This window comes from Sciurus vulgaris, assembly GCF_902686455.1.
Source record: "Sciurus vulgaris genome assembly, chromosome: 7".
NCBI classification, from domain to species: domain Eukaryota; kingdom Metazoa; phylum Chordata; class Mammalia; order Rodentia; family Sciuridae; genus Sciurus; species Sciurus vulgaris.
Window position 1 is genome coordinate 8,031,807 of NC_136467.1, and position 71,701 is coordinate 8,103,507.

The 71,701-nt window shown below is 47.8% G+C and overlaps 2 protein-coding genes and 1 pseudogene across 3 annotated transcripts in view; 2 read left to right on the top strand and 1 right to left on the bottom strand.

Moving 5' to 3' along the window:
* Nucleotides 1-10,539: 10,539 nt before the first annotated feature.
* Nucleotides 10,540-11,755, top strand: LOC306665502 (actin, cytoplasmic 2-like; annotated as a pseudogene). Its single transcript has one exon. The product of its transcript is annotated as an actin, cytoplasmic 2-like (transcript).
* A 14,897-nt stretch (nucleotides 11,756-26,652) lies between these two features.
* Nucleotides 26,653-31,525, bottom strand: MAS1 (MAS1 proto-oncogene, G protein-coupled receptor). Its single transcript, XM_079146594.1, has 2 exons — nucleotides 31,399-31,525; nucleotides 26,653-27,780 (listed from the first exon to the last, which is right to left on the bottom strand). Exon 2 carries the CDS (start codon nucleotides 27,743-27,745, stop codon nucleotides 26,768-26,770), a length of 978 nt encoding a protein of 325 aa, XP_079002720.1. The 5' UTR covers nucleotides 27,746-27,780; nucleotides 31,399-31,525; the 3' UTR covers nucleotides 26,653-26,767.
* Nucleotides 31,526-71,452: 39,927 nt separating this feature from the next.
* The window catches only part of LOC306664968 (high mobility group protein B3-like), an 851-nt gene continuing 602 nt past the window's right edge, over nucleotides 71,453-71,701 (top strand). The window contains exon 1 of the mRNA XM_079146123.1: nucleotides 71,453-71,701. This exon is cut by the window's right edge and continues 602 nt beyond it. Within this exon, the coding sequence (XP_079002249.1) occupies nucleotides 71,477-71,701 (225 nt within the window). The 5' untranslated portion in view covers nucleotides 71,453-71,476.

A 71,701-nucleotide genomic window follows, 5' to 3' on the forward strand; every position in this document is an offset into this window, starting at 1 on the left:
TCAACATAATAAAGACTATGTACGGCAAACCCACAGCCAACATCATAGTGAATGGGGAATAACTGAAAGCATTTTCTCTAAAATCAGAAATAAGACAAGGGTGTCCACTTCATGACTCCTATTTAATAGAGTGCTTGAAAATTTAGCCAGAGCTCTTAAACAAGAAACAAAAGGGATACAAGTGGGAAAAATAAATAAATAAAATATCCCTATTTGCAAATGATGTGATCCTATATTTAGAATATCCTAAAGTTTCCACCAGAAGATTTCTAGAACTGATAAACGAATTCCACGAATCAGCAGAATACAAAAATCAATAGCTTGTCTATATACCAATAATGAATCTGCTGAGAAAGAAATTAGGAAAACGACTGCTTTTTTAAAAAATCTATTCACAATAGCTAAAAAATACTTAGAAAAAACTATTCAAGGAAGTGAAAGCTCTCTGCAAGGAAAATTTACAGAACACTTAAAAAAATTGAAGAGTACACTACAAGATGGAAAGACCTCCCATGTTCATGGATAGGCAGAATTATTGATAAAATGGCCATAAGTGATGTATGAATTCAATGCAATCTCCATCAAAATACCAATGATATTCTTCAAAGAACTAAAAAAACAAAAATTCTGAAGTTCATATGGTAGAACAAAAGACCCCAAATATCCAAAACAATCCTGAGTAAAAGTAGCAAAACTGGAAGCATCATAATACCTGATTTCAAATTAAAATACAAAGCCATAGGAACAAAAACATCATAGTTCTGGCATAAAAAATTAGACACAAAGACCAATGAAATAGGATAAAAGACACAGAGACAAACCCACAATATATAGTACAGTCATCTAGTTTTTGACAAAAGTGGCAAAAAATATGAGGTGGGGAAGATAACCTCTTTAACAAATGGTTCTATGGAATCTGGAAATCCACTTATAGAGGAATGGAATCAGATGACTCCCTCTTCTCCTGTACAAAATGGATCAAAGATTTAGGCATCGTTCCAGAAATTTTGCAATTGCTAGAAGAGAACGTAGCAGGGGAACCTCACTATACAGGCACAGGCAATGACTTCCTGAATAGGACTCCTCTAGCTCAGGAAATAATAGCAAGAATTAATAAATGGGATGGCATCAAATTTGAAAGCTTCTGCATCACAAAGGAAATAATTAACTCTTGGAAACTGCCAACAGAATGGGAGCAAATCTTTGCCAGCTACCCTTTTGACAGAGTATTAATATCCAGAATAAAGAACTCAACAAATGCAACACCAAAAGTATCCCTTTTAATACACAGGCAAATGAACTAAATAGAGACTTCTCAAAAAAAGTAAGAAAGATGAACACTTGGGTGAAAAATATTCAAAATCAGCCATCAAAAAAAATGCAGATCAAAGCCACACTGAGATACCATCTCACTCACTCAGATGGCAATCAAATAACAATAAATGCTGGCAAGGATGTGGCCGGGAGGGCAGGGGGTATCCTTATTCACTGTGGGTGGGAGTGTAAATTAATGCAGCCACTATGGAAATCTGTATGGAGCCTCCTCAGCAAACTAAAAATAGAACTACCGTGTGATCCAGCTGTACCACTCCTTGGTATCCACCCAAAGAACTGAAGCCAGCGTACTAATGCAATACTTGCACACCTGGGTTTATTGCAGCACAACTCACAGGAGCCAAGCTACAGATCCAGCCTAGGTGTCTGTAGAAAGATGAACAGATAAAGAAAATGTGGCATATATACACAATGGAGTTTTACTCAGTCATAAAGGAAAACAAATTTATATCATTTGCAGGAAAGTGGGTGGAACTGGAGAGCATTACGTTAAGTGAAATAAGCCAGATTCAGAAAGACAGAGTACTGTGCATTTTCCTTCACACGTGGAAGCTGGTGGACAAAGAAGGGAAAAAGAAAAAGAAAAAATAATGTCATGAACAAACAAGAGAGACATTCAGGGGAGAGAAGAGGGGAGAGCAAGGGGAGGTATTAGGGAGTGACATTGATCAGTGCATGTTATGTGCATGGACAAATATGCCACAGTGAAACTCACCATTCTCCATAATTAATATGCACCAATTTGTTTTTTTTTTAAAGACTAAGAGAAAGTACATCAAAATGTTAGTAGTTACTGCTGGTGTGGATCATTTGATTCTATATTTTTCTACTTCCCAGATATTTTATAATAAGCATCTTTCAACGAGAGAAAAAGGTAAACAGTACTAAGCACACTCACCAGAGGCCACAGCAGGAACCCAGAGGCAGCTCCCAGCTAGGAGAGCACGAGGAACCCCTGGGGACTCTACCAGGGCAGAGCAAGGACCTGGTCAGAGCCCAGAGGATTCAGATGTCTCTTGTCCCGATTGCCATGGTTACCTGAACCCTAGCTTTGTCTTCCAGGCTAGTGTGGGGTGGACAAGGGAGGGTGGAAGAGTTAACTTGGAACATAAAAACCCCTCACCCCACAAGAGAAAGAGCCCCAGAATTAGGGAAAGCACCATTAGCTGTTGAGACCTTTTCTAATTAGGGACCCTCCTCTTTTCCGCACAGTTGTCTCTAAGTGAGCCAGAGGTGGCCCGATGTGTGGGCCTTCTGCGGCCCCCACGTTGCCTACGCCTGCATAGCAGCCTGGGAGGTTAGCTCGGAGCCCTTGGCCATCAGACTCCAATGCTTACACATGTAATTGCTTTAAACATAGTCCAAAGCAACATATTTTTAGCCACCGAGAGCCTGCCGCCTGCCTACTTTACAAAACCCATGAAACTGTGCCCAACATCTGCTAGCCACACAGAAGGCAAACCTGCTTCTCTAAGAGACGAGACCCTGCATTCATCTCTCCAGAGAAAGAACCAATAGAATGTATTACACACATTCGAATATTCACATAATGCAGTGTGCGTGCGTGCGTGCGTGCGTGCGTGCGTGTGTGTGTACAGAGCGGGAGGGAGAAAACAGATGATAGAGGTATAGAGAGATAGATAGAGAGATAAAGGAACTATTTATAAGGAACTGGCTCACAGTCACAGGGCTACAAGCTGGAGACCCAGCAGAGCTCATGGTGTAAGTTTCGGCCCCGTCTGAGTCCCAGGGCAGGAGAAAATCAGTCTCAGCTCCAAGACAGGCAGAGGCAGCAAAGCCTCCCTGAGCTTCTTGGGTACCAACAGGGCTCCAACAGATCACACGAGGCCCACCCAGGTTGGAGAGGGCAATTGGCTTGACTCAGTCTACTGATTCAAATGTTTGCTTCATCCAGAAACATCCTCAGACATAACGAAATAATGTTTAACCAAATGTATGAGCTCCCCGTGACCCAGTCAAGCCGACACATAAAATTAGCCTTTACAGATCCCAAACTGTGGGGACCATTTAGCATCTTCTGGCCCAGAGACACCCCACCTTGTTGCCCAGCGGCACCACCCAGGCACCCAAGCCCCCTCCAGGAGTTGCCTTGGCCTCTTCCTCTTCTCGGGGTTCATCCTATCCCCACTGTCTCCGGGGTCTGCTGTGAGGGAGCCGCCTCACCTGCCCCCTGCCCAAGCTGGGTCCTGCGAAGCTTGTGGTGCAACACCACCACCTGGTGGTCCTGCCTCTTCCCTGATCAGCCCTGAAATCCTGGAACTGCCCGCAACAGTCTTTCTATCCTCCTGCAAGAGCTTCCTCTGCCCCTGTCTTGACTCTTGGGCGAAGACTGTTCACCTTCAAATCGCCACGCTCTCTGCATCAGATCTGTCCAGAATCTATTACCTCTAGGCCAGGAATTCTGGGGCCGAGGGGTTTAGGGAGAAGAAGCACAGGGTGGATGAGAAGCACAGCCTTCCATCTTCTGAGCTTCTCTCCACCAAATGTGCAAAGACAGAGCTTAAAACTCAAACCTTTACTGTCCCACACCCAGGGAGACTCTGACACCCACCAACTGCCCTGTATGAACTTCAAGATAAGAACAGTAGTAAGCTGTACAATCAAAACAAAGAGGTATGCTGAAAGTAAAAGCAATTTCTAGATTTTTCTAAATGTAAAATGCTAATGAATTTTATTGAAAATAAATGTTTCATTAAAATCGTTTTATTTCACTGGATTTGGGGGCCCCTGACCTGACATGTTTAGCACAAAGCACTCCTGTATGGTTTGCACACAAACATGGTACAGAATTTAGAATCTGAGCCAGGAGCACACTCTTTGTGCTTAGCACAGTGCGAAGCATGTAGGAGATGCTCAGTAAGCATCTGAGCTAACTTGAATAGATAATGTAAAGAATTAGGACAACCACTTTGAGTCACATCTGTAAAGGACTATTTTTCTTCCAGCTGGCCTCAAATAATTGAAATAATGTGACGTAGAAGGTATTGTAGTCTATTTATTGTTGTTTCTCTTTTAGACAAGAATATAAAGCTCTGGTTTTAGTAAAGCAAAATAAATATTGAAAGAGGAAAAATGTTCCTTCTTAACCAAACGTTCAAGACTTCTAAATTTAAATAGGGAGGCTGCCCCCACTCTCAGGAGGCAGCATTATTACATAACTGTTGCCAAAACATAATGTAAATTAACTAAAAGGTCAAAACTGTATATTTAAAAATATCTTAAACAATTTTTTGTATGATGGGAATAAAATGAGGAAGGCAATTGCCCTCTGATCTTTCATTTGTCTTATAATTTGGCAATTAATAAATATATTTAGAAATCTTATTCCCTTTATAAAAATATTAAGCTAGAGGAATTGTTAATGTTCCCCATAAAAAGATGATGGAACTTGTAAAATGCTATTTACAGCCTTTCAGCAAAAAACTAAAGAACGACTTATTTGGCTTATTAAGCTCTGCCTATCTCTGAAAGCCAACAAAACTCCAAACCCCCAAGTTGTTAAATGTCAGAACCCTGTGATCAAATGTCTTGATATCCACCATCTGTCTGAAGCTATTATCTGCGAAAATTCATTTGCTTCTGCCAAAGCAACATTCCCCCAACGCTGGGTGGCTGGGATTCGCTCTGGCTTGACAGTGATCTAGCACTAATCATGAGGGCCTTGGTGGGACTCGCGAGGGGCGTGGCCTGCAGGCCAGTGCACACCCAGGATGGACAACCTGTCTCCCCAGCTGCAGCTCAGCCTCAGGTGAGCTCACCTCGTGATTGGTTAAGGCGACGGAACCCCGGGCTGCTTAGTCAAAGGTTGCACTGAACCCGGCTGGTGGAAGATGACGTCACCCTCACTTCTATAGCATTTGAAACCTGGGGTCTGGGGGTCTCCGAAGAATCTGGAGAGCTCTGCATTTCAATATGGTTGACTTCTTTGTAATCCCATGTATTTTATTTTATTTCTAAGAGGAACTCGTGGCTTTATTAGATTAATGAAGGAATCCTGACAAACATTTCTCATATACAATGTTCAGAACTCAGCCCCAAATTAGGAGGCATAAAAAAAAAATAGGACCAAGCATACAAATAAATTGCATTTGGATACACTAGCAACAAATGGGAAGCATAATTAAAACAAAACTTGCACTGTCTACAATAGCAACAAAATTATAGGGTACCTAGAAAGAAATTTAATGAAATATGTGCAAGACCATCGGTAAAAAGTTGTAAAAACTATTGAAAGTTATTTAAGAAGACCTATGAAGGGAAAAGTATTTCATATATATGTCTAAAAATATTTAACATCATATCATAAAGACATAATTCTCCCCCCAAACTGATATATATATATACACAAACACACATATATATATATATATAATGCAATTCCAAACAAAATCTTTTCTCTTTTAAAAACAGCTCTATTCAGATATAATTTGTATATCATACAATTCATCCATTTAAATGTACAAGCCAATGTTCTTAGCTTGTTCCTTGATAGGATTTTAATGTCAGCTGAAAAAGAGATTCTAAAATGTTTGTGAAATGTCAAAGGCTTAAAATAGGTTAGTTCCCAGAGGACCCTGGGACAGGGATGTACGTGTAGGTGATTTATTGAGAGGCACTCCCAGGAAAACTGGTCATGTAAAGGGGAATGTAAAGGAACCCCAGGGGACATGGGTGGGACAGTGTCAGCTTCTGCTTTATTGCCCTTAAATAAAATGAAGAGGGCGAGGGAACAACCTGAAACCTGCGTTTACACAAAGCTCTGGCAGGGAAGGCAATGTGGGCTTGCCAGAGGCATTTTTAAAAACTGACCAATGGGACCAAGTCAAGGCCCCCAGAGCCACGTCCGCCTGAAGGCCCTGGAGAAGAACCCTTCCTTGCCTCCCCAGGAGGAAAGGGTGCGACGGGTGGGCCTGGATCAGTCTTCTTTTTGGAGTAATTTTCTTTATTGAGAACCCAAAATTTGTATATTCAAAGCATTTTTCTAACTTCATCCATGGAAATCCCTAAACATATTGACCATATTTACATATGATCTTGTAAGTGTGTATTTCTGTTTTTTAAAAAATGAATTTACAACCAGAGAAACAAGTTGTACCCCATTTGTTTACAATAAAAAAAAAAAAAGAGTTTATTTTATTATTTTTACAGACTGCATTTTGATTCATTGTACACAAACAGGGTACAACTTTTCGTTTCTATGGTCGTACACAATGTAGATTTACACCATTCGTGTAATCACACATGTACCTAGGGTAATAATGTCTGTCTCAGTCTACTATCTTTCCTTCCCCCACCCCCTCCCACCCTGTTTCCCTCTACACAATTGAAAATTCCTCCATTCTTCTCTTACCACCCCCCAACATGTATCATCATCCACTTATCAGAGAAAACATTCAGCCTTTGGTTTTTGGGGATTGGTTTATTTCACTTAACATGATATTCTCCAACTTCATCCATTTACCTGCAAATGCCATATTTTTATTCTTCTTTATGACTGAGTAGTATCCTTTGTGTATATATACAACAGTTTCTTTATCCATTCATCAATTGAAGGGTGTCTAGGTTGGTTCCACAATGTAGTTATTGTGAGTTGAGCAACTATAAACATTGATGTGGCTGCATCACTGTACTATGCTGATTTTAAGTCCTTTGGGTATAAACCAAGGAGTGGGATAACTGGGTCAAATGGTGAGTCCATTCCAAGTTTTCTGAGGAATCTCCATACTGCTTTCCAGAGTGGCCGCACCAATTTGCAATCCCACCAGCAATGTATGAGTGTGCCTTTCCCCCCACATCTAGCCTGGATCATTCTGAAAGAAGGGGTTTCAAAAATAGGGCCTGGGCCAGGGTGCAGAGACTTTATATTTGTTTTAAGATATTTCAGCTCTTTGGTGAAAAGACGTAGATTCTGATTTTTACATAATTCATTTTTTATTCATCATTTTGTAAACTGTTATCTCCTATCTTTCCTAAACCATTTCATTCTTCTTTGTTCACAGCAAATACGTGCATTTGCCATGTCCATCAGCCTTCTGTTTTATCATCGAATTCCACTTCTATCCTTCCCAAGATACCCTTCATGTTTCCAGTCCCATCTGGCTTATATTTTCATTCTGTACCCTCCAACTTGCCAGGTTCTGCTCTGGAACACTTCTGTCATTTGCTTCCCTCAAGGACAGGACCCCAGGATCTGTTTCCAGTGGGAACAACCAGCAGGTGAGAACAACCCACAAATAGGGTTTCCAGATCTCCCACAAACAGCATCCCAGTCCCAGGACTGAGTCCCCCACTACCTGGTTCTTTTCCTGCAGCTTCATGTAAAACCTTCCTTTAAAATCTGAAATAAGAACATTGGAGCAGACCCAGTTCCATTTCTTCCATAAAGTTTAACCATAACATACCAAATTGCAGCAGCTGGGCTGGAGGAGGAAGATAGAGTAACAAATAAAGAGCCAGAACATCGAGCTTTGGTTTTCCAAACTCTGCACTACTTATCTCTTTGAAAGATACTAATCTTTTCCCAGTGATTCCTCATATCATATGCATGACACATAAATTTCTTAACTTCCTTTTCAGGATAAACAGTGAAAGCAATTCTTTGGTCAGCATTGGCATGAATCTTATCTGTGAATAAAATGAAGAGCAGAAGGTGTGGAGTTGGACTGTCGGTTTGATCTGTAAAATGGAGATGATCTTAGTATATGCCTATAAGATGATAAAGACTAAATATGATAAGCACCTGAAGGTCTAAGAAAAGTACCTGGCAAATACTAAATTGCTAGTTGCGTTGGTATTATGGTAGTCTTCCCGTATTCAAGGGGAGTATGTTCCAAGATCCCCACTGATCCCTAAAACCTCTGATAGTACTGATCACTGCTATGCTTCTTCCTATGTGCCCTACAGCATTGCCACTTAGTTTCAAAGTTAATCTGTCCTTCTGTGTTGTATATCCTGGACCCTCTTTGTATCACTACTCCTATATTTTGGAAACTTTATTGAATAAAAAAGGGTTATTTAAAAACAAGCACTGTGAAACCTCAACAGTCAATCTGATAACAGAGATGGCTACTAAGTGACTAACAGGAAGGTAGCATATACAGTGTGGATATGCTGGACAAGGAAATGATTCACATCCTGAGCGGATGGAGCCGAGTGGCACGGATTTCATCGTGCTACTTAGAATGATGTGTGATTTAAAACTTATGAATTGTTCATTTATGGAATTTTTCATTTAATATTTTCAGACCACAGTTGATCACAGGTAACTAAAGCTGAGAAAGCAAAGTTGTGAATAAGAGGGTACCACTGTGATCTCTGCTCCTCATGAGGCGGTTACTTACACAGATAAAGTCTCCTGGGGTGGCCTATCGGTGATGCTCCTGAACTCAGGCTCAATAAGAGAATTTTGCTCTAAGGGATATGGAAGGTTCATCACAGAAAATCGACTCCTCCCTTCTGTTGAAAACACAGAAAGTGCCATACATACCCAAACCTAAAGCTACCTAAGGCTTTATAAAGAGGTTTGGCCCCTTAATTTCTTGTGAGAAATCATAGATTTGAAAACAGGAAGACAGCCTGGTCCTTATGTGATTCATTATTATCTATCAGCTGGTTCACAGGTAGATATGCAAAACCACAGCATAGAACTCATCATTGTGGGCGTACAGATGGACAGTCCATGGGGTGCAAATTGAATAGAAAATATCGTAGCATTTCGGACCAATATTTACTACTTCCTTACTTCTCTCCAAACCTAGAAAAAGGAGGAGGAAGGGCGGCGCCCGGACACCTCGGACTTGGTCTGGAATCAGTCATCGACCCTTTGAGTGAGGAGGAGCCACAGGGTCAGGCGTTAGGTGGGAGAGTTCAAAACGCGGGAGGGGCAAGAGTGGGACACCAGGTGGCCAAAGCCATGGGCCAGATGGACACTCGTCATTTCAGTTTGCGGGGTGGAGAAATGGCTGTCACAGGATCAGGGAAGGGAAGGACGCTCCTTCCCGACCCGTGGTGGCCAGGACGGAGTGGGTGAACTTGACATTTCCCACTGTACTCTCACCTGGCACTTGTGTGGAAAACCAGAGCCTGGAATGTCACCGGGTGGCATGCAGAGGCAGCAGCTGGGGCAGCCCAGCCTCCAGGGCCGGAGTGGGCAGTGCCGGCAATAGCAAGCTGGCGAGGCTTGGCTGAGGGGGGGCTCAGCCTACATGGTACACATCCAGAGCCTCCCTTTCTGTGGGTCACTGATCACTGCTTTTCTTTAGACTACAGCATGACACAATGCTACACAATATAGTACGGCCCAACACAATGCAACACACCGCACCATAATGCAAGGCACAATATAACACAATGAACTATAACACCGCACACTGAAACGCAACACAGTCAATCCAACACAACACGATAAGAACACAACATACTCGCTATAGTCTGGATCTGAATGTCCCTCAGAGACCCATGTGTTGAAGGCTGGCTCCCTAGCCCATGGGGCCACTGGGAGGTTGTGGACCCTTCAAGAAGTAGGCCCTCAGGGGAGGAAGTTAGTCACTAGTATGTGCCCTTGAAAGGGACATCGAGACTCCTTGTCCCCTTCCTGTCCCTCTTTGCCCCTGGCTGCAGGAGGCGAGCAGCTCACTATGGTATCCACTCCCACCGTGACACACTGTGCCACCGTAGGTCCAAAGTGGCCGGCAAGCCACCAAGAGAGGAAACCTCTGACACTGTGAGCCCAAACAAACTTCTCCTCGACTTAAGTTGATTTATCTCAGGAAGTTGTTAAAACAACGTAAAATTAACACAGAAAAACAATACGACAACACAACACAAGAACAACCTTTGCACTGAAGCACAGCTCCCCAGGGAGAGGGAGAGGAAAGGGACTGTCCAGGTTCCCGGGCCTGCGCTGTGCTTCCCAAACGGCCCGTGGGGAAGGGAACTTTCCACCGGTGTTTGTTTCCAATCCCTTGTAGACCAGATAAAAATGCATTACTTAGGCCGAGACCGCGTCCACCCCTTGCTGCTCTGCAGCCGCCACCACACCCGCCACCCAGCTCGCCGTGGATGACGATATCGCAGCACTCATCGTGACAAGGGCTCCGGCACGTGCAAGGCCGGCTTCACGGGCGACGATGCTCCCCGGGCCGTCTTCCCTCCATCGTGGGGTGCCTGCGGCACCAGGGCATGATGGTAGGCATGGGCCAGAGGGTTCCTATGTGGGCAACGAGGCCCAGAGCAAGAGAAGCATCCTGACCCTGCAGTACCCCGTTGAGCACGGCATTGTCACCAACTGGGACGACATGGAGGAGATTTGGCACCACACCTACAACGAACTCCCCGAGGAGCACCCTGTGCTGCTGACCGAGGCCCCCCTGAACCCCAAGGCCAACCGTGAGAAGATGACCCAGATCGTGTTTGAGACCTTCAACACGCCAGCCAGGTATTTGGCCATCCAGGCTGTGCTGTCCCTGTACGCCTCTGGTCGTACCATTGGCATTGTGACGGACTCCGGTGATGGGGTCACCCACACAGTGCCCATCTACAAGGGGTATACCCTCCCTCACGCCATCCTCCGTCTGGACCTGGCTGATTGGGGCCTGACAGACTACCTCATGAAGATCCTGACTGAGCGTGGCTACAGCTTCGCCACCACCATTGAGTGGGAAAGTGTGTGTGACTTCAGGGAGAAGCTGTGTTACGTACGCTGCCCTGAACTTCGAGCAGGAGATGGCCACTGCGGCCTCTAGCTCCTCCCTGGAGAAGAGCTGTGAGCTGTTGATGGCCCGGTGATCACCATTGGCAATGAGCGGTGCCGCTGCCCTGAGGCGCTCTGCCAGCCTTCTGTCTTTGGCATGGAATCCTGTGGCGTCCATGAAACTACTTTCAACTCCATCATGAAGTGTGACGTTGACATTTGCAAGGACCTCTATACCAACACAGTGCTGTCTGGTGGCACCACCATGTACCCAGGCATTGCTGACAGGATGCAGAAGGTGATCACGGCCCTGGCACCCAGCACACAATGAAGACCAAGATCATTGCTCCCCCTGAGCACAAGTATTCTGTGTGGATTGGCGGCCATCCTGGCCTCACTGTCCACCTTCCAGCAGATGTGGGTCGGCAAGCAGGAGTACAACTAGTCTGGCCCCTCCATTGTCCACCGTGAATGCTTCTAGGCGGACTGTTACTTAGCTGCGTTCCACCCTTTCTTGACAAAACCTAACTTGCGCAGAAAACAAGATGAGATTGGCCTGGCTTTATTTGTTTTTTTTTTTTTTTTTTTTTTCTTTTTGTTTTTGTTTTTGTTTTGGTGCTTTTGACTCAGGATTTAAAAACCGGAACGGTGAAGGTGACAGCAGTCGGTTGGAGCGAGCATCCCCAAAGATCTACAATGTGGCCGAGGACTTTGTACCGCGTTCCTTTTTTTAAATAGTCATTCCAAATACAGTGAGATGCACTGTTACAGGAAGTCCCTCACCCTCCCAAAAGCCGCCCACTCCTCCTCCTGGAGGACGGCCCAGTCCTCACCCGAGTCCATATGGGGAGGGGACAGCATTGCTTTTGTGTAAATGATGTAATGCAGATTTTTTTGATCTTCACCTTAATACTTTCTTATTTTTTTTTGAATGTCAGCCATCGTGGCCCCCCTTTTTGTCCCCCAACTTGAGATGTATGAAGGCTTGGTCTCCCTAAGAGTGGGCTGCGGTGTGGAGGCAGCCAGGGCTTACCTGTACACTGATTTGAGACCAGTTCCATAAAAGTGCACACCTTAAAGATGAAAAAAAAATGTGTATATATATATGTATGTATATATATATATATATATATATATATATTACTTAAAAAATGAAATAAGAAGACAAGTTTAGACAAAACGCAAGTCCAGTATTTTGAGTACGGACACGAAGCACCCCATCTGGTCACCACGAGGGCAGTACGTGCTCATGCTCCCCTGTGGCACCAGGCAGCCTGGGAGCCCTCTGCCCAGCAGTGGACCTTCCTGACTCAACCCCTGTCCCTCTCCCAGGTTGTGACCTACGCAAGGGCCGAGGCCTCTGCTGGGGATCCTTCTGAGGAATTCAGCCCTGCGAAGGTCTCAGTCATCCAACAGACGTGTCCAAACTCCCACATCAGCCTCCACCTGCCTCCCCACCAGGCCCTTTGCAGAACACAGGCCAGCTGGTGAGCACTGGCAAGGCACGTGGGGTCATGGATGTCATCTGAGAGAGGCACAGACTCATCGAGTTTCACAGGCCACGTCCCCAGAGTCACCATTCCATGGTGGTCTCCATACTGCTGTCACTGGCGGGGAGAGGATGCGTGAGGGCCGAGGTGCTCTAACACTCTGCACCCTCAGAAGTGCCCGCCCCGCTCAGCTCAGTCCACCCACCTTCACCACAGTAAGGCAAAGGTCGAAAGCGGGTGTCTCAGTCCATTTCAGCTGCTGTAACAAAATCCTATAGACTGGGTGACTGGTAACCAACCATTCTGGAGATTGAAGTCCAAGATGGAAGCAGTGGCAGAGCCCGACCTGGGGAGGGCCGCTTCCTGTCCCCAGACTGGCCGTGCTGGCCGTATTAGCACGGGGTGGAGGGGAGCGGGCTCTCTGGGATTTCTTTTATGGAAGCACTCTTCCTCTTCATGCCGACTTTGACCTCATGATCTAAGACCCAACTCCAAATACCACCACGTTGAGGTTTCAGATTTCACCCTGTGAACTGGGGGAGACACAGATGTTCAGAGGGCATAAGATCTCCAAGAAAAGTCAAAGCAAGCAGAGATAGCCTAAGAGTGAGGACACTCGAAGGGTCTTTGTGGACAGGGTGCCCAGCAGCTGTCCTTTCCCTCATTGAAGGACAGTCCCAGAGAAAATGCCAGGATGTGGAGGGCTGAGAAGGCCAGGCGTTAGCCATGCAAAAGTATCACCGACTCTTCTGCCTCACATGTCTCACAGAAGAGCCTTCAGACCTGAAATCTAACTGGAAATACCCTTGATCCTGCTCTGTAGAATTAAAAGGCAAGACTTTGAGGTGCTAAGTTCTCCAAAAATACAACTAGCACTGTCGTACATTCCCTAGGGTGGTGAGTGCTGTCTCAGCCAGAGGCAGCAAGGAAAGATCACCCCTCACAGATTTTCTCTGCCCTTGGAAGAAGAAAGACAGGAAGCGCTTGGTAGCTCAGCTCAACCACTGCTAAGGGGCCTGAGGATTTTAAAGATGCTTCTTTGTGCCATTATACCATTTTCAGGAAGGTTTTTAGCTTTCTAAATTTGCCTAAGAGCAAATCATTCTAATAGGTACACATTGATCCAAAGCACACATCAATAAATCAGTGTGATAACAGTGTGTGATACTGACCTTTGCAATTGTGCTCCTGAAATATTTATCCCACAACTTGGGACAAGGCTTATGTTCCTTGTTTAGGATAGTGATGGCATGGAGCTTGCAAGTGCTAATCAACTCAATATTAAGAATGTTCTGGTTTTGAAATTTTTAGCAATTTCATTCACACTGTACCCAAAAGCCATATGTGAGATTGTCATCCTTCTGAAAACCCAACAAAAAATTTTTATGCATGAATATTTCATTTCTGATCTCTGAAAAATTCTAATAATTCCTCAGCACAGATAATACAGTTTGGTATGAGTGAATAAAATGGTCCCTGAGCATAGGACTGGAGTTACATTACAGCTAAATTACCTTCCACAGAAAATAGCTCTCTCATTTTGTATATCACCTTGTGATTTACCAACAACTGAATTTGTCAGTGTTACATCAATCTCATCCACCAGGTTTGAGAGAAGATGCCTGCTAGTCCTACTACAAGGTTAGAACCCCAGGAAACAATGAGGATCTGCGCTTCTGAGGTCAGGATTGTTCAATGGACATGCTGTGACCAAAAGAATTAAAGTTCCAGAAGGTGGACCCCCAAAATACCCTGGGCCAGGGGTAGCAAAGTGCACCCACTGCCAAATCTGGCCACCATGCATTTTTGAACAGCCTGTGTTTTGATTTAGTTACGAAGTGTCCTCTAAAACTCATGTGTGATAAGATGCAAGAAAGCGAGAGAGGAAAGGTTGCGTTATGAGAGGTTTAACCTCATCAGTGCATTAACCCTCTGATAGGGATCAGCGGGGAGGTGAGTAGGCAGGTGGGTGTGGCTGGAGCAGAGACGGGTCCCTGGGCACCTGCCTTTGAGGTGTATATTTTTGTCCTTGTAAGCAGAGTGCTCACTTTCGCTCTTGTTTGCTCTCTCTCTCTCCTTCCTGGCCATGTTCTAAGCCACTGTCCTTTACCACACTCTTCTGTCACCACGATCTGCCTCACCTCAAGCCCTGGGGGATGGAGTTAGCTCTCCATGGACTGAGACCTCTGAAACCATGAGCCCCAAAATAAACTTTCTCCTCTAAAATTGTTCTTGTCAGGTCTTTTGTTCACAGCAGTGAAAAGTTGACTAAAATAGCCTGCAAGCTAAAGTTGGTTTGTTTTTAAATTTTTTAAAATGGCTGAAGGCTTTAAAAAAAAAAAAAAAGGAGTATTTTTTGAAAAGATACCTTTCCTTCATATTTAATGAATGCAATTCAGATTTTTTCTTTCTATGAATATATAAATATATAAAGTATATGGGATAATATATACCTCCATTCTACTGTCCTTCCCATCCTGGCCGCCCTACCCCTCCCCACACTCCCCTCTGTACAATCCAAAGTTCCTTCATTCTTCTCTACCCACCCCCCACTATGGATCAGCATCCACTTCTCAGAGAAAACATTCAGCCTTTGGTTTTGGGGGATTGGTTTATTTCACTTTGCATGATATTCTCCAACTTCATCCATTTACCCACAAATGCCATAATTTCGTTCTTCTTTAAGGCTGAGTAATATTCCACTGTTGATATGTTCCACATTTTCTTTATCCATTCAACTATTGAAGGGCATCTAGGTTGGTTCCATAGTTTTGCTATCGTGAATTGAGTGCTATAAACATTGATGTGGCTGCATCACTGTACTATGCTGATTTTAAGTCCTTTGGGTATAGGCCAAGGAGTGGGATAGCTGGGTCAAATGGTGGTTCCATTCCAAGTTTTCTGAGGAATCTCCATATTGCTTTCTAGAGTGGCTGCACCAATCTGCAGTCCCCAACAATATATGAGTGTGCCTTTTCCCCCACATCCTCGTCAACACTTACTATTGCTTATATTTTTGATAATTGCCACATTTTAAATGTTCAGAACAATAGTGCTATCTGTGTGCACACTGTTGTGCGACAGATCCCAAGAATCTTTCACCTTCCTGGACTGAAACTCAGTCCCACTGAACACTATCTCCCCTCCTCTCCTTCCCCAGCCCCTCTCGTCTCTGCTCTAGGGACCTCTGTCACGTGGAATCGGACAGCCGCTGTCCCTTGGTGCATGGGTATTTCACTTTGCATAATGTCCTCAGGGAAGAGCTAATGTCTTTTTCTTTTGTGGTGCTGGGAATTGAACCCTGAGCCTGCTCGTGCCAGACAAGTGCGCTACCGCTGAGTCGCATCCCCGGCCCTTGGAAGAGTTAACTCTTGCCGTTTACAGTTTCCACATGTACTATTTCACTTACTTGGCAGAGCTGCTTTATGGGATAGGGGCTTTTTATCTGATTATGGCAGATGCTTTTGGTCAGATCCTGCACCTGTCCCCTGGCTCCTGTGTCACTTGGCCTCAGGTGTTGAGCGCAGGGCAGGTGCAGAAGAACTGGGTGCTGAGGTTGGCAAATGACCCCTGTCACTGAGAGCCAGGAGCTGAGGGGTCAGTGTCATGCCCCTTTGCCCCTCCAGGAAGACAGGTCTGATGTGGGTCCTCACCGTCCTGGGTCCCTGCACTGCACTCCTGCACGCAGCCTCCATGGCTTTCTCCCTGCCCTCTCTGGACTCCCCTCTTCTCCTCTTGTCCTCAGCAAGTTACTTGCTGCAAACCCCTGGCTCAGGATCTGCTTTGGAGGGACTCCAACTAAGTTACCAGTCATGTAGATAAAGCAACAAAAGGTCACAGGGACTAACTAGTTGGCTTTTGCACAGCTACCAAGCAGAGAGTCGGGCTTCGAGGCCTGTCTTCTGACTTCCAGCACAGTGTACCTCCCCTGCTCCTCCAGGAAGTTCTCTGCCTTGGACTGGTGTTGACTGGAAGGTACCGGAAATGGAGTGTGGGCCACAGGCTTCCCTGCAGGAGTGCCTGGGCCACTAGCAAGTGACCTCACCAGGGCTCTGCATAAAGATGCTGAAGACCTCCACCAGCCTGCTTTGTAAAATGCTGAACTCAGGGACGCCTCTGTTTTCAGCAGATGTACCCAGTCTGTTAAGATTGCTTATTATAAATAAATGTGAGATGTATAGATTCAAGGGGCGTAAAAGCCTGGAGAAGGAGGGGTGGTTACACAAGTACTTTCTACCTGTGTAGTTAACAGTGCAAAACAGACACACCCCCAAGCCCCACCAGCTTCCTTTGAGAACGTTGTGTCTACACATGTCACTCAACACTCACCAATCAGAAACTAGAATATGTCCTGACATAGGAGAAGGAGATGTTTGTAGGAGCCACATGATGAAAGTTTGGTTCCTCCAGAAAAGACTGCTTCGTTGTGCGTGGCACTTGCCTCTGGGCATTCGAATCATTGGTCTCATGCAGGGTAAGATCTCTAATTCACGTTAAATCTGCTTCGGCAATTTTACCCTTTGTATTAATAGTCATACATTCCATTTTAAAACAATTGGTGCAAGAGGACCTCCTTATCTAGGTTTGGATAGTTTTAGTAAAAGTTTGTTCAAAGAAAATCTTATTAAAATAAAAGTCAAAATTTCATAGTAAATCCTATAAAAGTGAAGTTAAAGTTATGAAATATTTAAAATTCTGACTTTATGGAAATTTATCATAATTTCAACCATGTGCCAATTATTTGTAACAAATGAGAACTCAGTAGTTGATTTGGGCCTCCTGGGGAAACTCATTCTAGAAAGCTGCATCTCAAAACATAGTCTCTGTGTTGTAGGAAGCTCAGGCTGCATCAAGGGGTCTTGGGTAGAAATGCTGGTCACCCTCTCCGGATGCATCCACAACCAAGGACAAGCTGGTGAGTGCGCCATCTTGGATGCCCTGCATAGTCGAGCCTTCAGGTGGCTGAAATCTCAATCAATATCAGACCATGACTTCCAACCACAAAAGACACTGAATATCTTGGTGATGGACCTTGAGAAATGACGATATACAATTGTTTGAAGCCACAAAATAGTTAATTTTGGGGCATCATTTTTCTGTCAAAATTTTATCATAATGATGAAGTAACACACTTTACCTAAAGATTACTTTTGCTGACTATCAAAAAGTGAGTAATTTTTGCAAAAATACCTGAAGACTTACTCAGTTTTCCCAAATGCCTCTTCTAAACATTTGAGATGAAAATCCTTCTTTCTGGAAACTCCCTCACCACCTCCTTGTCTTTTTGCTGATTCCACTGTTGACTGCGGCACTAACTCTGCTCTGTGCTCTTTTAGCAATAGTTGGGAGTTACTTTAACAATTCTCGGACACCTCTCTTACCAACTTAACAGAGTCCCAAATGTTTTACAAGATCACCAGTGTAACTTCTTTTTAAATTTTTTAGCATTTTTTTAGTTGTAGATGGACACAATACCTTTATTTTATTTATTCACATGCTGTGTGAGACCCAAACCCAGTGCTTCACGTGTGGTAGGCAAGTACTCTACCACTGAGCCACGTTCCCAGTCCCCAGTGTAACTTCTTGACCCGTCTGCAGTGTGCTTGCGTGGACTCCCAAGAGTCACAAAGCACACCCACAACAACGTCGATGAGGCAGAGATGACCCCAGTGCCAAGCATGAAGGGAAGACTGTTCTAAGTGATGCATTTGTTGTAAATGCTTTCATATTAGGAGATTTGTGTTTCCCACACAGCCTCAGAATTTTAAGGAAATTAAAATTTGTTAAAAAGAAGAGACAACCCCTGTTGCAGGATGAAGGGATCTGGTACTTCCTTACCCCACTCCTCCTTTCTTCACTCCCACCATCTCTCCTCCCCTCTGATTCTGCAGCCTGAAAACATCCAGTCTTCCTATAATGGTTAATTTGAATTGTCATTTTGACTGAATTAAGAGATGCCAATGGGGCTGGGGAGACAGCTCAGCTGGTAGAGTGCAAGCACAAGGCCCTGAGTTCGATCCCCAGTACCACAAAAAAAAAAAAAAAAAAAGAGATGCCAATGATTAAGAGGCTTCTGGGTGTGTCCATGAGGGCGTGTCTGGGAATGATTGGCATGTGGGATAGCGAACTGAAGTGGAGACCCTCCCTAAGCATGGGCAGCAGCATCCAATAGGATGGTGGCTTGGATGGAATCAAAGCTGGAAGAACAAGGAAGCAGCAGCAGATGCAAACTTGGCTCTTCTTGAACAGGTTCTTGACCACGCTGAGATCACCCGAGGATATCAGACTATCACTCCTTCATTCCTCCAAAGTGGACTCTGCCAGTGATTCTTCAGGGAGTTTCCAGAAGCCTTCTGTCCAGGACTAGGGTAGCACTGCTCATCCCTCTTGTTCTGAGGCTTCTGGACTGCACAGCTGCTGGTTCCTCCAGCTCTCCAGCTGCAGACGGCCACTGTGGACTATCCAGCTTCTGGTCGTGGAAGCCAACCTAATAAATCCCCTTGTTATAACCATACCTCCTATTGATTCTGTTCCTGTAGAGAACCCCACTAATACTGCTGTTTCCATGAGAAAAAGCACAAGAAAAATTCTGTATAGCTGGAAGTGCGACCCCTCCCAGGAGGTTTCTGCAGACAGTCCTGGACTTTGATGCCTCGACTACTTACCTTTTGACTTCAGGAGGCTGCAAACGCCAGGCTGGCTCAATACAAACTCTCCCTAGAATTTTGAATTTGGATCTTTCCCAGGTTGAAGGCACGCAGTCCCACTCTCTCTCAAGATGCTGGATGGTGGCAGAGAGCCACAGCTCCCGTCAGCCAGGTGACGGCAAGGGCAACAGCTGGGACGCCGTGTGCTGTGTCACTGAGCTGTGATGTGCAGTGTTAGGTGGAGCATGTGCATTTTTGACTCAGGATAGTTTCACTTCACAATGGATTTACTGGGATGTGGCCCCATCTTAAGTCAAGGAGTTTCAGTAATTTTAGAAGGGGTTGAGTAAAAACACGAAATTTAACCTAAAGGAGTTATTTTCTCATGGTAAAATGGTAAGAGAAAACAGAAGTGAGAACAGTCATGTAAATGAAGGGTTAGGGTTAGGGTTAGGGTTAGGGTTAACTCCTCCAGGGGAGGGAGGAGGAGAGGAGAAGGGAGGGATGGAACTGATCATACTGATTTGTGTGCATGTGTGGAAATGTAACAATAATCCTAGTATTATGTATTAAAAAAATAAAAATAAAATGAGATATTATCTGGAGAAAAAAAAATTGTCGGGACTCCTTAAGGCACCTTCCAGGTGTTCTTTTCTCGTTGTTGCTGTTTTCAGAGGTACAGGACAGTAGGGTGTATTCTGACATATTATACATACATGGGGTGCAACCCATGACGATTTTGATCCCATTCTTGTGGTTGGACATGTTGTGGAGTTGCCTGGACGTGTGTTCATATATGAGCATAGGAGGGTCGTTTACAGGTGTTTCCTAAACAACTCCATGAAGGCAACTGGCTGATTGGTCCCATCTCCACCGGGCACTGGGACTGCTGGGCGCAGAGCATGGGAAGAATGACATTGGACGGCTGGTGACTGCAGATGCTCATGTCTGTGCAGACAGTGTTGTCTGCAGAGAAACAGCTCTATATCCGAGCAGGAGAGAGGGCTGTCACGGACAGGTAGGAAACCTGGGCTGCTTCAAGGTCAGGTCTCCATGTAGCAGGGCTGAGAAGCTACAGACAAAAGCCAGGCCTCGTCAAGGCCAGGATGACTCCTGTATAAACAGAGGGAAAAAAATAAAAAATGTACGAACTGAGAGTGAGACGTCTACTGCCAGGTATTCAGACCCCACCAGAAACGGCATGGCGACTTGACAGAGCCAGAGAACACATGAAGAGCTGTGGGCACTCATGCCTCGCCCAGGACTAGGCAGGGGCTAGCTCCTGTCATGCGTCCATCCAGGGAACCCCTAGACCGTAGCCCCTCTCTTGTATCCCTCTCTCGGGAGCACCCCTCTTTGGGAGCTCTGCTCTCTTTCTATTACTCAATAAGTCCTCTTACTTATGTTATGGTTTAGATGAGGTGTTCCCCAAAAGCCCATGTGTGAGAGCGCAAGATCTGGAGGAGGAATGATCCGGTTCCAGCCTTAACCTAACCAGTGACTTAATCCCTGATGGATTGACTGGGTGGTGACTGGAGGCAGGAGGAACCAGTTCACTGGGGGCGTGACTTTGGGGCATATATTTTATATCTGGAGAGTGGAGACTCTCTAATCCTGATCACCATGTGAGCCGCTTTCCCCTGCCACACTCTTCCACCACAATGTCCTGCCTCACCCCAAGCCCTGAGGGATGGAGCCTGCTGTTTATGGATCAAGACTGCCGAAACTGTGAGCCCGCAAATAAATTCTTCCTCCTCCACAATTGTTCTGGTCAGATCTTTAAGTCCTAGCAACGAGAAAGCTGATTAAAACATTTGCTCTCACCCTTGTGTCTGTGGATTTCATTCTTCAAATTCTTTGAATTCATGTAGCAGGGAGAAGGGTAATCCAAACCACCCTGCTTCCCGAAAATCCTGGCCTGGACTGACATTGATGGTGCAGGACAGAGGGAAGAACTGCTGAGAATGGTGTCAGGAGGTCAGTGGGGAGGAGGGAGCACCTAACCAGGAGCGTGCAAGCTCCCCAGAGCATGAAGCGGGGCATGTGCAGAGAGATGCAGCTGGTCGCGTGGCTGGGGAACCTGTGAAGAGTGCTTCCACTTACTCCTGATTTCCTCGTGTAAAGGGAAACAAGTCACCAGGTAGGAGAGGAAGGGGACGAGATGTGGAAAGTCTGGGAAAAACAAGGTCCACAGTGGTTGACTGGGAACTCAGCTTCTCGAAGGCTCTGTGAGTCACCGATGCTTGAACTGGATGTAGATGAGTAAATGGAGTTTGCTAGACGTAAATAAAAAGAAGTAAAGAAAGGGAAGACCAACCTATGCAAAGGATATAGCCCTGCTGGGCGACAGTGACTTGTGCTGTTTACTGAGAAAGGAACATGGCACGGTGCGGAGGGACAGGCGGGCTGCGTTTGAAGCACTGTGGGGCATCAGGGAAAATGTCCATCAGGTGACTGGAGACATACAACAGGAACCCAGCAAAGAGTTTGGTCAGCAAACAGATTTGAGGGTCATCAACACGTGAGCAGTAAGGGACGGGTACGCCCAGGGAGTGTGTTCAGAAGAAGAGCAGGCCGGTCACTGAATCGTGGAAAACATGGCAGTTGGAGGGAGGAGCAGGACAAGAGCCATGGAAGAGCCAAGAAGATTCCAGATCAGTAGGCTAGGGTTCAAAATGAGAGAAGAAAAAGCAGCAAACTGGAGCCCAAGAGAAGGGATGTTTTCAACAGGGTGGCCAACTGTGTCAAACGCTACAACAGGCTTTTTAAAAATTGTTTGACTGTAGAGTGTCCCCTCAAAACTCATGTTGCAATTTGGTTCCATTGTGGTGGTGTGGGGAGGCGGGGTCTGTAAGAGGTGATGAGGTCATTAGGAGGGGTGAGCTCTTCCTCACGGGACAGGGTTTATCGTCCTGGGTGAGCTGACCCTCATGCTCTGCCTCTTCTGCAGATGGCTGCTTGTGCTTCCACTTTTCTGCCTTGTTATGACAAACCACGAGTTACCCACCCGACGTAGCAACCTTCCTCGCCTCTAGAAACATAATCTCAAATAAACTTCTTTCCTTCATAAATTACCCAGACTCAGGTACTCTGTGATAGCAATGGAAAATATACTAAGACAACATTAGGTATGGCAAGCGTAAAAGCCACTCATTTCCCTGCTGGGCCAATGTCACTGTGATAACCAGGTGGCAAACTGGGTGCTGGGATGTGAGGTGTGAATCACGATAGAGAAAATAAGAAAGGTGAGGAAACTTTCCAGAAGGTTGTTCCGAAGGGAGGAGAAAGATGGGATAAAAGATGGGCAGGGTGGTAGGAGCAAGGAATGGCTTTTGTTTTTTGATTATTTAAGATGGAAACTATTTGAAGCTATTTAAATGTGGAAGAGAAGCATCCCAGAGAGGAGAGAAATGGATTCAATCACCACAGCACATCCCATGCCAGATCCTGGGGCTAAGCAGTGAGCACAGTCCCCGACTTGGGAAGACGCTTGCATTCCCCTGGGAAGAGAGGGGGGCTGAAGAGACAATGGGGTCCCACAGGGCAACGAGGGGAAGCTCCAAGGGAAGAACAGAGGGAGCCTGGCTGTGGGACGTCCAGGGAGAGCCCCCACTGAGGCGACATCTGACCAGAGGCCAAGGGAAGAGAGGAAGTGAGCAGAGCCCCCGGGTGACAGATGGAAGGAACCGTCACAGCTCGGAGCCCAGAAGTAGCAGCACCCTTGGCATTTCTGGAGACTCGAGAAGAAATCAGGGAGGCTGAGGAGGAGCCAAGGGCCAGTGCTGGGAGCGCCCAGAGGCAGACAGGGGCCGCCCACCTGGAACCCGCGGACCACTCTGAGGACTTAATAAATAAAAGGCTTGCTGGAATACAGGTGTGTTCTTGCCTGGGAGCGGGGACAGGAAGGAACGTCTTCAGATGGGAGAGGGCATGACTGAGGTCACGGCAGATGGGAGGGTCTGAGGTCATTCCCCTTTCTGTTCAGTGGCATGTGACACGAGGTGATGAGGAGCTAGTGACAGGGACCCATGACTTTGAGGGGGAAGGTTCCAGAGGGAGAGCCTGAAGTGAGGTGGAGAGAGCAGCCCAGGGTGAGGACCGAGTCTGCAGAGCCCTCAGGTGATGGCTGGGGCCTTCCGCACTCACCCAGCAGCCTGGCCTGGAGTGCAGGACCTAAGAGCCAGGGGCAGAGAGCATGGCGAGAGAGTGACAGGACCCCAGAGCACCGAGTGGGAGGGGGAGATGATGCAGAGGGGCGTGCACTCAGTGGTCAGGAGGAGAGGCCTTGAGTGTGGAAAGGCAGGCAGCAGCAGCAGAAGGTGGAGCAGGTGAGGACAGGAGGAGGGACTCAGCCTGCAGCTGATGGGCCTGTGGTCATGGCGAGAGCCAGCGTGCCACTCTAAGGAGAGGAGCTGGGGGCCTGAGTGGAGCAGAGATGGGCTCCAGGGGAGGATTCTCGTGGAGATGAGGAATGAGACCAGCTGGCAGAGGGCCAGGGAGTGTGGCGGGAGCCAGCCTGGGAGCCCTGCTCCAAATGACATGAAGAGCCCGGTGGCAGAAAGTCAGGGACAACTGCAACAGAAAGAGATGGGGCAGAGGTGGCCCAGGACCACAGCATCTCCAGGACCATGTGACCAACCACGTGGCCTGCCACTGGCCAAGGGCACAGAGAGTGGATTTGCCTGTGCTTGCCGCCCTCCGTCCTACCCATCTTCAAAATTCTACCTGCCTTCAAGCAACCCAGAGGTTGCTTCAGGGGAACATTCAGTTTTCTCTAAAAAAGATGTGACTTGTCTGGAGGGTGTGACCCAATGGTGGAGCACTTGCCCAAGAGCTCAAGGCACCATGACCAAAATCAAACTTAAAGAGATGTCTGGCTCCTTCTGAACTGTTGCCACTGCGGTTCCTGCACTCTCCAGACGGCTCTGTGTGCAGCGCCGAGCTGCAGTTCTGTGTGGGCTTCTCTTCCGCTGCAGGGGACGGGGCCTTCTGCAGGCCCGTCTTTGCCTTGGTCACATTGTGGGGTCTTGCAGAATGCTTGGGCATGAATGCTACCATCCTTTTCCTTGGTCAAGGACAGATGTCATCTCTGAAAAACCTCCCTCGCTCCCCCAGATCCTCAGAAAGGGCACCTACAGTGACTGAAGCTAATTGCCAAGTCCCAGAGGGTATAAATGACCTAGGATATTTGCAAATTTGCAAATTTTCTTGAATCTTGTTTTAGTTTTAACTAAATAAGGATATTATGGGGACAGGTTTGGGTGAAGAGAGAGAGGAATTTGTCAACTACACTCCAAATCCTACTTCTTTGAAAGTCATCGCCCTTTGAAAGTTTAGAGCCGTCTTCATGTTCAGTATCGAATTCAATTTCCCATTTTGTTTGCAAGAAAGCAAGATGGAGGCTTCCAGTCAGTCCACCGCCTTTCCCTTGGGTAGAAATCCCTTGTCTCTAACAGCCTTAGGTTCCTCTTTGAGACGAAGATCGCTGCTCTGGTTTGAAAGTGTGGCCAGCCTGTCTCACTACTGGGAGGCGGCGGAACCTTTAGGTGGTAGCACTTGTGAGAGGGAAGTTAGGTCACTGGGGTGTGTCCCTGGCTGACTCTTGGAACCCCAGGGCCTTCCTCTCTCTCCTTGCTTCCCAGCTGCCACCAGATGAACAGCCTCCCCCACCACGCACTCCTGCCATGATGCGCTGGGCCACCACAGTTCCAAAGAAACGGGGCTAAGCAACCTGAACCTCTAAACCAAGAACCAGCGAGTATCTTTCCCCCTGTGAGTCAGTTTGCCTCTGGCAATGTTGCTTCTCAGCCACAAAAAACCTGACTAGCACAACCCTTGGACATGGGATGAGGAAACCCCCTTCTCTAGCCCAGAGCCCAGCACTCAGCACCGGGGAGAAGATGGGAAACAGAGGGAAACCACTCTGATCTCCAGATTCTGTCCTTTCCCAGTGAAGAGGCTCTGTTTTCTACCAAAAACAAGATCGTTCTAAATGTCATTGCTCCAGGCCCCATCTGGGCTCCTGACAGCAAGCTGCCTCCCTTCTGAATCACGTATCGTCACCCACCGAAAAGCCTCCTGCACGCAGCTTGGCTGGCAGTGGGGTCCCGGCTTGGTGGGAGAGACTCGCACATCTCCCCCAGCAAAGCTGTCCCCATGCGTAAGGGCGATGGTTCTTTCTGAGGAAGAGAATGGAGAAGGAACAGGCAGCAAGAGAGAGCCATCTCATCCCTGATTCTCTGGCCCTTTGAAGGACAAAGAGTAAAAATGAATCTTAGGGGACTTATTGTGGACTGGAACGTTTTCCTCACATGAAGATTCGCATGAGGCACGGCCGCCTCCGAGGGGAAGAAGGAAACAGACTGGCAACGCGTGCAGTCATAGCCAGACAGGTTTCCCACTAACCCAGATGTGCTGCCTGCGGGGGGCAACTCGTGGCAGGTGGGAGGCAGAGGCTGCCGGGCCAGCGCTGAGTAGAGATGCCGAGGAAGCCGTGCAGAGACGGCCCTGCCACGGAGCCTCCTTCCAGGAAAGATGCACAGAATGCCATCAGAAAGGAGGCATCGAGGTGCAGAGACCTGCCCAGGGCTGAGGTGGGGACTCTGTGGCTACAAGTAACCCACCTTGTGGAGGAGGGTCTCCAGAACACCACCGTCAGCCTCGTGAGCTGGCAAGTCGGGGTGCCTCTGTGCAACCGTGCCAGTAAAGCACTTCAAAACCCAGACTCCTGCACCAAAATCGCCACACAGAGGGACTGGAGGCCACAAGGACCTGCACTGGCTGGGCAGGTGTTTGTCTCCACACCCGACACGAGGCTCCAGCAAGTGGCCACTACGATGATAGCACCTGCCGAGGTTTCCCACAGAGGTGCCACACCACGAGAAGATGTCACACTGCAAGCCAAAGCCCTCGCCAATCTACACCCAACGTTTCGAAAGATGTGACAACATTTGCACATGACAGAGCTGTGTGCGTGTGCACGTAACAAGACAGAAATGAGCGTTTATCTTCCACCTGGAGGAGTGAGGAGAGGTGGATATTTATTGAACACTGACCACGTGCCAGGTCCTTGACATGCCATCCCGCTTCATCCTCACCGCTACCCTGGGAGGCCTAGAGGGCGCTGTTGTTATGTCATGAAGGAGGAAGGGAGGCTCAGACAGGGTGAACCACCTGCCGAGGTCACGTGCCAATGGCAGTCAGGCTAACCCCTGGTTCTTCCCAACACACTGCGCTCCTCCGCCAGTTCCAACAAACGCTTTGCGGCTGGTACGGCTCCTGGTCACAGCTGAAAGTCTTCCCCTTAGAGTAGCTTTTGTAAATCATAATAAAATGCCGCCAGAAGAGCTAGCAAGAGCATAAAGGGTTTTGTTGCGTACAGAAACGACAGAGGCCTGACGGGGATTTAGGCATTCCCAGCGGACAGGAAAAGAGCAGACTCTCGTGGCCATTAGCCTCTCATGCATGTGGAAAGGTGTCCTCCTGGATCAGGGAATTGGAACACGCTTAAGTCACGTACTGCACACAAACTAAAGTCGCCGTGCACCTCAGCTTTTGTCCACAATTCTGTCCCTTCTGGGTCCTCAGACGACCGTCTCAATCGAGGTGGTGTTGCCCTTGTCCTCCTGGCGCCGAGGCTGCATCTCATCTTTGAAAGCCCTGGTCAGGACCACTTTCAAGGACTCCTTGAACCTCTTCTTCTTGCTGCTGCCCACAAAGAAGTAAATGAAAGGGTTGGCGCTGCTGTTGATGGTGGAGAAGAGCAGAGAGAGGTTGTGCAGGTTCCCGAACGTGGACCAGTACTCATAGTACAGCAGGTAGAGGACTCTCATGGGCACGGCGAAGATGAGGAATATGATGATGGTGACCATGATCACCACGTACAGCTTCGAGGAATGCGACGTCCACGTGTTCTTTCGGATCTTCACTACCAAGATGGCGCTGGACACCAGCATGAGGGGAGTGAAGACTAGGAAGCTCAGAACGGCTATGAAGATGATGACCGCCCTGCAGTCACTTCGGGAGTGACTCTCTTCTCCGCTGTCGATGCACATGACATACTCCATGGTGGTCACCAAGCAAGAAAGCGCCCAGAGGAGGGCGCAGACCAGTGCCGACTGGTGCTTGGGGCGGTGGCATCGGTACCAGATGGGGTAGAGGACCGACAGGCACCTCTCCACACTGATGGCCGTCAGCAGATAGAGGCCCGTGTTGTAACCGAACAGGAAAGTCACCGATAATGTGACGATCGTATAGTAGTGGCCGGAAGAGAGCTCATAGTCTAAAGCATAGTCGATGGACAGAATGAAAATACAGAAGAGTAGCGAGATGTCCGCAATGGACAAGTGGGTGATGTAGACGGTGAAGGGATTTCTTCTCATCCGGAAGCAGAGGAACCAGAGGAGAATTCCATTTTCCACAAACCCCAGGGGAGAAATGCTCATAATGACCCAGTGCACAGCTGGGATGTGCGGGCGTGGACTCCCTGCGGAGTCGTTCCTGCTGCTCGAGATGTTCAGCGACTCCCCCTCAGCAGACGAGGTCACGTTTGACCCATCCATGAGGAGGCCTCGGCTGGGGCGCTTCAGGTGACCGTCTGTGAACAAGCCAGACACAGAACAGTGAGGAGTGGGGCACTGAAACAAAAGGGGGAATTTCTGCTACGAATCATAACCTCCAGGTAATTTTCAAGAAGTTCAAAGAACTGTTTGAATCTCTTTCTGACGATGATAAAATGAGACATTCGCCAAGAGAAAGACCTGACTTAGCGATGTTTCTGATCCCGACAGTCCCTCATCCTTGGTTACCATCTGCCTGTGGCTCGGTGCCAAAGTCTGGTTGGCGAGCTGGGTGCGATCCAGAAACCCAGAGACCCTGTCCTGACCACACCTCCCTACTAACATGTCCCTGTGCCGTTCAGGTGGAACACGGGAAATTCCTTCCAGTGGGGCAGGTTTTCCTTTAACTTCATCATTAGAAGACGAAGACCTACCCCCACAACTTCAGGAACCCAGCTCAGTGCCAGGCATCAGGACACAGTAGCGCCTGAACCAGAACACATGCCAGCCTCTTGGAGTTTAAATTCCAGTAGGGAGGCAGTCAACCAAAGATCAACCACAACATGCATAGATCGATGTAACAGGTGCTGTGCGGGAAAGTCACGCTGAGTTAGAGAAGATAGGCTGGGGTTTCTATTTTGCCTGGAGTGATGGGAAAGATCCAACTCATACGGTCACACTTGGCAAAGGCAAGAAAGAAGTAGCGACCCAGAACTGCAGGTACCGGGGAAGAGCATTCTAGGCAGAGGGATCAGCAAGTGCAACGACCCAGAAGAAGGAGTGAGCTGGACGTCTGTGAAGAACAGGAGGAAGAGCAGCGTGGCCCGAGCAGCATGAGCAGGGCACAGAATCAGGCAGGCAGCAGGCAACAGGTGCCTGGAGCCAGATCATAGGCCATTGCAAGGGTTTCACTCTCCAGCCCAGTGAGATTGGAGGCCACCAGAAGGTTCCGAGAGAAGGAGTGAAAAGACAGGACTCAGGAGTCGACAGCCTGTGTTCAGATTAGACTCGAGGGGCTGCATCAGGAAGAAGGAGGTCAAGGAGCCCTGACGGAGAGAAGAGTGGCGTGGACTAGGGTGTAGGGGGTCAGCCATACCTGGATGGAGCCTGGATGGATTTGGATTTGCAGATGGACAAGATGTACATTATGGTAAAAAGAGAGAATACGAGTTTAGCCATTTGCTGAATGGACCAGATGCCAGCAGGGAGAGTTAGGAGGAGGACTCCAGAGCTGGAGAGCCTAGGAGACAGCAGCAGGGACGTCCAGTGGAGCACCAGGAGCTGGGGGCACCGCTGCATGCAGGGATCTCAATGTGAGTGCTGTGTGCAAACAGGTGGGGCTTGAAATCTTGAGGACAGATGAGTGTGCCTACGAAATGCAATTAATGGAAAAGGGGAAGGGTTTTCTAAGGAATGCTGTCTGGGCACATTTCAAAGTCTAGAGGAGAGGAGCAGGAAGAAGCCGTGGAAACTGAGAAGGCAACAAATCCTACTGGGAGTTCGAGTGAGATGAGCAGTGGAGCTTGGCCATGGGAGCAGGCCTTGAAACAAAGAAGCAGCTCCGGGAGGGGGCGAAAGAAGCCCTGGCTAGAGTGCATCTCGAGAGAATGGAAGTGGAGACAGGGTATGGTCAGGCCCCCCGGGGGCTGGGGATGGGAGGTCGGATAAGCCGATAGGAATCACCCAGGAGGAAGGAAGCCATCCATGCATCAGGAACGTGAGAGTCCAGAGCTCAGGGATCGCTGGCCTATGCTGGATGAGGAGCCCAGCGATTCGTGGTGACAGAGCAGAGCCGTGGTCCAAATGCAGCCTGGTGGGTAGCTGCGATTGCAGAAGGGGTGGAAGTTAGATATACTCCCCCGAATGCACAGGGTCACTTTTCTCAGCAAAGTAAGGGTCAAGGTCATCAGCTAAGGGTGAGGAGAGATTGAAGATTTACCGAGAGAGGGTGAGAGTGACATGATCAAGTGAAAAAAAGGACCAGGAAATAGACAGACAGCCAGGATGGCCAGGCAGGCCTCAGAGTCCATCAGCCCACGCTCGGAATCTGAAGGAAGATAATCCAGTGCAGGTGTGCTGCACCCAGCTGGGGCTCTGCTGTCCACGTGCCAGGATGGACCAGGACCTATCCAGGGTTGGGGCTTTACGGATTGGTACAACAGAGAGCAGGACTGTGGAACTGAAGCGCATGGAAAGCAATGGCTGTGACGATGGACTTCAGAACCCAATGGGGTCAGGAGAAAAGTGAGGGAAAGAGAAAGATGACAGCCAACAGGAGCGGGAACACAGTGGTGGATCCAGCGCCATCCAGGGATGTCGGAGGGGGACCGCAGGCACTGACGGGGCAGCAGGAGGTGGAAGAACAGCCTTGGGTCACTGAGCCGGTGGCCTAGTCCTGGGGGTTATTGGTGTGGACAAGTGCAGGACTTGACCCCGCCCAGGAATGGCTGAGGGAGCAGCAGGATGAGATCAGGTGAGCTCAGGACCTGCAGCCAGGGGCTGGAAGAGCTATCAACATGGACCATGAGATGGCTGAGGAAAGTGCTGGAGCCCAGGAATCCTGTTAGGAAAGATGGCCATGAGCCACGTGCCGAACTCGTGAAGGAATCTGGGAGAGCCACTTGGGGCTCTGCAGGTGTCCTGGTGAGATGGTTGGGGGTGCCCGCTGCAGAGCTGGGTGTTCTGCAGCTGCTGATGTTTGAGAGGCAGAGGAAGAATAATCTAGACTATGAAAAAGGAGTGGGGAAGGAAGTCTAATCAGCTCTGTCCACTAGAAATGGAGCATAAGCCCCAGAAGTAATCAAACTTTTTCAAGTGGCCTCCTGGAAAAGGCAGGTGGAATAGGGAGTCCTCGACTGAGGGTGGGCACACGCGCAGCCAGAAGGTGCATCACGGGGTCTTCAGGGGATTACGGGGCCAGGTCTGGAGGGGTCAGTAGGAGGATGTTAGCTGAGGGAAGGGAAGAAAGCATTGAAGAAAAGAGAACAGCGTGGCAGAGGCAGGGAGACCGGGGCCCAGGGGGAGGCTGCATGGTGGGTAGGGGTTCCATCAGGGAAAGAACGGCCAGCCAGGGCACACCCAGCTTTCTCTGCCAGCTCTGCTCATCCAGTTCTGATGCTTTGAAAATTCCCAGGTGTTGTACATAAAACACACGTTCTGGGGCTGCAGCCTTAAGGGAGCCTGGGTGGGTTTTATTTAGGTGAGCTCATGGCCAAAATCACCTTTGTGGTCTTCCCCAGCCAAACTGAATTTGAGCCTCTACAGTGAAATAACAGATGATGAGGGGGGCCTGGGACCCAGCTGGCCCTGTGTGCTCGCCACTGCTGGCCCTGTCCTCCTTGGGGCTCTTTGGTCATCTCCTGAGTTCCTGGTCTTTGCGGGTGGATGCCTGGGGTGCTGGAGGATGGGAAGGTTAGGGGAGGAGAGGAGTGATCGCCGTCAGCTGACAATACAGTCTGGCTCAGAAGATTTCACTTTCAACTCCCTGACACCCAACAAAGGCCCAGGGTGAGGATGAGAGGAAGCATTTGCACTGCAGGGTGGACCAGCAGGGTGGCTTCCTGACACCACATCCACCCAGTCTGTGAGGGCTCTGCCCAGACCCGCCCACCATTTTTGAAAATAGAGCGATTGTATTTGCAGTGACTTGTGTTTACCTGGCAGTGACAGTGTGTGGTTCGAGGACAACTCATCCTAACAGCCTGTGCTGCCCCTGACCTGGTCAGTGGCACAGAGACAGGAGCCTCAGTTGGGAGCAGAGCGCTGGAGGAGTGGCGCGGGAGGCGCAGGTGGTGCAGGTGGCACATGGCCCTTGGAAGGCAGGACAGGCAGCATCGGGGAAGCGTCTCCTCTCCTCCTGGGGAGAAAGAAGCAGGTGGAGCGTCAGAGCACCATGTCAGGCGCCAAGCTGCAGCACCCTTCCCACCCCACTCGGGTCCCTAGCCCCAGCCAGGGAGGCTGGAGAGGAAGGCACGGTTGCCCCCACTCTGCAGAGGAAAAACTAAGGACAGTAGCGAGGCCAGGCGCGGAGCAGCGGCCACGCCCAGCACCGCAGGCTCCACGTCTGCACTTGCTTCCCGTGCCCGCTGCTCCCGGGCCCGCGGCGGGCAGTGTCCGGAAGCTCGCGTGGTCCTCGGAGGAGAGACAGGGGACTTCCGTCCCAAGAGGAGCTGTCTCCCACTCAAAGAAAAAATAAAAAAAGAGCATCTGTGGCCACGGGTCAGATCAAACCCCTCACCTCACAGCTCAAGAAACAGAAGCCAGAGAGGCCGCGAGACCTCGGCGTTTGTCACGATGAGGGAGCCCTGGGCCAGGACCCCAGTCCACCCCTGGGCGCCCCCAGCTCTGCTCTGGGGCTTCCTGTCTTCACTGCCTCGCTTCGCATGGCCCCTGAGCTTGAGTTTTCCAAGCCAGGCTGCCCCTGATCCTTCCGACTTGAGGGGTGACAGGCGCCACGTCCCCTGAGTGACAGGGGGCTCTTCCTGAAGACTTCACTTCTAGTTGCAGGGCAGGACCTGCCTCTGTGCTCTCTGCGCTCAAGCCCATGGTGAGGTGGCCCGTGGGGACTGATCAAATGCTCCTGCCCACACAGGACTTAACTATAAAATATGAATTCATTGCTTATGATTTGGAAAATTCACACATAAAGCTACTACTTGAAGTCAACCTGCTTTCATATCTGGGGTACTCCCTCTTAGTCTTCTTTAAAATCGAAATCAATTTTTGTAATCTCCTTTGGTCTCCTGTTTTTCCACTCCACATCATATTGTAACATTTTCTCCTGTCACTGTGTACTCTGAAACATGGCTTGATCATCACTAGTAAAATGTACCATGACTTATTTTTACCTAATCCTCTAGCTTTGGATATAATAGTTGCATGGTTTTTCACCATTATTTTAAAAACAAAGCAGGGCACAGCAATCCCCTCTTATCCACAGAAGATAAGTTTCCCGAGTCCCAGCAAATGCCTAAAATCAGATTATACCACACCCTATACGCATTGGATTTTCCCTATTCATACGTGCCTATGAGAAAGTTTAACTTATAAATTAAGCCCAGGAATAGATTAACAACATAACATGCCTCACTGCAAATAATAATAAAATGATACAAATTATTAAGATATACTGTAATAAATTTACTTAAAACCTATGAATCTTCTATTTCTGGAATTTTTCACCTACTATTTCCAGACTGTGGTTGATTCCCGGCAACTGAGAGTAGAAAGGGAAGCCAGGGCAGGGGCCGCTAACGTGGGCCCTGTGGGTAGGAGCTCTGTGCACATCTCTCATGGCTTCCCTGGGATGTATTTCTGAATATGGAATTGCTGGATCAAAGGTGTAAATATTTTTTCAGATTTAAAGTCATATTTAAAAATTGTCTTCCAAAATCACCACACCAATTCTATCAACACAAATGCTTTCTTTTTCACAATATAGATGCCCCCCTATTCCCACAGCATTTCCATTTGTTAGAATTTCCAAATTTGATATATGTTGAAAATGACCTCATTTTAATTTGCATTTATTTGCATGTGAAGAGTTTAGGCCTTCTATGTTAACATTCCCTTGCAGTCTTCTTTAATGGATAATTTTTTGTGCTTTTTTTATCCATTTCATTTATTGAATTGCAAGAATTCTTTGTAGATACAACACTTTGTGTCATAAGTTCTTTTTTCCTGGACACTGGAGTATTTTATAGAAGACATCCAGGGATGCAGTTTGGAATTTTCTTAAAAACATTACTTTACCAATAAGTCTGACTGCCCTCTTGCTCACAGAGGTTTAGAGCTTCAAGAAATCGTATAGACCCTGCCAACCAACCCCTTGTCTTACAGGTGCGGAGATTAACATGTGACTCGCCCAAGAACACATGTTTGGGTCCTAGCAAGGCAGCACCAGAGCCCAGGTGGCCCAGATCCAGGTTGTCACTATTTCCACCTCACTCACCAGCTCCTTGTCAATAGTCCACTCGTGTGTGAGGTTCGCACACCCATTCATGCAGATGGTAGAACTTTGGGGATTTTAGTAACAACCTTTATGTCACCAGAAAACACCACTGCAACCAACTTGATTGTCAGTAATGATCTTTATAAGAAGGCTCGAAGGTTGGACTTTTTCTTTAACGAAAGATGGATCTTATTTGTTAACGAGTGGATTTTTATTACGGCACCATCTACCCAATGCCAAACCCGTAACAGCAGCCAGACAACCAAGATGAATTGTCTTCAGAGACACGGCCTCTGGCCCCACTTACTTCTGTGCAGTGAGGGACTCGTCTTCACCGTTATGAGCAGACACTTCCGTGGATGAAGAGGACACGCTTCACCCTGTAGGTGATGACTGAAGTCCAGGGAAATTCAGGCGTGTCCTCCAACCAGAACCAGCGATAGAAATGAGCCAGTTGGTTCACAGCCCAGCACTTTACCCAAGTCCCCCAAGAGGAGCAGACCCTCTCTCACTCTTCCTCCCCCACACACGGATGTGGCCGGGGGTCCCGCGCCATCTCTCCTTGCTTCTGTCTCTGAGATGACACTGGGGCCTGGACACGCTTCTTTACCTCTGACCCCCCTTCTGCCTGCCGCAGTCTTTTTTGTCTCCTTTATTGGACCTTCTTACACTGCTCTTGGGCCTCAGTGTCCCACTGGGCTTTACTCTGGGGCCCCTTTCCTTCTTACTCTATGGCTCCCTGGGTGATGTGGTTCAATGTCCCATTTCATGTATCACCATTCACCTGTAAAATCCGAACTTACAGATCCTGTGCAGATCCTCCCCAGACTATGAGACCTGTGTAACCAGCAGCCTGGCCTCCATGGTGGCACACCAGTCCCAGACAATCCCAAACAGAAATCAGACCTTCCCAACAGTTCCATGCTTCCTCCATGATGCTTAGTATTCTAAGACAAAAGAGCTAGACATTTTACCAAGTGCTGATCTTGGATATCCACTGCACCAGTCCCTAGGATCAAGAGGCGCGTTCCTTTACAATAAAGAATTGCATTTAGAAGCCAAGGTCTGAGTGCTAAATGTGCTCATTACTCTTGGGGGGGGTGGGTCACTGTTCCCAGGCCCTCTCAAAGGCAGGGCTAAGGAATGTGTACGTGTAAGTACACATATGTACAGTTAGCACACACACACAGACCTATAGATGAGTATATGTAGTTCTGTATGTATATATTATGTGTATATAAAACCATTCACACCAACATCCCCAATTTTTATCTCACACCACTGAGTTCATCCTCAAGTTCTCCTTCTGCGCATTTGACGGTGAGGCCCTAGCTCCCGTTGTCCTCCACATATTTACTAATGTGATCAGTCCACCTGTGTGTCAACCACCTCTAACCCACTCCTGCCCACAAGCCTCGCCATTTCACTTCACTTCATGGGCTACCTCACCTGCTCAGATTCCAGTAGCACCCACCCACTAAGCCTGGTCACAAGTCAGGCTGACCAGCATAGAAGGCAGTACTTAACACACGCCACCCCCAGATATCAAAATTACCATAGGCAGTATTGCATCTGAGTGCAGAAGAGGCTTCCCCTCCGAATCAATGGAGATCTTTTATTGAGTCCTTAAAATATTGCAAATCAGTCTTATAACATGGACTCTAGTTTCTGCAGCTGGAGAATGCTTATTCATCAATTTGATGAACTGTTCCTTTTCCAGAGACATAGTCATTACCCCCAAAGTGTCTGACATCCTTATTTCCATCTTGTTGGATTGAAGTCGCTGAATGTGCACCAACTTCTAGTGCTGCTTCCTTCAAGATGAACTCATCTTTCTATCCTGGAGATACGAAAGAAGCAACACTGGCCTCGCCCACACCCTGCAGGTGCATATTTCACCCAAGAAAGTTTAGACTTCAGCAAGGGTCCCGTTCTCCTGAGTGACAGTGTTGGTGGGGAAGTCAGCACACAGACCGTGTCTTACAGCAGAGCCACTGTGACACAGACTGACAATAGAGATGGCAACCAGGGCCCTTCTGCTTGCCCTCCATTTGCCAACCAGAGCCTCTTCTCTGCCTTCCCAAGGAGACCAAAGTCCCTCTGCAAGATTCCTCTGGGGGCCTTCACAATCACGAGGCGCATTTCGGAAAGTCGATGACCCATTGCTGAGGATGGCCCTCACTCTCTCAGTAGTTGTGGGAAAGTGCGAAAGAGATTTTCGAGAGGGGTTTGACATTGTTGAGTTACCATGACAAGGCTGCTGCCTGTGCTGCCTGGGTCTAGGGTTCTTGGGCCCAGGAGCCAAGCTGGTAAGCACACTGACCACAGGAGCAAGCCCTGAGACAAGCAGGATCCCTCTGAACCCCTACTCCTTCCCATAACTGGCATTTGAATGTACTTCTGGAAGGCTGAGTGTAAGAGAAGTTAGAGGTTGAAAAGCTAGAAATTAAGCAGCTCTTTGCCAAAGTCTCATGGAAATGCAAATCGAGATAAGGAATCAGCAAGCAGGGAAAACAGGCATGGTGGTTTCCATGGATGGTGAAGGACGTGGGCTTGCAGAGCCGTGTCCCGGCAGGTGCACCCACTTTGTGCAGTCACCTCTCGGTGAAGGTGAGGGGAGCAGATGGAAGATGGCGCTGATAGAAAAGGCAAGGAGACCCCGAGAGGGCAGAGGTTTAAATGCTGCGCCTTTGCGTTTGCTCGAGCTTTCTCTAGAGACCCAGGAAGCAGGCATCCCAATGCTTGAGCATGACCCCAGACCGCAGCCCACCACACTGAGAGAGGGAGGGAGGGAGGGAGGGAGAGAGAGGGGGAGAGAGAGAGAGAGAGAGAGAGAGAGAGAGAGAGAGAGAGAGAGGAGAGAGGGAGGGAAGAACTGAGAGAAAGAGAAAGGCAAGGAGAGGGAGGAAAGAAAAAAGAAAGAAGAGAAAAGTGGAACTCGGGTTCCAGAGTGGTCGCCAGAACCCTCTGCTCATTCCCAGGTGACTACCGAGAGCCTGACCCTGGGCTGCACCGTCCAGGTGGGCAGGTCAGGAGGAAAGGACGAGCCCTCCCTCCACGTGTGCAGCGACCTGGACAAACAGCAACCCATTCGTGAGATAGAATTTCCATGGCAGGGAAGGGAGCAGACGGGAATGTGTAGCGGGAACATCGGTCCTGGTGTTCACACATCGTCCCCACTTTCCTAGCACCAGGGCCACCCACAGGAGGAAGCAGAGACTCCTTGCTGCCTTTCCAAGGGTGCAGCAGGACCAGCTTACAGCACTGGCCTCAAAGGGGAGGAGCAGGTATGTCCCCTCTGAGACAGTTGTTTGCATGTCTGGAGTATTTGGGGTTTTGACAACTGAGCAGAGCGTGCTAATATCATCTAGTGGCTAAGCATCTTATCAAACATAGGACAGCCCCCACCACAGAGAATCCCTCCCCGCAACTGCCAGCAGAGCCGTGGCTGAACAACCCTGCTCTGGGGCAGGGCTGGCCTCGCTGCTGCCTGCTTACCCTGGCTCACCTCGCAAAGCCCAGCAACACCTGTGCGCTCCCCACCTACCCTGCCCACCTGCCTGGGAAATATTGCTCAGCTAATCACAGCAAAGACTGAGACTGAACAGGAGATTCTGTTTAGCAGACACCTTGTCACCACTGGGCAGCATGTGACTTCATAAGTCACAAGCTAAGACTAACGCTGGTGCCCACAAAGGAGAGGCAAAGAAAAATCAATTTGGCTCACCTCAGTCATGCCCGGTGGCGTCTGGTCAAGTGATTTCTCCAGAGGAGTCAACTACCGTCACAACCCTGTGAGCCCCAAACGCCTTTACCCATCACAAAGTCATGGGAAACAACCTTGACACTCTGCAAGTCCACCTTCCGATCTGTGAATCGATCCTAAGATCCTTCCCTCATCGTGAGTTTAGACAGCACAGAAGTTTTAACCCTGAAGTTGAGAAACAATGTCTGGGCACGATTCACCCAGCACAGAAGCAAAATTTTCCAAAATGAAGGCAGGAGGAGGCAGAAGCCCAGCCAGCACACGGGGACAGCAAGCACCCAAGGCGCTGCAGAAAGCGCAGCACGGGGAGGGCTGCCCGGTGCTCCCTGGGAGCCAGGTCTGGCTGTGGTTGTCAAGGGCGTCAGAGAAACGAAAACTGGGATGCACACTCACTGGCGTCCTTTGCTCAGGAAGGGTCAGAGGTGACAAGAGGGACGCTGCCCCTTCACATCCTGCGATGTCGACGCCCCACCAGCCGGCAGGGTCTCTGGTCCCAACATCCCCAAGGACGGCTGCAGCCTCCGGCTCTGAAGAAATCAGAGCTGCGCTCCTACGGCTGCAAGTACTTGGGCTGTGCCAAGCAGATGGTCCCACGCTTATCAGCAGAAGCCAAACCTCAAATGGCATCACTCAGTGACACACTCCAGTGAAGATCTCCACACTGATCCGGGTGGGAGTGCACTGGGGATAGCACAAGGCGCTGAGCACCCTGCGCCGCCGCGGCCAGCCAGCCCGGCAGGCAAGGGCGACCCAGAAACGCTACACGGAAGGGCAAAATGAGAGAACCACTCAGATTCCTAGCCCAGCCTGTAACTGTCATGTGACCTCTGCCGAGCTCTGAAGACTCAGTCTCCTTAGCTGTAAAGTGGGTCTAACAAAATCCCCTCCCAGAGGTACGATGCCTGAGCGAGGTGTGTGTCCAGGTAGGTGCAAGGTGAAGGAACTAGTTGTCCTCCCCTTCCTGTGAGCCATTTGCAGGGACGATCGTGCCCAGTTTAGCACAGAAGGCCTGCACGAGGGGCTAGAGGAGAGAGCTGCTGCTGCTACTGGATGCAGATTCTCACCCAGGAGGCTGGGAACACAGGGCCTTCCTCCATGACCCCTGTCTGCCTTCTTTCAAGAGACCCAGCATAAAGTAGAGCAGGACAATTTCAGATCGTTTGGATCTCAGGTAGTCAACTCCTACGGTTATAGTATCAAAGTGGTAATGACCCCTGAGGCCAGGGAGATCAATCCAGAAGGCAGTTCCTGATGCTGTGGGAAAGCAGACTTGGGTGGCATGTGCAAACCTTGAAGCCAAAATGCTCTGCAGGAAGTTGACCCAGGTTGACACCCCCCTTCGCCATCCCCCACCACCCTGAAAGGGGAAGGAGAGAGAGGGGCTCTTCCTGCAGACTTTCAAACTGCAGCCCCGAAGGGAGGCAGGGGTGGGTCACTCATGCATTTGCATTACCTGGCGATGATGTTCCAGAGCAGGAGAAGGTCTGCCTTCTGAGAACTCACCTTGCCCAGAGGACAGTCAGAGGCCGGAAACAAAACAAGGACGTCTGAAGCAAACGGCAAGGTGGAAAAGAAGGAGCTGTGGGAAAGGAGCCTTCCCACCACCAGGAGGGAACAGGCAGCGGAGAAGCCCCAAGGGAGAGGAGGGGAGGGAGGGGGATGAAGGAGCTCCCTGCCCCTCTGTCCACACTTGCTGCTTCTCAGCTCAGGGACTGTCCAGATTTGGTGGACAGTTGTCCCTATGGGTGCTTGAAACACTGAGCAGAGTGACCAGCTCGAAGGGAGTCTCCAACGTCATTATTTAAGTCAACAGAACAGAGGATCTCACCAATATGCTTTTTCCAGCTCCTAACAGAACAGAGATGTCTGTCCACACTGGCAGAGGACAAGCTGTCTGACTCGAAAAATGACAATCCCCAGGCAAATGAGGAGCCAGCCAGCAGGAAGCTGGGGTGGCCAGGTGAAGGGGCGTCTCAGAGGAGGCTGGCTGTGGGCTGCCGGCCAGGGATCTGGGGGGGACGTCTCTCTTCCCCTAGAGGGGGTGGGCAAGGGAAGACGCCAATTGTTTTGTGACTAATTGGCCCTACTAACAAAGCAGGAACTATGGCAGATGGAGCCGGGAGTTTCATTTGTGGTAGATAATGATTTATACTTACAGAAAAGACAGCAACTCACAGTAAAAATAAAACTGCTTGCATTTAAGCCACAAATAGGTTGGCTATTTCTGTGCTTGGTCTGTCTTTGTGAGTAATCATTCTCTTCTTGAGAGGTGGGGAGAGTCTGAGGGGAGGGAGGTGTAGCAAGAATGGGTAATGGGTCAGGCGCTGGGGTCCATGCCTGTATTCCCAGCAGCTAGGCAGGCTGAGGCAGGAGGGTGGCAAGTTAGAGGTCAGTCTCAGCAACTTAGGGAGGTCCTCAGCAACGCAGCAAGAATGGGTCTCAAAATAAAAAATAAAAAGGACTGGGGATGTTATTCAGTGGTAAAGCACCCTGGGTTCAATCCCCAGTACAGAAAGAAAGAAAGAAAGAAAGAAAGAAAGAAAGAAAGAAAGAAAGAAAGAAAGAAAGAAAGAAAGAAAGAAAGAAAGAAGGGAGGGAGGGAGGGAGGGAGGGAGGGAGGGAAGGAAGGAAGGAAGGAAGGAAGGAAGGAAGGAAAGAAGGAAGGAAGGAAGAAAGGAAGAGAGAGAAGAAGGAAGGAAGGAAGAAAGGATAAAAGGAAGGAAGGAAGGAAGGAAGGAAGAGAGAGAAGAAGGAAGGAAGGAAGAAAAGAAGGAAGAAAGGAAGGAAGGAAGAAAGGATAAAAGGAAGGAAGAAAGGACCAACTAAGTCTGGGAAAAAGAAGGGTCTGTGGCCCCCACCTTCCCATGTGGAAGTTCCAACTTGCATTCCATGAGACAAGTCACCCCCTCTCTCCCACCAAACAAATAAATGGGTAGAGGAGTCTGGGGATGGGGCTTGGAGGAGGAAGCTTAGCAACCCAGAAGGCCACAGGGTGGACCCATGAGTGGTACAGCCACAAGCAGCAGAGCAGACCTGTTAGTGGTAGGGCTCCTTTCTTCCATCAGGGCACCTAAAGCCTCTCAGTATCCTGGGGGCTTCCCTGGGTGCTGACCCCAGGGCAGTGTGGAATCCCAGATGTCCAGCACAGGATTAGGGGAAATAGCCATGAAATGCTTTCCAAAGGCCCAGATGGGAGGGGCAGGCCAGTGCTCATTTCCCCAGGAAGTTGGCTCCCGTGCTGTTTGCCAACTACACACAACTAAGCACGTGCTGTCTTGGGTCACCATTTGGGAGCAGAATGACTTCAGGTATGCTAGAAATTCACACTTCAAACTTGACTGGAGTAATGAGTGGCTCTGTGTCCATTCTGTTTGATTGACAGGCTCTCAGAGCAGAATTGGTTGACCCTCTGCTCACTGGTCCTGCAAGAGAGTTCTCGGATCTCAGTGGCCAGATAAAAGTCCAAGATAAAACCCTGAGAACAAAACTCTCTCAGGCCAATCTGATCCCCTTGGACTTGGGAAATCTCTGGGCTTCTTGCCTACGCTGCCTGGGGATTGGCTGAGGCTGTTCCAAGTGCTGATCTTTACCTTCAGTGCACATTTCTTAAGTGTCAAGACTAAAGGGGAGGTGGCCTCTCCTGCTTTCTTCCAGCTACACAGGCCCACCAGGTGGAGCACAGCAAGAGCATTCTGGATGGCAGACGCCACATCCATACGTGTGGAAGACCTGTTGGCATGGATGGAAACAGCCCTTCTAGCTAAACCCCAGGATGGGGGCAAACAGATCACAGCAGCAGACTGAATTCAGAGCAAGAGAGGCCAAGCCCCAGCCCTGGGTGTCCCCAGCCTCCCCTTCCACCCCAGTATTTAGATTCTGCCCCAGAGGAGACTCTTCCCATCCAGCACAAGTGCCTTTGTGGAGCAAAAGGAGGATATAAATTGACCCAGAATGAGGAGGGCAGTCACGATCACACAGTCCTCCATGCTGAGGGTCCTGGGAACATGCAGGAGTTCCTGCCCCCAACAGGAGAGCCTGACACACTGCCTACAACCTGTACAGATCATTGCAGCAGGCAGGCAAGGCATCACTGGCCCCACAAGGAAAACGCCCAACACAAGCCTAAGCAAAAAACAAGTGTCCGTTCAGAGTCCCCCCGAACTACCGGGTGTCATGTCTACAGGGCTGGCTAAAGTTACAGCAGGAGACAATCAAGGGTGGTATTGAGAAGCATGGTCCAGCACCATGGTCCCTGTTAATGGGGAGAGGACTGAGTGGCTTCAGGGGTGCCAGGGCAGGACAGGGCTGGGTAGGGAAGCAGGGAGGGTGCACACGCCCCTAGTGGGATGCCTGGATCTGCTTGAAAAGGTCTGCAAACTCTAATGGTCGCAGAAAACACCCTCACCCATTCTAACCCATTGCTTCCCCTCCCCCTCTAGCACTGAGAATTTTTGTAGAAAGGGTCCCATGCAGAGCCCTTCACCCATGGGAATAATCTCTCCAACAGGAATATCCCCAAAGGTAGGCTGCATTAGACCTACAAGCAAGCCTATAGGAACTTCAGGATAGTTCCCTACCATCAAATCTGAAGGTTGCTATGCTTAACTTGATGTGTGTATGTCTATCCTGCTCCAACTCAAGGCCGTCTGGATTATCAGAGCTATGTGGTAAGTCTCCCAAATTCCATTTTTTTGCTCCTAGGAGTTAAATGAATATTTGTTAAGTTCTTGATCTTTGGTCCCCATTTAACTGATGAGGAAAGTGAGGCTTACAGAGTTTAAATAACGTATCCTGACTCCCATGATGGAGCAAGGATAGAATAACTCCAAGTCTAAAATTTCCACCTACATCTAGGACATGCAAGTTGCAAGCTCTAATCTCTTCTCTATTTTCCACCCTTCTTCCTTTCATTTTCTTGCCTTCATATATCCAGAACACCACACTGAAGAGTAGAATTTTGTTCTTTAAAGATATTTGGAAATAATTACAGGGTGGGAGAAACTCAAAAGTATGTGCTAATAGTTTATAAATTCCTAGCAAGAACTTTAGGACATTCACATATTAACATCTCAGTATGTGAATATACAGCTGATAATACACACCTAAAGGACATTTTATGGTATCTATGTTTTGGAAAACAAGGTAGATGTCCGAAGCCTTAAAGTTTATTAAAGGAGGATTTCAAGTTCAAGTATTCTACTTGGCCTGACTTGAAGACTTATGATCTAGTAATCTAGATAGCATGATTTTGAGAAAAGAATGAAGCAGAGTAATGAATGCAAGTAATAGACTCACACATGTAGGACCAACAGATTTTCAAAAAGTTTTTTAAAAGGGGGAAAAAATAATTCAATGAGGAAAATAAAGTCCATATAGAACATGTAAATATCTACATAGAAAAAAATCTTAGTTCCAACCTCACACCATATAACAAATTTAAATTGAGATTATAGATCTAAATATATAAGCTAAAATTACAAAGTGTATCAGTCCACTTTTCCACTGGCATAACAAAACACCTGAAGTTAAGTACTTTATAAGAAAAGAGGTTTACTTATCACAGTTTTGGAAACCAAAAGTCCAAGATCAAGAGGCCCCATTCATTTGACCTCTCTCTGGTGACAGCCTAATGATGGATGACATCATGGCAGGAGTGCATGTGAGAAGGACCACAAGGTGAGACAGGCCAGAGTCAGGTGTCAGGCTGAACTTTTATAACAGCTTATTCTTGCAGAAACTACCCAAGATCCCATGAGAACTGAATGTTAATTTCTTCTGAGGACACACCCCCAATGATCTAACCACCTCCCACCAAGTCCCACCTCTTAGATTCCACACTCAACATGGCCGCACTGAGGGTCCGACTTCCAACACATGAGTTCTTGGGCAACATACTTAAACCATATCCAAACTATAGCAGAATGCTTCTGGAGACTGCATAAGACATCTTCTTGACCTTGGGATAGGCAAAATTTTCTTTGGACACAGCACTAATTAAGAAAGGAAAAAGGGAAGGAAGAAAGGAAGGAAAAGAGGGAGTGAGGAAGAGATAAGGAAGGAAGGAAGGAAGGAAGGAAGGAAGGAAGGAAGGAAGGAAGGAAGGAAGAAGAAAGGAAGGAAGAAAAATTGATAAAATGAACTTCAAAATTAAAAACCTCTGCTCAACAAAGACACAGTTTTAAAAATTTCTAGGCAAAACACAGCCACCTCAGAGAAAATTCTTGCAACATGTTTATCTGACAAAGGTTTTGTACATAGAATGTATAAACTTTCTGCAACTGGAAAAAAAAACAGAAAATTTAAAAGACAATTCAGTTTTTAGAAATGGGCAAAAGTCTTGAACAAGTACTTTATGAGAGAAGGCATACCAATGGCCAATACCCTCATGAGAAAGTGCTCAACCTCATCAAACATCAGGGGGATGCAGACTAGACCCTGGAGGTACTATTCCACACCCTCTAAAATGCTGGTGCAAAAGATTGTGAGTTCCTGAAACGTGAGACACACAGCTGCTACACGATCCAAAAATTCCACTCTTGGGTATTTATCCATGAGAAACTGAAACCTATGTCCATGCGAAGATTCAGGCAAGGGTTTATAAACATCTTACTTATAAAAACTACAAACAGTCCAGACGTCCATCAAGAGGAAACTGGATCTACAGACTGAAGTATACTCATACAGTGGAGTAGTATTTGGCAATAGAAGGAGGAACTTATGGATACACATAACGACATGGATAAATCCTAAAATCACGGTGCTGAGTGACAGAAGCTAGACACAAAAGATGATATAGCATATAAAATTCTGAAAGAGGGGAAGCTTGTCTATGGCAATAGAAATCTGATCATTTTCCACTGGAAATGGCAGGCTGGCTGGCAGGGGACATCAGGTCACTTTCAGAGGTGAAGATGTGCCAGGGTTTGGTGGGGGTGTGGATGGTGCAGTGTATGCATCTACCAAAACGGACCCAAGGGAAAAACAAAAATTCGTGCATTTCACTATGTATAAGTATGACTTCAATGAGAGTATTTCTTAACTAAAAAAAAAAAAAATTATAGCTGAGTTCAGTCTCTAGAATTTTCACACATTTTTCCCCTCAGTGGCTAAGGAAAGTGAGTTGAGAGATTTGCTACTAAACTGCAATATACACATATACACATTCAGACAGAAGCCCACACTTGGAAATGCCTTCTTTGCAAACTCTGAGGAGAAATAAGATTCTGGCTTTATTTCTTCCGTAATTCCAAATGACATGCTACCATTGCATGCTGTTTCCCTCCTCCACTGCCTCTCCCAGTTCCTCCACATCCAAATTATTACTCGAGTAGCTTATGGTATCTGCAACAGTTTTGGGGGGGAATAAAAATAGGTTAGAAAATTAATTGCAAGTAGAGGAGCTTGATCTTGGCCTGAAGCCTCACAGCATTATAATACTTTAATCAGCTAAGCCCAGCACACTTCCGAAAACTGGCCTGGATTTCTCTGGCCCCCTTAGATTTCCACTGGGGAGACTCTCCAGGTCCAGGCTGAAACAGATTAACATGCTCAGTCTATGGAGAGCCCATGCCAATTGACGAGAAAAAATACAGACTCCCAGTAGAAAATTGGGCAAACACACAGAAAATGTCCCATCTCATGATTAACCAAAGAATGCAAATTTAAAAAATGTTTGTTTGCCACTTTCACCTACAGGGGTAGCAAATGTTTAAAAGTTAAAATTCCCAATGCTAGAAAGGATTGCCTGAGACATGCACTCATATATGTTGCTGGTACAGATGTAATTAATAAAACTTTCTGGTAAGCAGCCTGGCAGAATTTCTAGGGCCTTTCTGGGCCCCAACACAGTGGCCATCCATGGAGACCTAAGAATCAGGCAGTTTCCATGATTTTAATAACTGGAATATTTCTGTGTCCTCTGGATTAGCACCCGATCTGCCACAGAGACACTGGTCCTCCATGCTCCTCACCTAGATGATCAACATGTGCTCTCCCCGTCTAAACAGCATGGCAAAAATCAAGTTGAGAAAGAATATTTGGGGGCATCACCTTGGGTTCATTTTGCTAAAATGTTCTAAATATTACCCTGGGCTGAGCCTGCATACTTGGCCGGCAGTATTTGGGCTGTTCACAGAACTGTAACTTCTACATTTTTCTTTGGAGATATTCATCAGCATTCCAGGGCGCTACAGAAGAGAGATGTAAAAGAATCCAAGCTGTGCTCACAGGTTGGCTAACACCCTTCCCACCATACCCACAAAGTTGTCTCTCCAATTTCTGCACCTGGAATAGTTGCACTTCTTCTGAGCAGCAGCTAATTTCTTCATGTTGACAGGATGCTATAAATTAGGTAATGGGGTATTCATTTTTTCTTGTCATGCTCAGAAGTCTGAAGACACATATTTGACCTGCCTTGGCAAATGTACCATATGGCTACTTAAAAGAAAACTGTTCTCAATTACTAATTTAGTCAGAGGTCAACTTTCTGACAATAAAGACGAATTTTGACAAACAATTCTTTTTCACCCAAAATATCCTTAAAGATACTGAAAAAAAAAAAAAGAAAGAAAGAAAGAAAGAAAGAAAAGGAAATTCACCTCCAAATGATAGTGTAGTGCATGCTGGGAACACTAGAAGAAGCTAACTTAAATAGTGGTGACTGAATCCTTGCAGAGGAAATTCTCTAAATCCATGGTTGCGCACATTAAACTATATTAGAGTTATGTGTTTTTATGTCTGTTTTCTCACAAAAATTTACTCCTTGAAGCAGGAGCTGTCTAACTTGTTTAATATTGGTTGAATAAATAAGTATAATAAGTTGAATAAATAAGTTTAATAAGTTGAATAAATCAAGTATGTTTAGGATTGTGCCATCTTTTCCAGTATTACTTGTCTTGTGATTGTTTTTATCATGTTAGTCTAATTTTTCCAGTCAGGCTCTAAGTCATTTGGGAAAGGAACTGCATCGATTGTTCCTGTGTGTTCTCGACAGGGCTGAGAATAAAGTAAGGGCTGATCAGTGATAGATGGTCTGACTGATGTCGGGCTCCCTGTGTCAGTCAGGAAAGCCACCGGAGCCCCGTGTCGATACTGCGTCGGACCAGTCTGCCTCTGCTGATTATAGCTAACACTTAGCAAATACTTTCCCTGGATATCACAGGACACAGTACTAATGACTTATGTTCATTCAGGGCATATACAGGACATCTTTCTCATTATCTTCATGTTTTAGACAGTAAGCACTTGCTATTAAAAAAAAAAAAAACAACAACAACAAAAAAAAAAAAACAAAAACAGAATGCTGTATCATGACCCAGTGTGCATTTACTAAATATTTTGGTAACAAGTTGCAAAGACCTTGCTGCATTGGTCTAAAGTTAACTTGTACAATACCCAATCCTATACCACCCACAGGGCCTGTTGTTGAGTGCCCCCTGAGGAGTTCTTAACATCAGCAACCCAGAAAACAGTGGTTTGATATTTCTGGTAACTGTAACAACTGACAAGCTACCCAGCTACCCCTCATTTAATCATAAAAAAAATGTAGTAAAAAAAAATTAGAAATGAGTGTTGCCCACAACAGAGTAAATTAGATAGTTTTGTCTCAACTTTCATTGTTATTCAGGGGAAAGAAGAAAGCACAGTGAACTTCCAGAGGCTGACTTGACGGTGCAGTGGGTGACTCCACGTCAGCCTGACCTTTGGACGTCTGTGCTTCATTCTGCAGATCCCCCACCATGTGAAGTGACTGAGAAACAAGACGGACAAGTCCACCCGGCTGGAGGAGCCTGTTCCATTGCCAGTGAGAGACAAAAGATTTTCAGCATTTCCTGTTCAATGCTCTCCCTCTGTGCTCTGCCGACAAGGAAAATCCTCTGTGCTCTGCCAACAAGGAAAATTCAGTTGACCGTGGGTACGTGTTAGGCCACCTCTGAGTCAGATGATGCCAGCCTCAATATGTCCTCTGAGCCCTGAGACAGGGCAGGTACAGAAATGGGCTTGAGGGTGGGAGTCGTGTGTGAGGAGAGGAAGGATGGATGATGAGAAATGCAGGAGGTCCCCCAGACAGGGCAAGGTGAATGAGCCCTGCCCAGGGCACTCCCCGCTCAAGGACTCTGTGGAACCCATGCGAGAGGTCACATCAGGGGACAGAGGCCTGTTGATATAGATCAAACCAAGCCCAACCCAGGTTCTCATCAAGGTTCATTCAAGTTACATTCAAATCCTTTAAATAGTTCTGACCCCCAGGGATTGTAAACAAAGCAAAACAAAACAAAAACCCAAGGTGAAAGTTCTAGAAGGTTCTAGAACAGGACACCTTTTTTTCCTGACCAAGACCACCAGCATGGCTCCTCTGAAGCTATATTCTCCCACCCCTGAGCACACAGAGTCCCAAGGGAGACTCTGCCTTTGCACTCAATAGCTTGGCTCCTGGAGCCGGGCCCCCCTGGGAGCCACCTTGCTAGACCTCAGCACAACAGGGAGGCTTACAGTCAGTGGGACCTGACCACTGGCTGCTACCAGGTGAGCTTCAAGCCTCACACTCTGCAAATGGGCCATTTATACTCTTTATACCCAATCTGCACAGAGAGACCACCCAGTCACACATTCCTGTTTCCACCTCCAGCCAGACCTTGACACCTGAGTTCCTGTGGCCGAGGCAGGGCTCAGCAAGCTCAGGTGATTCTTGATGGAAGTACCTGGGGAAGGGAGAGCAGCGGGACACATGTGGCTTCCTGTGTTGAACCCGTCCATGGTTTCCACCCCATTCCACCACTGTTGACCTTGGGTAAGTCAGTTCACTTTCCAAAACCTGGGTTCTCTCTCTATAAGATGGGGACAATGACATGCCCATCCCATAGGCTTTGCAAGAATAATAAAGTGGGGTGATGCAAGACATCCTCCCAGTAAGTACTCCCACATCTGAGCTGCTGTCGCAGTGTCCTTGCCTCTGCAGCTGTGGGGGGCAGGCCAGTGTGGCTCAGAGAAAGGGCAATTTAAAAATTCCATCTAAATTCAGAGTGAGCAGGGCCTCCCCAGACTGGGAAGAATCCTTCCTTCCTCCTCCAGGCCTCTGCAAGTGGCCATCCAGTCTCGATGACCTTAGTCTGCAGCTACAGCACTCCAGTCTCTTCCTCTATGGCCACATGTCATGGTCCTCACAGGCCAGCTTCTCCAAGCCCGTCCTGTTGGATTAACCCAATATACATTCACTCCGTTCCAGTGTGACCTCCTCTAGATAAATCACATCTACAATGACCCTATCTCCAAATAAGTCCACTTCCCAACATACTGTGGGTCGGGGCTTCAACTTACCTTTCTGGGACAAAAATTCAACCCATAACACCTGCTCGTGCCCTTCCAGGCACCCAGAGGGCACTGGGGAGCATTCTTCTGCCACTTCTCAGGTAACTCTGGAGGCCCAACACCCCCACACAGGTGGGGTGGGTTCCCATGGGCCCTGGCCAGCTCCCTGACCACACAGGACTCTTCTGGACCCCAACCCAGCCTTCTGATAGTTGGTGTTCAGAGAAACCAAAAGCGTTTCCACATTACTGAAAAGCCTCACGTGCAAGCTGAGGGGTGGTGCCTTTCTGAAGGCATGACTGAGATGAAAGAAAGGAACCATGTCCCCCGTCACCGTCCTTCTCGTCCTGTGTGTGGTGGTGCAAGGTGGGTAGGGTCATCCACAGACATGGACCTGCACACTTAATCACATTAATTTCTTTGCATATAAAATTGATTTTTAAAAAGACTGAAACAAGAAACTGTCCAGAAAAATGTGAGCGAGTGGGAACAGGTACAAGGTAATCTGTCTCTGGGCCTTTTTTATGCATGTCCTCACTAGATCATAAACTGGAATATAAACCAATACCCAGGGAGCAGCCCTATTTTATTTTTCCCTCTGGCAGGGATCCCTGCAGGCCCTTATTAGTCCAAAGATACGGAAACTTCCCACCCTGTTCTGGAGGCTGGTGAAGAAGACAGCTGTCCACTACACCACAGGCAGGCAGAGCGGGGCAGGGCCTGGGGTATGGGGGAGCATCACATTCACTGTGAACAATAAAATGACCTCGCAGACATCAGGAGCAAGAGGGTCAGCTCAGGCTGATCTTGCCCAGGCAGATCCTAATGCCCTGTGGGTGGAAGGCCCACCCTGAGGGCCTGCCCCATCCAGACCCTGGGGCTCTCTCCTTCTTCCCAACCTGTCATGATTCACCCAGTCACTGTTCATGGAAAATGTTGCACTGCAAATGTTCTTGATCTTTCCATCCTGCTCAAATCCCAGCCCCCTCTCCCCCTTTCCTGTGTTGGCAGCAGATGATTTCATGGAGTGAGGCAGGCTGGGCCAGCAAGGAGCCTTCAGGGTCCCTTGGTGAGAAGGTGGAGTAACCAGAAAATCTTTGTGGCCTCATGAGGATTTCTTTGAGTCCAGATGGTGGCTTGACCAGAGAGGAGCTGGGACTGTCCCCATTCTGCTTCTCCAGTGGTGGCTCCCACCAACTTACCAGCCAGCACTGGGCCATGAGTGGGAACTAGGCACTTGCTTCCCGCACCGCCAGCAGAAAAGTCGTCATGCTGGACGGAGCTCTTGCTTCATTCAACATGGAGTTCCTGCTTCTGCCCGTGAGCCCACACCTGTGCTAGGGGCCTCCACCTTGCCCCTGATGGCACTCATTTGAGGCTCCCTCCCCACATGGTGACCACTGTCCCTCTCCCAACCAGAGGAAACAGTTCCTACCTTCTGGGAAAGGCAGGACCATCTGCCTGGACAACCCTGTCTACGCTAGTGCCCAGAGGGAAAGTCCGCCAACAGGCCAGAGGGTTTTCTGTGCATGGTGACATCCTGTCCAACTCCATTCTCCTCTCCTAACTCACCCCTGGCTGCCTTGGTCTGCCAGGGCTGCCGTAACAAAGTACTGCTGGCTGTGGGGCTGACAGGAAAGACATTTATTCTCTCACAGTTCTGGAGGTTGGAAGCCCAAGGTCAAGGGGCCAGCGGAGTGGTCTTTCCTTCACTCACAGATGAGCATCTTCTCCCTGCAGCGTCACAGATCTTTTCTCTGTGCACCCACCTTGTCCTAATCTCTTCTTCTTCTGAAGACACCAGCCTTCCTGGATTAGAGCCCACCCTTACGACCCCACCTTCACTTAAACCCTGTCTCTTGATGGGTCACATGCTGAGGTACTGGGAGTTAGGGCTTCAACGTATTATTTGGGGGGACACGATGCTTCCCATGACAATGAATAAGGTCCTGAACTGCTGCAGCACAGGACACAGAGGGCTCTGGCAGTTGACCATTTTGCTCCGTCTTTAGATCCCAGACACTCTCTGCCAGCAGCTCCCAAACCCTCTTTCTTTGGCAGCCAGCCATGGCCCGTCCTCGTCGAGATGCTCCACGCCATGTCAGTGGCTGCTACAGTCTTGGGTTTTATTCCTGAAATCAGTTGCACAGCAGATTGAGTTTTTTGTATCTCTACTCCTTCTAGAAAGAAATGGGTGGTCAGGATCCCACTTGAGTCCCCAGTACAAGGGGGAGCCTGTGGTCTCATCCTGGAGACTTGTGGCCATGCTAAAAATGCTCAGCACCTTTGGAAAGTTCAACAACGTGTCTCCAGTTGGGGCCATCAGGGCCATCTGGGGAGTGACTGGTGAGAGTTCTGCACGCCTGCCCTTCCCTCTGAGGTGTGTCCCATGTGCGCACCACGACACCAGAAGGTTCTGGCAGGAAGCCCGTATGCTGGGATGTTGAATCCAGTGGTAGACTCTGCCTTGAGTAGGCAGGGATCTCAAATAGAATCACTATATTCTGGTCAAACACAGTGACGCACACTTGTAATCTCAACAGTGTGGGAGGCTGAGGCAGGAGGATTGCAACTTCAAGGCCAACCTAGCAAGACCCTGTGTCAGAAAGTATGAAAAAAGGGCTGGGAAGGTAGCTCAGTGATACTGTACCCCTGGGTTCACTCCCCAGTATAAATTAATTAATTTATAAAGCCAACACCTCTGTGGTTTGGTTTGAATTTTAAAAAAAAAGAATCACTATAATATGTCCATCTTGGGTCAAAAATATGCCTTCCCAGAAGACTCAAGTGATCAGCTAACATCTCCAGAACCAGTGGACATTTCTCAGGGGAAAGACCAGTTGTCTGCCAGCTCTCTGGAACATGCCTCTAGGGTACTCGGGACCAGATCTCACATCACTCCAGTTCCCCAGTAAGCTGTGGGGCCCTTGCAAACAAAAAGATCTGCTCTGCTCTTCTGTTTATAACTCCCTTTGCACAGGGTCACCCGGCTGTCTTCCTCCACATGCTCCCTTAGCTAAAGTGATACAGGGCCACTGGTGCACTGGACTTTGCCACTCTGGGGCACAGGGGCTCTCCCCTTGATCCTTAGCCAGATCTCCCTCAGGGAAAGCTCCTGACCTCCTTGGGCCCAGGGTTATTTAGCCTTTCCTGGGAAGACTCTCAGTTATCTGCAGATGGGACAGCAAGAATGAGACCCCCACCTTCACCACTCAGCTCCAGCATAGTGGGCCCTACAGTCATAGCTGTGGCTCCATGCTGGCCCCGGCCTTTGTGTTGGCCCCAGTCAGGGGTTACCTGAAAGAACAACCTCAGACCTGACCACCAGTGACTCCATGTCACTTAATGAACACAGTTCATAAGGGCCAACTCAAAATCCAATATGGCGTAAGGTTCAAGTCTCACTCTCTGACTTGTTCTGATACAGGAAACCACCGCAGAACACCTCTCTCTTGTGTTCTCTCTCTCCCTCTCTCTCTCCTTGTAATTATTTTTATTATGGTAAAATCTATACATCATAACCTTTGCATCTTAATTACCTTGCAGGCTGCAGTTGAGTAGCACTAAGTACATTCGCATTGCTGTGCAACCATCTCCACCATCCACCCATCTCTGGAACTTCCTCACCTTCCCAAACTGAAGCTCTGAACCTCTACCCACTAAACATTAGGTCCCTGCCCTCAGTTCCTGGCCACCACCCTTCTGCCCTTCTGCTTTCTGTCTCTACGCTGCTGACTTCTCCAGGCACCTGATGAGTGGAGTCAGACAGCACTTGTCCTTCCATGACAGGCTTATTTCACTGACAGCCCATCTTCAGGGCCCATCCATGTTGTGTCATGTTCTAGAATTTCCCTCCTTCAATGATTGCAGAGTTTCTGCTTGAGATGATGAACACGTTCTGGGAATGGATAGTAGTGATAGAATGAAAAACATTCCATCGTATGTATAAAACACATTTTGTTTATCCATTTGCCCATTAGTGGACTCTTGGATTGTGAGAGGATGTCTTTTTTAAAATACGTTTTTATTTTTAATCAATCTTTAGTAACATGGTAGCAATTGCCCATAGTCATGGGTACAGTATATGTGTAAATGATCAGATCAGGGTAATTGGCATCTCTGTCACCTCAGATATTTATTATTTATTTGTGCTAAAAACTTTCAAAATTCTCCCTATTAGCTATTTTGAAAGATTTGAGTAATTGCTGTCCAGTGGAACCTGCTTCTAGATCACTCCTGAGCTCACCTTTTTCTTCATGGGTCCTCAGGAATCCTCCTGGAGTCAGAGGTCTGGTAGACCTCGCCTAAAGCCACAGAAGGTACCGCACAGGTACCTCTGGCTTGGAACTGCACAAGCACCACAGGACCTGTGAGTCAGAGCTCCTCACCTCAGGCCGCACAAACAGGCAGCAATCGAGTGGAGCAGAAGGAGGTGTTAGCAAGCTCACAGAACCTTCAGGACAAAACCCAGGCCATTCCGGGATGCTGGAGCCAGGGCCTGACCCCGACACTTGCAGCAGGGTCCACCCATTGTGACGAGGCTGCTGCCCACTCCAAGTGGAGCCCTCCACCCTGGCACCCAGCACCACGCTCCAAGCTGCAGCCGTCTTCTGCTGTCACCACCCCCACTGCAGACGCATCTCTGTGTCCCTGCCCCCTCTGGGCAGCAGCAACTGAGACACAGTCAGAACCAGGTGTATCTGGCTGGTTGAGGCACATCAGATGCCCCTGCCCAACAGAAGGCGGGCCGGGGGAATGAGACTGTCACATGGCAGGAAGTTCCCCCAGTGGAGGAAGAGGATCAGACACTGGGCGGCCACAAGGAGAGACCACACTCCAGGGCAGGTTTCTTGACCTCTCCTGCCCTGTCAGGCTCCTTGTCACAGGCAGTAAGGGTCCAAAACTACCCCACCCTGCTTTAGGCCAGTGAAGGGGGGTCCTGTCCCGAACCCTCCTTTTAGACTCCTCCATAGCCTTATCCATCCTGTCCATCCCCAAGATCATATTCCACGGGGCCCAGACTATGTGCCTGCTTGCGGCGGGTGGCCCTCCAGATGAAGGTCACACCGCAGGCCCTGGGATTCCAGCCAGATAGCACTGAGCCTGCTTCAGGTCAGCACAGCCTCATCCCTTGATGGGGGTACAGTGCTGCCCATGTGCACGTCCCTGGGCCGAGGTGGCCAGGCTGGGCTGTGTGCAGGGAGCTGCTTGAGTTCCAGGGGTGCCCATACTTGTGCAAGGGAGACCCCTCATGGTGGGGCCGAGCCAAGTTCAGGAAGAGACAGGGCAGGCTCCAAAGCATTCCAGAATTCTACATTTGTAACTGGACTTCCAAAGGTTACAAAAGCACATGTGTCAGGATAAGGGATAGAACATATTTCACTTAAGGGTGCAGCTTGTTCAGAGAAAATTTATTGGGGTAAAATATATGTAAGATGAAAAATTATCATTTTCTATTTGTTTTAATTAGTTATACATGACTGTAGAATGCACTTTGACACTTCAAACATCAATGGAGTGTGACTTCTCATCCTTCTGGTTGTACATGATGTAGAATCACACCGGTCGTGTAATCATATATGCACACAGGGTAATAATGCCCCATTCATTCTGCTGTCCTTCCTGTCCCCAACCCCTCCCCTCCCTTCACTCCCCTTCAATCCAAAGTATCTCTCTTCTTTCCTAGCCACCTCCTTATTGTGAATTAGCATCTGCGAATCAGAGAAAACATTCAGCCTTTGGTTCTTTGGGATTGACTTATTTTGCTTAGCAAAATATTCTCCAGCTCCATCCATTTACCAGGAAATGCCATAATCTCATTGTGCTTTAAGGCTGAGTAACATTCCATTGTCCCTTTTAACCATTTTTAAGTGTACAGTTCAGTGGCTTTAAGTACACTCACAGTGTTGGACAACTCTCAGCACTACCCATTCCCAGAACCATCTCAAGCAGAAACTCTGTAACCATTAAACGCTAGCTCCTCATCCCATGCCCACCCCTGTTCACCACTCCTCCCTTCTGTCTCTATGAATTTACCTCTTCTAGGCTCCACCCCCAAGTACAATCATCCATTATTTGTCCTTCTGAGTCCGTCTTTTTTCACTCAGCATGCTTTCAAGGTTCTTGCATACCACAGCATGTGTTAATGCGAGGGAGTGCCCTTCCTCCTTAAGGCTGCCGCCGTTCCGTTGCATACGTCCACCCCGTTGTATGCATTCATCCATCCACAGACGGACACTTGGATTGCTTCCCCCACTTGTCTGCTGGTGACTGCTGTGCACACTGGTGCAGCAGGACCTGTCCGGGTCCCTGCCATAATTGGTGGATCGAATGGCAAATCTATGTTTATTTGCAACATGACAGGTGGCCTTGTTGCACCTTCTCTGTGATTGCAGGCTCAGAAGCCCCTTGGGAGGTCATCCCAGGACCCTAGCTCCATATCGCTCTATGGTCCACACCCTATAGCCACCCCACAGCAATAGCTGGGCTCCCCTGGGCTCCCTACCTGTGCCCTACAGGTTCTGAAGAAGGGCTACAGGGAAGATGGACCCTTCCAGGGCACACCTCCAGCGACCCCTCCTCCAGCCACATCCCACCTGCCTGCAGGTACCACGCAGACAGTCCACTGAAACTAGGATGGACAGATGAGGTCAGCTCTCATGATCCAGTCATTTGTGATCACTCCTGCATTAACAGGAGCTTCTGGGGACACCCCACGTGAGAACTGTGAGACAGCACCTTCAGTCACACCTGAGTTTCTGCTAATGAGGAGATTTTGGGGACATGCCTAAGGAAATGGGAGGGACCTGGGGGTCCAGTCCATTGCCAGGAGCTAATGATGTCAGTCATGCCTACTTACAGAACCTCCACACAACCCAAAAGTATGGGCTTTGGGAGTTTCTGTACTGGTGCGAGAGAGGAGTGGCAGAGGTGCCTGTCCCTTCCCGTGCCGGTGCCCTGTGCATTCAACTGGCTCTCCTGCCTTATGTTAAATGAGTCAATGTACCGAAAGTGCTCCCCTAAGTTCTGGGAGCCATTCTACAAAATTATCGAACCCAAGGAGGTTGCCTTGGGAACCACAGTTTACAGTCAGAAGTCACAGGGAGGCCCAGATTTGTCCCTGGCCTCTGAAGTGGGGACTGTCTTATGGAAGGGAGCCCTCAATCTGTGGGATCTGGCACTAACTCCAGGCAGACAGTGGCATAACTGGATGAAGTTGTAAGACATTCAGCTGGAAAACCCCACACATCTGCTGTTAGAAGTGGGTTCCAGGCACCTAGAAAGAAGCACATCTCATTTCTCTTCTATGACTTCTTCCCAGGCATCAGCCCCAACTCTCCATGCTCCCTCTTAAAACAAATATTCCATGCTTCAGCTCTCCAGGCAAGACCTACACACACTCCCAGCCCAGCCTTGGAAGTTCCCAGAACCAGGATCCTTCAACCAGCTCTGCAGACTCTATCTCTAGCCCGACTGTGCGGTGTCCAGGCTGGGCCCTGCTTCTCAGACAGGAGCCTTAGCCTCAGGCTAGAACGCCACAGTAACAAGCTCTTCTGAGAGCAAAAGTACATAAAAACATTTCAGAAAATAGCATCCCTCCCTCACTTGGGAAAGTAGAGTTCTGGGGACTCTAGCAGCAAAGGGCTGCCCCTTTGGGGGCCTTATTTTTGGGTGCCATCAAGTGGTGATTTTTTTCTCAAGTATTTTTTTATAAACGTGCCCTGCAGGCTGTTCAACTATCTATTCCCAAACAAGTTTGTGGTGTAAAACAATATTTGCTGATTAAGAATAAATCCACACCTTCTAAAATAAACTGCTCAAGGACTTTGAGTTAAACATAACAAGTTAATCACACACACTTACACTGCACTAAGATGAAAGTAAAAGGCCAGAAAGGGATGGCAACACTAGCTGACGAGAAACATGAGCAACCGTCGGGGAGTGGTGGCTCTGGGAGGCAGAATTTCAAGATGGCCCCGGATTCCTGCCCCTAGTAGACATACATGGTAGAATCTTCTCCCTTGGAGTGTGGTTCCTAATCAATTGACTGAATCAATGAAAAGTAATGTTATTCTGGTGGGCCAGACTTAATCATTCCAGTTTTCTAAAGGGATCTGGAGAGTCAATCAATTCAAACTCAGAAACCCAACTAAAAATGTATCTGTGAGGATATTTTAGGTACAAGTATCAGAAGTAACTATTTGAACTAGGTTTTTAAATACCATATATTTTCTTGCTGTTTTGGTTTGGATTGAGATGTCCCCCAAAAGCTCACATGTGAGACAATGCAAAAAGGTTCAGAGGAGAAATGATTGGGTTGTGAGAGTCTTAACCCCATCAGTGAATTACTCCCCTGATACGAGTTAACTGAGTGGTAACTGAAGTGGTAAGGTATAGCCGGAGGAAGTGGGAATTGGGGCATGGCTTTGGGTATATATTTGTATATGGCAAGTGGAGTTTCTCTCTGTTTCCTGATCACCACATGAGCTCCTTCTCTCTACCACACACTCCACCATGATGTTCTGCCTCACCTTGAACCCTGAGGAATAGATCCTGCAGTCCATAGACTGAGATCTCTGAAACTGTGAGCCCCTAAATAAACCTTTCCTCCTCTACAGTTGTTCTGGTTGGGTCTTTCAGTCACAGCAATGAAAAAGCTGTCTAAAACAGAAATTGGTACCAGGAGTGGGGGCATTGCTGTGGCTAACTTGACCACATGGTTCAGAAGCTTTTTGAGTTTTTTGGATTTAGTGGAAGAAATTTTGAGAGGCCTAGTAGTACCACCTGGAAATGCTCTATGTTGTTGTAAGTGGAGCTTCATGGTGGGATCTCAGAAGACCAGAAAGTCAATAGAACCATGAACAGTGAAGAAAAGGCTCAAGTGGGTTCAGAGGAGGACTCTACTGGAATCTATTGGAATTTGGACTAGAGGTCATTCCCGTTATGTTCTGACTGAAAAGTTGTCTGCATTATACCCATGTCCCAAGACTTTCTGTGAGGCTGATTTTAAAAACAATGGACTTCTTAATCTGATGGAAGAAATGTCTGGGCAGCATAATACTCAGGAAGGGGTGTGAGTATTGCTGGTGGCTTTTAGCCAAGTTTATTGTGATATTCAGGAGCAGAAAGATTTGAAAAACTTGGATTCGAAAGGTGGGAGTAAAACTGGGGCTTAGGAAGTTGACAGTTGTTAAAGACATTCCCACCACTAAAGAAATTCTGAAGATTTTGCCTGGAGACAATAAGAAAGATGACTTGAGGGGCATCTTACGCAAGACCATACCCATCTCAGGCTCAAGGGAGTTAAAGTGAAAATTGTCTTGACAGGAGACCAGTGGGGAATCCTTCTTGCACAAGGGGGCCTCGGAAGTTTTTTAAATGTGCTCAGACACTCAGAGGCTGCTCCAGCCAGGGACCCAGGATGCTTGACTACTGCTCAAGATGTCAGCAGATCTTAGTATCAACCACATTGTGCTGGTTCGGCAGGAATGCAGGATACTGGAGTTAGGGGGTCATGGAGGCTTCCACCAAGATATCAAAGGAAGGTCTAGAAGACCAGGCAAAGTGCAGCAGGATCAGAATCCCTGTGGGCACCCCCTGAGAAGTCAAAATGTGGAGATGCGAGGAGGAAGCTGCAGTGGAGACACCTGGGATTAAGAAATACCAGTAAGGTGGGACATCATCCTAGGAAAACTGCAGGAATTGAGCAACAGAAAGGCCACTTGGACTGTAACGAGGCCACAGGAGCAGAGCTACACAAGCCCTTTGGAGAGCACATTATGCCATGAGCTCCAGATGCTGGACACAGAACTACAGGACCTGTTTGCCCAGCTGGATTTTGGTCTTGCTTTGGTCCCATCACTTCTCTATGCCCCTATTTTTGTTAATGGAAATGTTTACTCTGTACCATTATATGTTGGATATTTGTAAATTGCTTTTAATTTTACAGGAGCTCACAATGAGAGATTGCCTTGAGCCTCAGAGTAAACTTTGGACTTGAACTTGGAGCAATCTCTGAACTGTTGAGACTATGGAGATTCTTGGAAATGGACAGAATGTATTTTGCATTGTGAGAGGGTTGTGAGCTTTTGGGGGCCAGGGGCAGAATGTTATGTTTTGGATGTGAGGTGTCCCCCAAAAGCTCATGTGTGATACAATGCAAGAAGTTTCAGAGAAGTGATTGAGTTTTGAGAGTCTTACCCAGATCAGCGAATTAATCCCCTAGCAGGGATTAACTGAGTGGTAACTGAAGTGGTGGATGTGGCTGGAGGAGGTGGGAATTGGGCGTGGCTTTGTGTATATATTTGTATCTGGCGAGTGGAGACCTCTCTCTCTGCATTATGTGAGCGGCTTCCCTCCACCACACACTCCACCATGATGCTCTGCCTCACCTTGAACCCCGAGAAATGGAGCCTGCTGTCCATGAACTGAGACCTCTGAAACTGTGAGCCCCCAAAGAAATTTCTCCTCCCCTAATATTGTTCCACTCAGATCTTTTAGTCACAGCAGAAAAACAAAACAAAACAAAACAAAAAAAAAAAGCTGACTGAAACACTTGCTAAATTGCAAAGCCCAAAGATAGAGTAGCTCTCCAGGGACGGGACCAGGAGCCTTCTCCCTCAGGCGTCTTTTAGTACTGGGCTCACCTGTGCTGAATCCTGAGGTGACAGGAGCTGTCCCAGGTGTCTCATCCACACCTGGTAATGTCAGAAGGAAATCATATTTTGAGTGGCTCTTAAGAATCAAGGACATTTCCCACAAGCCCTTCAGACATTCTCTCAGGTTTCAGAGCCAGAGTTGATTCATGTGCTTGTGGCCGAAGCCACTTGCTGGGGGGGTGGAATCTGTTAGACTGACCCTGCTCACCTCGGAATTATCCTCTCAGGGTGCACGCTGCCTCTAGAGGGAGGGGATCCTCAGGAATGAGCAAGTTTACATGCATCCTGGGAGGCCAAGAACAGGGTCTGCTACCCCAGCAGAACTATGAGTCAGATTGGGGATAAAATTAAAAGATTTTCAGATGTACAAGGGCTTAAAAAGATACCTCAACTGCTTTAGGTTAGAAACTTCTTAAGACAGACCCACCTGTTATAACATGAGCTGTTTGGATCTCAATATTGAAAAAGAAATAAAGGGGGGTGGGAGAGCGTATTGGAGATAATGAGGTAAATTTGAATCGGTTGTGGGGACTGCATCCTGATACCAAGAGTATTGTTCATTTTGTTGGTGACAATAGCATTATGGTTATGTAAGAAAATGCCAAATATTTTTTGAGAGTGTAGGAGAGAAATGACATGATGTGTGGGATTTGCTTCTAAGTTTTTCAACAAAAAAAGAAATGGAGGAAAAAGAGAAGGCGTAGAGGAAGTAAGGCAAAATGCTGCTGAATATCGACCGTGTTCCAGCTAACAAGTGAGGGGGAAATGACGGGAGCAGAACCTCAAGGTTCTGCAACTCTGTGGAATCACCAAATCCTAGCTGATCCCGCCTCCATACAACAACGCAGGGCAAATAGTGAAGGTGGGGGTTGGGAGGGACTACTCTGTGCCTCCCAGGATGTTCCGCAGCATCCTTGGCTTCTACCTGGGTGCCAGGAGCACCCACCCTCCCTAGGCACAATGATCAAAGATGTCTCCAGACCTTGCAGAGTGTCCCCCGCGGCAGGGCTAAAGGAGAACCACCATTGTCTGATTCAGATAACCACACTAGTGACCAACAGCACCAAAGAGAGAGGAGACAATCTGGTGGCTGAAGTGCACACCCGGGAAATACTCTCCAAGTGAAACTTTACCTGAAATGGACTAAGGTTCTCACCCATGGAGACAGAAGGAGGAACTGACGCTCCCAGGAGATGCAGGCCGAGAAATCCAGATTTGGGGACTCTCCATGAGACGAATGAGCAAGCTTCTTAAATAAAAAGACTGCAAGAAAAAGAAGTGGGGGGAGAGCCTCCATAGACTAATGGAGGCTTAAGAGACATACATGTTATGGTTTGGATGTGAGGTGTCCCCCAAAAGCTCACATGTGAGTCAATGCAAGAAGGGTTGGAGGAGAAATGACTGGGTTCTAGCCTTAACCTAATTAGTGAATTAATCCCTGGTGGATTAACTGAGTGGTAACTGGAGGCAGGTGGGGTGTGGCTGGAGGAGGTGGTTCACTGGGGGTGTGGCTATCCAGTATATATTTTGTTTCTGGAGAGTGGAGTCTCTCTGCTTCTCTGCTTCCTGATTACCATGATGTGAGCTGCTTCCCTCCACCATACTTTTCTGCCATGATCTGCCTTACCTGGATTCCCAAGGAATGGGACCAGCCTTCTATGAACTGAGACCTCTGAAACCATGAGCCTGCAAATAAACTCTTCCTCCTCTACAATTGTTCTCGTCAGATCTTTTAGTCACAGCAGCAAAGGAGCTGACCAAAAGATATATATATATATAAAATCATAATTGAATCTTATTTGGATGTTGACTCAAACAAACAAGGTGTATTTTTTAAAAAATAAAAACATGTTATATTACCAAGTGGATGCTTAATGACTTTAGAAAACACTGCTTATTTTCTTAGGTGTGGTAATGGCAGTGTGGTAAGGATGTTTTGGGGTTTGGTTTTTGCCTTTCCTTTTTATAATTGTGTAATGAAATATTTACAGATAAGGTTATGTGACATCTGGGGTCTGCCTTATAATACCACGGTTTGGGGACTGGGCATGTGTCAAGCTGAAGCCCTAGTGGCCTTGGTGTTAGTTGTTGAAGTTTGGTAAAGGTGCATGGGCACCTGCTAAACTCTTTTCTCTACTTCGGCATATGTTGGAAATTTTCCATAGTAAAATGTTCTAGAACTTGTTACAGGGCATGAGGCTTTACCAGAAATTGAGGCAGCACAGTAACCCCCCTTGAAACCCTAACTCTTGTGATCAGACCAAAAAGATAGCAGCCATGTTGCTCAGAGCAACAGGCATGAGTTTGTTAGAAGGGATAGTAAAGGGGAAAGGGGACACTCTCATGGGAGGGAACGTACCCTCTCAGAGGGGAGAGGGATGGCAAGCCTCTCCTGCCCTCCAGTTTTATTGAGAGGTCTCAGGAAAATTTCCATAGTCCCACCCAGGTCCACCTCTTGACTTTTGACTGACAGCAGGATGACATCAGACTTTCAGGTTCCCACTGCCATGGCAACCCTAGGTCCACTTTGGCCCATGCTCATCAGTTCTAATTGGGACCTGTTTTTATAGATTTTGTGTTAAGGGAAATTATCTTTATGTCCCTGAATTCTGCATTCTGGTCACAAAAATCCCCCCAACCTTCAGGATAAATTATTTTATCAGCATCTCAGGCCTGCATTTCCCCTGCAGATAGCATGTTGTTTTCTGAGGAGTGTGACATACCCTGTCTACTTACACCAGGCAGGGCTGCAGGTGAACTGCTCCTTACAAGAGAAAGCTTGTGGGGGTCAGCACAGAGGGCCCATTTTATAGAAGTATTCCCTTAACCTCAGGTTCCCAGGCTCAGCTCTCTCTGTTCCATATCAAAACTCACCTCCCCTATGCTCCATCTTTGGCAGCCGTTGGGATGGCCTATAGGAAAGAAGAAACCAGAGGACCCTGACACAATAAACGTGGCCAAGGAAGCCCAGCTGGTGGCTGGGGTGGCCAGCCGCCTGGGAGCAGGGCCTGACCACAGGTGCCCTGTGAGGGAGCTCGCAGAAAACCCAGGCAGACCGCTCAGCACATTTGCATGTTCACAACATATTTTAAGGCACATGACACGCTGAGTGGGAAAAACAAAGATGACGTGAGGAAAAGATAAGAATAGATTGGGAAATGTGAACGTGAAAAATGCAAGGCCCTGTTCCACCTTGGTGAGAAACAAGAATTCACCCTTGGAGAAAATACAAAATGATCACAGTTCCCCTCTTGGCCCTGCAGCAAAGAATATTTATATGACAGCTGTCCCCACACACCCCTCATCTAAGGTTCACTTTCTGGGGTTTCAGTTAACTACAGTCAACTGCAGTCCAAAAATTCTAGAAATAACAATTCACAAATTCCTTCCTTCCTTCCTTTTTCTTTCTCTCTCTTTCTCTCTCTCTCTCTCTCTCTCTCTCTCTCTCTCTCTCTCTCTCTCTTTCTCTCTCTCTCTCTATCCCCCCTCTCTCTCTCTTTTGCTGGGGATGGAACCCAGGGCCCTGAACATGCTAGGCACCTGCTCGACACTGAGCTACAACCCCAGTCCTCCTGAGTTTTACATCCTGCAGTTCTGAGCACCACAAAGAAATACTGGGAATTTAACCCAGGAGCATTCTACCCCTGAGCCCTATCCCCAGCTCCCTCCCCTTTCTTAAAATTTTGAGACAGGGATGCTCGGGCTGGCCTTGAACTTGCATTGATCTTCCTGCCTCAGCTGCCCAAGTAGCTGGGATTATAGGTGAAGGCAACCACATCTGGTCATTTAAGATATTTTGAAAGAGAAAACACATTTGCATAAACTTTATCATAATATATTATTATAATTGTTCAATTTTATTAAGACTTATAGGTACTATGCCTAATTTATAAATTAAGCATTATCATAGGTCTGTATATACAAGGGAAAAGGGTATACATAAGGTTCAATTCTCTCCGTGGATTCAGGCATCCTCTGGGTCTTGGAGCCTACCTCCTGAGGATTAGGAAAGGCAACTGTATTACAAGAGAAATGAACTTAACTAAGGACTAGATTTAACTACACTGAGAGAATGGGGTCTGGGGAGGAAGGGGGAAATGGTGCAGAACCCACACTGGAAGGAATGGATGTCTGACCGAGGAGGGCAGAATATACTATTGTTTTTTAATTAAGGGATGAGTCCAGAAGAAATCTCCTGAAAAATTCAGAATAGCTCTTATTTAAAATGTAGAATGGGGAGCGACAGGGATAGGATCTGTTTGCAAAATATAAACTTTCTAATTCTCTAATTTCTAACTATATTCCCATAGTGATCAGTTTCCTCTTGCTGTCTTCCAAATTTAGCAGCCGAAAAACAACACATATTTATCAAGTCAGTTTTGTGGGCGGTGCATCTTGAGTGCTGGGTTCTCAGCTCAGTCAGCTCAGCTCAGGGAGTCACCAGGTAGGGATCAAGGTGGGGGCTGTGGCTGGAGTCTACTGCAGGATGGGGGTCCTCTTCCAAGCTCCCGTGACTGTTGCCAGAATTCAGAGCCTTGGGAGAGTAGGATCAAGGCTGTGGGTCCTCGAGGTCGCCTGCAGCTCCCTGCCATGCAGTGCTCTCGGTGGCCAGTCCCAGAACAGGAGCCCCAGCTCCATGGAGCCTAGACAATTGTATGGCCCAGTGTAACCACGCCCACAGCATCTGCCCTAACCATGTCTTCAGATTCTGACTTCCTGTGCCCTTGCTGGCCTCATAATGGCCCCTCACTGGGCTAGCATTTCTGGAGATAATAAACAGACTTCATAGAGAGCTTGTCTTTCAGATGCAAACCGACTAATCTGCACTCCCACCACCACCTCCTTTACGGGGCTCTCACTCTCTGGCCACTGCCTGCCCTAACCACCCCAGGGCCAGGCACCTAAGTAAGAGGGACAAACCCAATGCCCCAGAGCCTAATGAAATTATTCAAATAAGCTACTCCTAAATCTGCTTACCCTGCCTTGTCAGTTCTTCCAGGAAACTGCAATAAAGACTCTCACCCACAGTTCCCTCGCCCTCTGCCTCTCCACCAACTCCAGTGCTTCTCTGGGGGACCCAAGAGTCGTGCCTGCCCCGTGCTTCTTGGGCACCGCGAATATGAACTTCTTCCTTTATGACAGTCATCTTCATGTCTCCATGTGTCCCATAGATGACTGAAGTGAATCCCAGGGACTCTTAAAGCAGTGTTCTATCAGCTCGACCATTTTCTCTTGATTAAAAGCAAGTCACAAATTCTCCCCCCACTCAAGGGGAGGGGATCACAAAGGCTCGACTCACAGCAGGCAGGGTGTCTTCTGCCCCTACCTTTTGATTTTTAAAAATACGTAGAAAATAATCCCCCGCCTGTGTGTGATGTACTTGGAGTGATTTGGGGGGGGGGGGGCAGCATCTGACCCAGGGGTGCCATCGAGAGGTGGCTCCACCAGAGCTGGTGGCATCAGTCTTGCTGGAGCTGTCCAGTCAGAACCCAGTCTCCTCCCAACGGCCTCCCTCAACTCCCTCCTTGATACCTCGTGATCACAGGCCAGCCCTGCAGCCCCAAGAAAGAACACGTGGGGAGCAATAGGGCCGACAGCCCCTCTTCTCCAGTCATCAGGCAAGAGAGTCCCCCAGGAGCGTCCCCTCCCACTCTGCAGCCCACCTCCCCGTGCACTTCGGCCATGGCGCACAGAGAGCTGGGGCAGTGAGGACGTGGGTGGGACGTGCCTGGGACGCTGTGGGCCTGGCCGACCCAGCTGGTGGGCGAGGAGCACATCGCCGGAGGAGGGTTGACCTTGGTGTGGAGACAGTGCCAGGTGTGCAGAACAACACGCGTTTAGAAGAGCAATGATCTGAACAGAAGCAATGTCTCAGGCTCGCTGTTGTGGGCAGAACGGCATTTTGCATCTGGCTGGGACTTGAGGCCAACATCCCTGGGTGGTGAGTTGGTCTCTATTCAATTGATTGACAGGACTCGGAGGGGGGTTGGCCCCACCCTCTGTCCTCCAGTGCTGCCAACAGGACTCCAGATCTCACTCCAGATCTCATCATCACAGATCTGATGTCAAAATAAGACCCTAAGAACAGACTGTTGCCAGACTGACTGTGCGATCTTCCAACCTTCGAGAATCTTCTTGTCTGCTGGACAAGGATTTGCAGAAATAACAGGACCTAGGGAAGAACTAGGGATCACCAAAGTAGCTGGGCACAACAAAACCCCAAATTCCCGGCCAGTGAGTACTCCCACTTTCTCGCTCCTTCCAGAAGATTACTTCGACTCAGGGTTTGTAGGGAGCGCTCTTCCTCCCCATCCCTCTGCAAGGGGATGTGCTGGTGGGAAGAGAGAGTCCACCTGAGGGAATCCCAAATTCCAGGGCTGCTCCGGGGTCCACACCTCCTGCCCACTGCGTTCTAAAACAGAAGCATTCTGTTCTGGCTGCCACCACAGTCTCCCCTAAGAATATCTTTAAAACCTAAACGTTCCCCTTGTGTCCCCTCCTGTCCTGTGCACGTGTGTGTATGTGCGTGCATGGTGTGCTGTGTACTGGGTCTACACACACAGAGGGTTGGCATCATTTGGAAAAGTTAACAGCACCCATAATAAAATGTGGTATGGCTCTATTTTGTAAAACACTGTAATATTGTCATTCAAATATGAGCACAAATAATCTCTGCTGAGCTCTTTGCATTGCCTAGATGCTATAACCTCCAAGAGGGGCTGAGAGTAACCACTGGAAGAGCCAATAATAACGTTTCAGATAACATGGTAAAAAAGCCGAAATGGGGGTGAGTTTGCAAAAAAGGTGACTGCCCTCTGTGACCCCAAGAACACACCAGAATCTTCATGGATGGTTTTGCAAGTCCCACCCCACTTTCAGGATGAACTAGGCTTCTCCTTGCTCCTACCTGCTGACCTTCCCACCCCTCTGCATGAGAATCTCTAGGGACAGTTAGGAATGGTGTAGACAGGAGAACAGGGTGTGCAGGAACCCTCTGGGAACAGAAATAAAGTCACAGTGTGATGGGCTGACAGATCTGACTCCATGAGAATGTCATAGGCCAGATTCCAAGGGAAATGCCTAAACAGACTCCATTTTGCTCTGAGACTCCATGTTACGTAGGAAATAAGCTTCTCCCATGAGAACACCCCGCCTCTGAGCCCATCATCAGTTACTTGGTGTGACATGTTTAATAATATACAATGGCAACTCCTATGTAGTAAAGAATTGCCCTCTTTTGATTCCTATTGCTCCTAAACAATGTACCATGTGAACAGTGATTGTGTGGGTGTTAGCAACCATTCTTTAGTTTGTACCTAGGTAAGGGTCATTCAGACCCCACTTCCCCCTCTGTCAATGATCTCATGATATTAATGTGTAATTTCGAATCATAGCAACAGACACTTATGATTAATGTGATTTTTGGTATAAGAACCCCTACAACCCTGTGGTAGGGGCTGTTCTCCCAATAGCCATTTTTTGGGGGCATTGTGTGAGACAGTCAGCTGGCCAGCTTAATAAAGACTCTCAAATTTGGACTTCTCAGTGGTGATCGGTCTGTTCTGAAGTTGCGCCCCTTAACAACAGAACACCTGCATCCAGGATAGGCTGTGACAGCAGGTTGCAGAGCTGGAGCAGGTCACTGGTACCCCAGGTCTTCCGTGTCCACGTTGAACGGGGATGACCCTGACCTCACAGGGCTCCTCTGACAAGCACATGAAATAAACCAGTGAAAACACACAACACTTGTCCAGCATAATTTACTTAGTTTATTTCTCCTCTCTTACCTGATTTTTCTTTTCAATTTAGGTTTACTCCCACGACCAAGAATAATAAGACATAAAACTCGAGGAAGGATCTTTTTGTTTCTTGTGCACTTGAATCCAGGCAGAACGGTTGGCATGGGCAGTGTTGTGCAGAGGCCCACGGTTCCCTTATTTGTTCATACTTCGCTCTAGGTGTGCTGTAAGCAGCACTGGCTACCACACAGGGCTGCAGGAACTCCAGACCCAGCCTGGCTCTGGGCAGTCGGCTGCTCCCTCAAGGATACGGGCCTGGTAGGAAAAGACTCCATAAGGTCTTCCTCCCCTTCCTGCTTCTCCATTGCCCCAGGCCCCTGGCAGGGCCCTTATGACTTCTGACTCAGTGGAGGGAAGGAAAGAGGATGGAGGTTGGTTGAGAAAAGATCAACATTCACCCCTTTGTGGGACCGGCCCTGAGGCCAAGCAGGCTGGCCCAATGCCTGTGTTTCCTTTGCAGATGAGGAAGAGTGCAAAAGGGAGGAACGTGCAAAAGTGATTGTGCTTTCTCACACGTGGATAAGAACACCGGTTCCCACCTGGGAAGAAAAACGAGCAAGAAACACAGAACAATATACTCAGGAGGAAGCAAAAAATACTAGTTACAGGCTTATGAGAACTTACAGCCTCACTAATCATTAGACATGCCAATTAAAACTTTAGATGTCATTTTTCCCTTACCATTTTGTATTGTCTTAGTAAAATGCCTGATACTAAAAGGTTTAATTGCACAAGCTCTCTCTTGAGCAGCCTCTGGAAGCAATTTTTTTTTTTTTTTTTTAATGGTCAGACTGGGAACTGACATACATTCAGCACTTGCTCTGCTTCAGGGACTTAGTGTAGAAGCGCTTTGAAGAATGAGATCTATCAATTTTCTCAATCCTGATGGAAAGTATTACTATTACCTCCATCTTGTAGACAGGGAAACTGAGATTTAAAGAGACCAATAACTTGCCTGAGGTCAGATAATTAGTAACCTGACAGTGTCTGTCAGACCCAAATCGCTGAGCCCAAAGCCCATGGTCATGATCACAAGGTTTTTCTGTCTCAAAACCTTTAAGTCCTTCATGAGTAATAGTTCTTGAAATAATCTGTCCCAAGGAAGCGATCAGAGATACAAGAAAGATAGATACACAGGGTGTTCCCTTTACTGAAATTATGGAGGCTTATTAACTGCAGAAGTTTACTAATAGGGGAATCGTTTTAAAAACAATAAACAAAAGATAAAATATCATATTATGTAGTCGTCAGCAGTCATATTTTTAAGAAATTTAGCAGTAAAATGTTGATAATATGATGTTAAGTTAAAAAGGCAGGTATAAAACCACAGACTACAGTTTCCGAGGCAAGTCAGCCTATTAACAGAAGTTATCTTTGGGTCGACAATGAATAATTTAATATTTCAAAATTGGTAGAGAGAGCTGGTTGCAGTAGTGCATGCCTGTAATCCCAATGACTCAGGAAGCTATAATTCCAGCAGCTCAGGAAACTGAGGCAGGAGGATTATAGGTTGAAGCCATCCTCAACAATTTAGCGAGGCTGTAAGCAGCTTAGTGAGACTCAATCTTAAAATAAGAAATAACAAGGGCTGGGGATGTGGCTCAGTGGTTAAGTGCCCCTGGGTTCAATCCCTAGTACCAAAAAAAAAAAAAAAAAAAAAAAAGTAGAATTTTGAATCCTAATACAAAGAAATGATAAATATTCAAGATAACAGATAGACTAATTACCCTGACCTGATGATTACACATTGTATACATTAAGTGTATGTTGAAAGATCACAGTGTACCCCAAAACATGTACAGTTACTATATGTCAATTAAAAATAAAAGACGTTGTCTTGGGTGGTGAAATAGGAAAACTGGTAATTTTTTTTTCTTTTTGTTTTTTGCAAAGTTTGTGAAATAAGTATGTATTATTTTTATCATTCAGGAAAATGCAAAACAGGTTAGAGCAGAGGCTCCGTACCAGGGTGGGTTTGGGTTTAGCAGAATAAGAAGGGAAGATCTGGATGGTGGAGGAGCAGGAAGGACTCAGCGAAGGGTCAAGCCACAGACTGCCTGGGACAGGAGGGACAGAGTGCTTCTGTGACTTCCAGAAATTGACTCTCCTGCCGGTTCCCTTCCCATGAAGCCTTATAGGGTAAGCCACAGGAAATGCCCCAGGGTCCTGTGCCTGCTTCGGGGAGAAGAGGAGCCCAAGGAAGGCTGGGGTAGAGGGACATTCTCTCCAGCCGCTATGGCTGGTGGCGTGGGGAGGGAAACCCAGAGCCACTCCTGGGTCCAGAGACAGGAAGGGGCACAAGCGAAGCCAGCCCCGCGGGGAGGAGGCCAGAGGAAGGGAAGGGCCTGGCTGAGGCTGTTTCGGCCTTCACGCTCACAGCATCACCCAGGGATGACTCCACTGTGCACAGCCGTGAGTGCGGACAGCAAGCCACTTTCCTTTGGTTCTTACAGCAATCAGCAGAGAAGGCTTCTGAGGCCCCAGAAGGACTGGGGATTCTCCCGCCAGCAAGCGAGCAATCGATTCTGCAGCCTCAGGCTCCAGCGGGTGTCCTCCAGTTCTAGCCAGCTCTGACAGTGTCCACCTGAAGATGGTGTCAGGGCGCACCGGGTGAGAACTGGAGCCCAGCCCCGCACCCTCCGATGCCAATCACAAGCCCCAGGAAGCTTTACCTGCGCTTCTGACCCACGGTATAAACCCGGGTTCCTGCAATTGAACCTTCCTTGGGTTCTATTAATTTGCTCAAGCAGCTCACAGAACTCAGGAGAACATTTACATCAACTGGTTTAAAGGATATCACAAAGGATGCAGGAGAGGTACCTAAGGTGAGGTCTGGAAAGGGGCACAGACTTCCATACCCTCTCAGGGAACCTCCACGTGTTCTGCAGTCTGAAGCTCTGTGAACCCGTCCTCTCAGGTTTTATGGAGGTGCGTTACATTGGCGTAATCAGTGACATCATTGGCCATTGGTGATCAACAACCTTCAGCCCCTCTCCCCCACCTGCAGGTTGCAGGCTGGTGCTGAAAGTCCCAGCCTTGTAATCTTGCCTTGGTCTTTCGTGACCAGTCATATCCTGAAGCTACCTAGAGACTGCCAGTCACCAGCCACTTCATTAGTATGCATAAGACACATTATTTGGAGAGTCCAAAGATTTCAGGAGTTGCATGCCAGAAAAAGAGAAAAGACCAAATACATATTTCACAGTGTCTCAATTAGTTATAGCTAAGGTTCATTGGCTGTCCTGGAAACCCAGCCAAATCTTAGAAATGTGTTCTGAGTTTCCAAAGGAGACTGACAAGTGACTTTAAAAAATTTTTTTTATTGTTCTCATTAGTTATATATGACAGCAGAATGCATTTCAACCCATTGGGACAGATGGAGCACCACAACTCAGTCACACCACTCGTGCAAACATACATGCACATAGGGTAATAATGTCCGTCTCATTCTACCGTCCTTCCCATCCCCCCCACCCCACCCTTCCCGTCACTCCCCTCTGGCCAATGCAAAGTTCCTCCGTTCTTCCTACACCACCTCCACATTACGGATCAGCATCTACATATCAGAGAAAACATTTGGCCTTTGATTTTTCAGGATTGGTTTATTTGACTTAGTGTGATATTCTCCAACTCCATCCATTTATCTGCAAGAGCCATAATTTCATTCTCTTTTAAGACTGAGTAATATTCCATTGTGTACATATGCCACATTTTCTTTATATATTCATCTGTTGAAAGGCATCTATTAATAATAGTTTAGCTATTGTGAGTTGAGCTGCTGTACACATTGATGTGGCTGCATCACTGTAGTAGAAGTGGAATAGCTGGGTCAAATGGTGGTTCCATTCCAAGTTTTCTGAGGAATCTCCATACTGCTTTCCAGAGTGGTTGCACCAATTTGTGATGTGCATCAGACAGAGTGCTAATCTCCAGGATATATAAAGAACTCAAAAAACTTAACACTGGGGAAAAAAAAACCCAATCAATAAATGGACAAAGGAACTGAACAGACACTTCACAGAAGATATGCAATCAATCAACAAATAAATGAAAAAATGTTCAACATCTCTAGCAATTAGAGAAATGCAAATCAAAACTACTCTAAGATTTCATCTCACTCCAGTCAGAATAGTAATTATCAAGAATACAACATAGAGGTGGCTCTCGTGGAGGCAGCTAGCACAAGGCTGGGGAGCGCTGAGTCGCGCTTCATGCCCTGCACTGCCCAGACTAGTGAACAATACTATAGTCGGGATGGCTAAAGGTGACCCCAAGAAACCAAAGGGCAAGATGTCTGCTTATGCCTTCTTTGTGCAGACTTGCAGGGAAGAACACAAGAAGAAAAATGCAGAAGTCCCTGTAAATTTTGCAGAATTTTCCAAGAAGTGCTATGAGAGGTGGAAGACAATATCTGGGAAGGAGAAATCTAAATTTGATGAAATGACAAAGGCGGATAATGTGCACTATGATCCAGAAATG

Coding starts and splice junctions, on each gene's coding strand:
- MAS1 (XM_079146594.1), bottom strand. CDS start 27,745: ATGGATGGGTCAAACGTGACCTCGTCTGCTGAGGGGGAGTCGCTGAAC.